The 72,089-nt window shown below is 30.8% G+C and overlaps 3 protein-coding genes across 3 annotated transcripts in view; all 3 read right to left on the bottom strand.

The window, feature by feature from the left end:
- The window catches only part of LOC142320312 (uncharacterized), a 5,208-nt gene extending 1,357 nt beyond the window's left edge, over positions 1–3,851 (bottom strand). The window contains exons 1-2 of the mRNA XM_075358020.1: positions 3,738–3,851; positions 963–1,070 (exon numbers count right to left, since the gene is read on the bottom strand). Coding sequence (XP_075214135.1) covers positions 963–1,070; positions 3,738–3,824 — 195 coding nt within the window. The 5' untranslated portion in view covers positions 3,825–3,851. The remainder of the gene's footprint in view (positions 1–962; positions 1,071–3,737) is intronic.
- Positions 3,852–38,135: 34,284 nt separating this feature from the next.
- Positions 38,136–43,340, bottom strand: LOC142320311 (uncharacterized). Its single transcript, XM_075358019.1, has 3 exons — positions 43,227–43,340; positions 40,455–40,562; positions 38,136–38,282 (listed from the first exon to the last, which is right to left on the bottom strand). Exons 1-3 carry the CDS (start codon positions 43,311–43,313, stop codon positions 38,136–38,138), a joined length of 342 nt encoding a protein of 113 aa, XP_075214134.1. The 5' UTR covers positions 43,314–43,340.
- Positions 43,341–58,539: 15,199 nt separating this feature from the next.
- Positions 58,540–70,830, bottom strand: LOC142320000 (uncharacterized). Its single transcript, XM_075357680.1, has 4 exons — positions 70,690–70,830; positions 64,511–64,636; positions 61,328–61,679; positions 58,540–58,550 (listed from the first exon to the last, which is right to left on the bottom strand). Exons 1-4 carry the CDS (start codon positions 70,828–70,830, stop codon positions 58,540–58,542), a joined length of 630 nt encoding a protein of 209 aa, XP_075213795.1.
- Positions 70,831–72,089: the final 1,259 nt, after the last annotated feature.

Raw genomic sequence — 72,089 nt, 5'->3', positions numbered from 1 at the left:
GGACAGGATCACAGAAGGCAAGGACCCGTATGTTTATTGAATAGCAGGAGGTGGAAGAATCCAAAAGGACATTAGAGCTATATTTTGATCCCAGAAGTAGCTGCTGTATTGGTCAATAGACCATGGGTCATTTGGGGTCTACGTCTGCAGGATTGGAAGGAGGTATACAGATCAATGTCAGTATTGTGAAGAAACTAACACAATGGAGCACATCTTTTTCATGTGTCCCAGGTGGAAGGAAGAATTGGCATGTGATGGTCAACATATGAGTCAACTGAAAAATATTACAAAAATAATGAGTAATATTAAATAAATTTTGAACAATTTCTTTCTGTTTAACAATAATGACCTTCCCTTGGGGACTGCATGAGGCTAGACTGGTGAGGTATATGAACACCTCATGGGAGGCTAGCCGAATCATTACTATGAACTGGTAACAAACGGGGTGCCCCTGGTGCACTTTTTTGGAGGTGCGATGTGGTGCTCTTATATCAGAAAACAATCATCCGATTTTGAAAATTCAAACTGGGAATATATATATATATATAGTTTGTCTGTTTGCTCATGCATCATGTGAGACGAAGCTGACTGACTGATTACTTTCAAATTTCAGAATACATATGTGTTACCCCAGAGAAGGTTTTAAGCCATTAACCGAGTCCCCTAGCTCCCTTGAACATTAAGATATTAAAAATATTCATTATTTCTTCACTCTCAAGATGGGTGAAGTTGTGAATTAAAGAAATTCAATAAGGAAACGATAGATTTATTCTTTTACTTCATTACTGAATATTTCTGTCGCCATTGCAAAGAAATAAGTTATGAATTTTTTGTCGTCAAAGGCGTGTGTACTTTGGTTAGCATAGTTCCTATTACCTATATTTCATAATTTAGTTTCTTTTTCAGGGTTCTGTCCAACCTCATCATGTATGTTACAATATCCAATAATTATAAATACTTACATGACCTGGATAAAATTCCTCCTCTTCTTCTGCCTTTACAGTGTGTACATCATTAATTTTAAGATTAATCCGAGGTGGAATGTCATCATTTAATGAGATCTCAGATTCCTATAAAAATAAGATGAAAAAACCTTACAAAAATGTTGAAATTAATTAATATTAAATAAAATATCTTTTTTTATTCTGACAAACTTAATTATACCATTGTAAATTTGTCTATTATCGAGATATACTGTCATCATAAAATAGATTAAAGAAAAACAAATTATGAGATAATAATAGATGCGATCAAAGTCTATATTAACTGTTTATATAAAACACATGAAATAATGTTACGGTAAATATTAAAAATGAAAAAATTACAAAAATATAATCCACAATTCAGAGCCTATTGAAAATTATTTTGAGCATATATTTAAATACATTTTGATCAGAATGCAGATAAACTGTGTTTTTTTTATAATTATTATTATTTAAAAATTCATCAACAGCGGAATGTTGTTTCCATAAAAGAGAATATTTGATTTTATTTTAAATAAATTAGTGGGAAGATTTTTCATATGATTCAGCAATTCAGAAGGACATTAAGGCTTTTCTTCCTGTCAGTTGAAGTTATGAAAAGACAGTACTGTTGTCTTGTTATGTTTCTAAATTTCCTTTTAATTTTACTAAATTATAAAAGTAAACCCTATAAAATTTCTTATAATGATTTTTTAATAACTGTCAATAACACACAGGAAATTACCAAAATTGAAGATTTAAAATACCCAGAGGAGATTATTGAAGTCGATCATCTCTGAAAAAGAAGCCATTAGGTCCATACACAGTAAAGTGGCTAATCTATCAATTAACTAAACACCTGCAGCAGATAATTAATATCACTGAATGCTAAAATAAGGCACTACTGAACAGTCATTTGATCAGAAGCTCTATATCTGACTGAACATCTGACAATTTCTAATAGACAAATGAATGAACAATATTAAAAAAAAAGGTCTTTCAGCCCATCAAAGACAGAAAAGAAGACACAATAATGAACAGGGAGAAAGTGTTCGATTTAATCAGAAAAAGAAAAATCACCTTTTACGGTCATCTACAAAGAATGAACCCTAACAAGCTACTTCTACACCTCAAAAGACTAAAAAAATAATAACAGAAGAAGACATAGAAGAAATAAAAATAACAGAAAAATGCATCAAAGAAAACTTTCTATGAAAATTGCAAAATTTTTCAGGTTTCCAGCGAGATTAAAACTACAATTCAACCAAACATAAATCATGTAAACTTATGACACCAAATACTGACAATTAATAGCAAGTTATTTAACCCCCTTCATAGTTTTTGATGAAATAACTCATCAAATAACTACCCTGATAAAAATTTCCTTGACGAAATAATTCGTCATCCACTTTTTTGCTAAAAAGTGCCACTGATGAAATAATTCATAATTATGAATTGACCCATTTTATTGTGTTTGTTGATGGGTTACTGTAACATACGTGAGTCTAGTTCCATTTTTACTCTAATTTATTGCTGAAGTGATAGTATCATATTGTTTCTCTATTCTATATGTCCTAACAATGTATATTCATTATTCGGGTTATTTTTTACAAATAAATTAGTTGACATTCTTTATGTCAAGCAGACTAATCTTTATGTCAAAGATTTATTTTTAAAAAAACTACTAAACCAGTTTTTCAGGTTTCACCTGTGGAAACAGACTGATAATTATGAGATGCTTTTGTTTGTAGCTGTATATATGCTATCAGGAATTACCTGAAAGCCACAAACTGAACGTTGTTACACAAACAATCTCCTTTTTACAACTCTTGGATTTGGAAAAGTTTTAGCCCAAAGAATCAAAGTTTCATTGTATTTCCTCAATTTTACTCATGATGATATTACTAATAAATCTCCAAAAAATAAAATCGATTATTGACTATCTTGTTAAAAAATTCAGTATATACACCAGAAAAAGTTTTACCAGATGATGAAAGTTTACTGGAAAGGTAGGCTAAACTTCATTCACTTTATTAGAATAAAAAGAGTACACTTTGAAATTAAGACATTTCAGAGTCAGAAACTGGATATATATAAATAAAACTTGATAGCATACAGAAGTGCAGGCACACAAATTGTAAAAACCCGTAATCATGGCTACACCACTAATATTGTCATTACTCTTTTTGAAACTAGTAACCAACTAGTGAACAATAAAGCTACCCCACCATCATCCATTTAAATGAGGATGGTATTTATGACATATAAACTATGTGTAGTCTTGTACACTCAGGCGTACCATTCCTGTGACATATGGTTTAAATAGGAATTTTTACAATTCCTATAATCAATATTTATTATACTGGGTTATTTAACTGCCTATTTGCAATTCATTTAGTAAAAACATAATAATTGATACATATATATATATATATATATATATATATATATATATATATATATACCGACATTTGTAAAACTGATTATAAAAGCAAATGTCTATATACTGTATTTTTTGCAACATTTTACTATCTCTTTTTTCTTACACTGTACATTTTATTTTCATCTTCCAAATTTCTTCTTAATTTAACTGAAACACATTTACTTTTTTACTTTTATTTTTTTTACTTATTGTATTACCCATTAAATATAGAATTATATGTGCAATATATACAACAACCTTTTTTAAATTACCATTTTCAATTATCCAGATTTGGCCTTGCAATGTCCATCTGGATAATTGGTGTACCACTGTATACAAAATCGACCACTTACCACTTCATTTTCAACTTTTAAATTTTCAGATTTAACTGAGTTGGTCTCTTCAATCATAACAAATCTTTTCTGACTGTCACTATTCATAATCTCAAGCCTTCTCTTCCAGGTGTACGAAATTTATTTTCTGTAATAACAAACAATAAATAAATGCTACAAAGTAAATATGTTTATGATTTATTGTACAATTTATAAAAGTAAAATAAATTGTATATGTAATTCACTTACCATACACAAACAGCACAGCCACAGTTAAATTATTATAATTATAATACAGTAATATTGTTGAATGTCATCTACCAAAACTACAAGCAGTTCTCTAGTGAAATTATTATCGCAATTATTAATAACAAAAAATTCCATAAGCTTCAAAAACGTAATCTATTTATTATTAAGAATTATTTAGAAAGAAATTGTATGCAATACTCTTAGTCAAAGATTTAGTATTAAATTATACTGTTAAAGTTGAGAAATCTTTAACTCATGATTTCAAAGATTTTTTTTTAAATTTGCTAATGCTTTTGCTTGAGCAAAAATAGTATTTCTGCCAACTTTAAAAAAATTAATTTCATATTCAATTTGGAAGGTTTGAAAATGTTGATATAATTGTGCAGCTGAATAATATAAAATACTGCAATACAAAAGGTATCTTCTATTAAACACTTAGCTGTATGTTTTGATAGCAAGTTATCCTTCAATGAATAAACTGGTAATACTGTAAGTCACTAAAAACGATAAATTTTATTAACATTCTCTACAAATTTTAGGTCATGCATTTATGAAGTACTAAATTAAAATTAATAAACTCTGTTGTATGGTAACCTTTTCCTGACTTGCAATTAAGATTACCTGAAATACCACATAGAATCTTTCTTACATGTGCTGCATATAAAATCAGTGATTCTATGCACATGACCAATCATAACTTTATTCATATTTTTAATTTGTTAAAAATACCAAGAATTGAGTAATTTCTGATCAGGACAGATTTAATATTTGATACTAAAATTTTTAGTAATTATTTTGACTAACCTAATTTATTGGTTTTTTAACTTTCATATTAACTACATTGCTTGGTATAATTTTCAAAATTTTCATGGTTCAATCAATTCACATAGATTATCTATTACTATGCCACCTTTTCTTTTTCCTGTTTAGCCTCCGGTAACTAGCGTTTATATAATTCTTCAGAGGATGAATGAGGATGATATGTATGAGTGTAAATGAAGTGTAGTCATGTACATTCTCAGTTCGACCATACCAGAGATGTGTGGTTAATTGAAACCCAATCACCAAAGAAAACCGTTATCCATGATCTAGTATTCAAGTCCGTGTAAAAATAGCTGGCTTTACTAGGACTTGAACGCTGGAACACTCGACTTCCAAATCAGCTGATTTGGGAAGACACGTTCACTAGTAAACCAACCCGGTAGGTTATTACTATGCCACCTATACTATGTAAAGGACACATAATACCTTAACCTTATCAAGAGCTATTCTAACTTATGAATGATAATTTTTTTAATGTAATTATGTTGGTTTTTTTAATTTGATTTTGTATTCATGGGTTTCATGGCTGTCTATATCAATTAAATAAATATATACAATTTAAAATTTAACATACTTACCAAATAGCAATTGTACAGTCTTTGTTTTAGGGTAAAAAAAGAAAATTAGCCCACAACAGCAAAGACAATTGCAAAATTCCAGCAACTAATTTAAAAGATCATTAAACTACCATGAAGCCAAGGTAACAATTCAATTCCAAAATCTAGCAACTTGAACTGAAAAATCCAAACAAGACAAAATCAGCTAGAAATTAAATAACAAGGTAGCAAGGGATAATTTTACTGCAGCAAATTACAGAAACAATCATGAAAAACACCAAGAAAACGTGAGAACTTGCTAGAAGAGATATGGAAAACTGAAAAAAATCCCTCAAGATTGGAAAAATACATTAATACATCGACTATACAAATAAGAAGATGAAACAGAACTAAATAAAGACAAAACGTATTTCCCTCTTACCTCTGACAAACAAAATCCTTTCAAAATATTGCTGAATTAATCAATTACTTAACAACTAGGAGAATACAGAGAAGGATTCAGAAAAGTAAGATCATGTGCAGAACAAATCTCAAACCTTAAAACAATAATAAGGAGAAAAATGACATGGCATAAAAACTAAGCAACTGTCTTTGTAGATTTCAAAAAGGCATACAACTCAATCAATAGCACTTCCTTATTTAATATGCTAGAAGAATTTGGTATGGATCCCAACATAATTAACATTACTAAATAGATTCTTCCAAACACGTCTCATAAACAGCTTTCTTATAATTACCTAATGATAGTTCTTTATATTTTATAGTAGCTTGAATGAGGTTATATATGATATTGATTCATTTATGTTGGCAATAATAAATAATTACTCTGAAGATGAATTTTTAAATAAATTAAATTAAAACAAAAATTATTTATCTGCATCCTGTTCAGAGATCACCTTGCTATTTCTTATTTAAGAACTAGAACTAAAGATCTCCCAGTTATAAGATTTGAACACTCACTATACCACTTGGCTGCTGTGACTGAAAATATAGAAATAAATTACATATTTAATAAATATGTTTAATTACAGTTTACTACAAAACATCACGAGTTGGAAGCTGCCATTTTGGATTTAATGGAGGAACCCCCCACCAAAAAGATATTAATAAATCCCGTTAAAAGCTTAACCACCAGTCCACACTCTTGTTATCTAAAAACTTTTTCTAATTTGTACGCCCCATTTTAGAATACTTATATTTTTCAACATGCCCACAATAATAAAGGTTACCAAAAAAGGAAAAATACTAACTTAGCATTAATCAGATTAAGCAGAATTCAAAAAACAATGCAAGCTGGTTTAAATATATAAATGTCAATAAGCACATGTTCACTGAAGTTCTTTTTATTATATGTCCGTAAAATAGGTTCATAATATTGGTTTGTAAATCTTTGTTCTACATCATGCCATACATTTCAAATTATGTGTGTGTATATATATATTTTATAGTAAATTTTAAATTTAATAATACATTATAATTACTTTAATTAAAGTGAGGTGACCAACCCCTCAAGTCTCCTAGCATCAATAAGGATATGATAGCACTCACATTTAGTGATCATGGATTTATTCAATCAATGTATAATCACTTCTAACTACAAGTTACCTAATAAAAATTAAAAGTTAATAAACAATAGAAAGAATTAATGTTCAAGTACTATTAATAATTATGTACTAAAAATCTATTCTTTCTTTAGACAGAAATTTCTTAACGGTAGCTAGTTGCATCATTGCCTTAGAAGTAAGGTTGGGAGTAAAACAAATCTGGCAACTCATCCTGCCAAGTTCGAGGAAGTTGGCACAATAGATAAACTTAACTGTAATGGTTATTTCCCCATTCTACTGAGAAGGCTAGTGGCGTCTCGGTTAAAACTGGTTTGTAACAAGAACAGCATTAAAGATTGGGACATCAAAATATGATATATGTGTAATCATTTCTGAAGGACTGTGAAATTGAAGTTCAGTTTGTGTTTTCATGGGATAAATGAAATTGACAGTCTCACACTTTAAATGTGATTATACAAGTTTCTGAACAACTTTCCTTTTGTGGAAAACGATTTTACAACGAACTAAAATGAATTTACATGACTAGTTAAAGCTCACGCTACTAATTATCAATATAAAAAACTAAAACTTAAATTCTATTGATCTATATTAGAATAGCATAACATTACTTACTTAGTCAGATAAACAAAGTAAACACCAACAAGTACACAATAATAAAATTAGAACATCTACTACATATCTTCCTAACAAAGCTTTCCCACAATTTTATCAGTGATGCCAACACACGCAAATATATATTTTAATACCTACGATATCTCGATATAATCTTGGAAAAAATATATATATACATACGTATAATATTGCACATTATACTTATTAAATAATTTCTCATTCACGGAAAAGTTAAGTGGTTTAATGTAAAAATAAAAAATGCAAAGAGATTTTCATAAAATTCTTAGAACCGATTGTAATTTATTAAAAAAATATATATATTAAGCCGGTATTTAATAATAATAATAAAGTTTTCATATACTTGTTTGGAGTTGTTTATTGATCCCAGACATCTTGAAAACCTAAACGTATTTGTACGCACAACGATGACAAAATACAGAATGCATCATCCAAAATCCGAAGTGAAATGTCTGTATATCTCTTAAAGAAGATGATAGAGGCCTCCTCAACCTAAAATCACTTTGTAACAGACACATTGCTTCAATGAAGTGACATTTTCTCTCCAGATCTGAAACATCATCATTGTACAAAGCTGTAGTTGCATCTGACAAGGGTTACTCCCCTCAAAATCTGAATGGTGACAATTTCTACTCCAGTATCATTACAACTAGGGATAGGATCCAAGCATGGAAATCTAAAGCACTCCACGGTAGATTTGTCCTTTCCCTCGAAAATGCTGTGAAGGACGCATTTACGCGTTGTCTGAGGGACGGATTTCTATTTAGAGAAACTGAAGGTTTTGTACATTCAATCCAGGATAAGGTCGTTGCGACGAACAATTACAAGAAGTTCATAGAAAATCAGGACATCAGTGATGAGTGCCGGATGTGTCACCAATTATCGGAGACAATTGATCATTTGATAACTGAGTGCGCCAGTCTGGCTGACAAGGAAATCTGCATCACCACGATCTTACATTAAACACTGTTGATCAGGCGTTGGCGTTGAAATTAGACTCGTAGATGACAGGGAGCAGTGTCCTTTTTATGAATATAAGGCCTTTGCTGGAAAATGAGCACTATAGACTGTGTTAGATCTCTCGGTAAATACTGATAAAATTATTGCTTCCAAGAGGCCAGACATGGTTCTCAACAACATTAAAGAAATGACTGCTGTTCTCATTGATGTCACTCATCCATCTGATCACAATATTAATAAGGCTGAGCAGATAAAATAAACAGGTACAACCCTCTGGCAATAGGGTATAAGGAAATTTACAGACTGAACTCAGTAAAGTCGTTCCCTGGATCCTAAACTCAAAATTTCAAAAGATCGGTAATTCTGGAGCAGTGTAGGATTGTACAGACTGTGTTAAATGTACCACATCACTAAATGAGGTATACCTCAATGGCCTCTCGTACTGGAGTTCCGGATGTGAAATATCTCTGAGATGAAAAGATAATAATAATAATGTTTTCGTTATATATAAAAGTAATCCAAAAATGTAGTAGTTGAACATAAAAATTCAAATAACATTGTCGTTGATAAATTAAACAACAAGTAATCATTTTTAATTATTTCATAGCTTTTTTTCCATGACTGTCGAAGATGATATTAATTTAAAAACTCATACTTCCGTAACAAAACCGAACCAAATTTATTATCTTTTTTTTCTATAAAAAAACGTACTTCAGATATATTATAAGAATTTAGTTGTCGTTTTTTTTGGTGTAGGCTCTTATCATCTAAACTCCCTCCCCTACAAATAACTCTTGAAGACCGGACCTGTCAGAAAGTGGTCGGCAAAGAACACAGTGGAGCCCACGGGTACCGATAGAACTCGTACATCCCCGTCAGGCCTCTCCTTACTCTTTTTCATTTTATCCTCCGGAACCATCGTAAGGTATTACTTCAGAGTATATGTATGAATGTAGTCTTGTACAGTCTCAGGTAGACCGTTTCTGAAATGTGTGGTTAATTGAATCCCAGCTACCAAAGAACACTGGTATCCATGATCTATTGTTCAAATTCATATAAAAGTAACTGCCTTTCCTAGGATTTGAACTTGGATTCATCCACTTGTGGCACACTAAGATCACGTGCTCAACATCATCAAGGGTGTCACAATATAAACACAAATCTTACTTGCTGCCCTTGTGAGCAGATACAACCTGAAGCAGAGATGACCGAACAGGAACTGAGTAAGGAAATAGTTTACCTTGCAGCTGTTTCACAATGGTGTCAGATGACATTATTAAGCGGTTTATTTTTTAAATCGGTATAAACATATTTTAGAATATGTTCAAAATAAATTTCAACTGATATAAACTTTTTTAATGCAAGTAGATATCTATAATTTGTTTGTTCATGATAATGTATAAATGAGGTGAATGAATGTTTGTAAATGTCTTGAAGGAGAGAAGCTCAACAGCAAATGTTAACAAATATTTATTTCATTCTTCTCTTACCAGGATTTATTCTTAAAAATCTTGAATTTTGAAAAAGGTCGGTAGAATGTAAGTGGCAAAAATGGTTTAAAAGGTTAATTGTCGGAACATTTGGATGATTGTTGGGTTTTGATTAAAAAAATGAGATTTCTTCTGTTACTCTAAGTACGAGGAGAGTTACGTACATTGTTATTTGTAATGGACCAAGCTAAATCTCTGAGCTGTGAAAATTTTAAACGTAAATAATTACATTGGATTTTATTAATATTCCCAGTAATCGGCTGCCATTTAAGTCCTGATTGGATTAGGGATGGATTTGTAAATAATAATCTTTGAACTAGAGACTTTGAAGAACCCTTTTACATAGATTTTGTTTATCTTTTCTGGTGTCAAGTCTTTTTTAGTCATTCATTACACCATCATTCTGTACCTTTATCTTTGAATCTGTCTTCTCCAAGGTATTTCATGGGTTTTAACTTGATGCCCGCTGTGCATGTAGTTATTACAATTACAAGGTCATCCAGAAAGAAACCAAACATTTGATATTCCATATCATCATATTTGCCTATTCATTATTTAACCAGTGGTGGTGTGTCATTACAAACAAATAAAATATTATTTTTAAAGAATCCTACTTGGTTTTTTAGAAATAAAACTTTGTTTGTCATGTCACTCTGTTTTGATTCCAGTCAGCAAATATGTCTATAATGAAATTTTACATTTTTTCTTGTATAAAAAAAAACTACTAACATTTACATGTAAGCTACACTAATATTTATAAAAATTAACACTAACTATAACAATATATATATGTGTTTACTTTAAATAATGGGTAACGGGTTTTTTATGTACATTATTCATGTTGTTAATAAATATTTAAGCGTAAATTAAGTTTTACCGTAACCGCTGATGAGTTTATTTGATAAAAACAAAGTATTCCAAGAGTTAATTAATGTCCGACTGTTTGAGGTTACAATAATATAATTATTAAATATAAAAAAAATTTCTTGGGAAGTTTACTGATTTCATTCTTTCATCTTTGGATTAATTTTTAATAAAATATTTATAATAGAATCCTTTAATAAAGTCATTGTTTTAAAATTAAGAAAAATAATATTCTCTGTTTCATGTGTTAACTGAACGTTGTTTCTCTTACTCTGATTCTTTACTTTTAGTTCAGTCATCAATTTGAGAAAGACCGGTAAGAAAAAATCTCTCCTTTCCATATGGAAGGTTCTGAATTCAAATCCCAGTTATTTTTCATATGACGGGCTAAGAAATGCTACTATGCCAGAGGAGGTAACTTAAATAGTGCAGGAGGTGCGAAGCTACATAGTGAGTGCCTCAGAGCAAGAAGGCGACTGCAGAGGTTGTTAAGGGGTGGTGTCCACCCAGGCATCTTTCATGCTAGAGGGATACGTAATGAAGCCAGGCGTCTGTGTAGGGCAGATATTAATCAGGCTAAGAGAGCTATGTGGGCTGACCAGCTCTGTGAGGTTGATGGTGACATGTGGGGGAGCAGCTACAAGATAGTAATGAAGAAGTTTGGTCGTTCCCTCCTCGTTCTGCCATGAGTCTGGTGGATTGTTTGGAAAAACTATTCCCAAAGGCTGTTGAGTGCCTTGGCAGGAAATCGCTCTGGAAGGTTCAGTGCCTCTCTTTAACCGAGATGAATTAACAGCTGCCGCCATGCGGGTTAGGCACAGGAAGAGTCCTGGACTAGAAAGCATCACCATTTAGTCCATCTAGAAGCACCGAGTGATGCAGTGCAGGACCTGGTCAATGTAGTCCCGCAAAAGCTACAAGATGCTGCTAACTACTGCTTACACATGACTTTGTGCCAGATGCTTGGAAAGTTGCTTGGTTGGTGCTATTGGAAAAGGGTAGGAATCAGGAAGTTAATGTCATTGGCTACCGTCCTTTGTGCCTACCGAGTACACTTGATAAGCTATTCGAGCGCCTTCGTGTGGGTAGATTGACGACCGAGTTGCATGCTAGTGTAGGTAGTATGGTTTTCGCAAAGGTAGGTAGAATGCAGTGCATTCTCTCAACCGAGTAATGAAGCTGGTCGGTGAGGCTGCTGCTGGATCCTGGCGTATCAGGATGATTCTGGTTGTTGAAAACGCTTGCTATAGCCTGCCCTGGCGAGTGACTCTTGATGAAGTGGAGAGACGTGGTGCAAGTGCGTACTCCGGCGGATCATAAATCTGTACCTGTCCCGTAGGTATGTAGCCGCCAATTCTCAAGTAATGCAAATTACCCATGAGTTGGAGGGTGATGTGTCGCAGGGCTCGGTTCTCGGTCTTCTGCTGTGGAACGTCGCATACGATGTTGTGTTGAGAATCGGGTATCCGGAAGGGGTTACGGCTGTAGGTTTTGCAGATGACCTGGCCCTGGTAGTACAAGAAGAAGTGGCTGAACAGGGCAATGCAGCAATTCGCATGGCAAAGAAGTGGCTCGAGTCAAATGGCCTTAAATTAGCAGAACGGAAGACGGTAGCAGTGGTCTTGGCTGGCAGAAGGCTTGACCCCATCGTTTTCTGAGTCGGTGAAACTGATGTTGCGACGTGTATATTTTTTATATTTAATTCAACAGAATTATTAATCTTACATTCAGGGAAGTAAACTTCTGATTCTACAAAGAACACAACTTACAAAAAAACAAGTTTCTTTAAAGTAACTAAAAAACATATAATTAAATATTAAATGTAATTTGTATGAGTTTGTTTTATCCCTTAATAAATTACAAGCTCAGTTACAGTTTTGATAATTGTTCAGTCTAGTGTTCACCTATACAAAGACAGTTCAATTAATTTATGTCAATAAAACAATATAGAAGTAAATCAATTATATTTGTAAAAGGATTTCAATCAGATCTACTCTCTTCCCTATCTTCTTGTTCAATACGAAACCTACTCCTTGCCTGCCCTTTATTTGAAGCTGTGTTAATTATTCTAAAATCACCTGACCAAAAGTCGTTTTCCTCTTCTTACCAAACCTTGCTAATTCCTGCTACATTTACATTAAATCTATTCATTTACCTCTTTAAATTTTCTAACCTACCAACCTTTTTTAGACTTCCAACATCCACGCTCCGACTCATAAAATGTTCTATTTTAATATTTTACTAAGGTAGGCGCCTCCATCTTTACTATATATGAATATGCAGAGAGTTACATTTTCTTGCAAAAAAAGCAGCTGTGGTTTTCCATTGCTTTCAGCTGCGCAATACTGAAGATTGAGTGATGTTGCTATGGCCGTTAAGTCCTCCCGACCTATTCCCTTAACAACTACTGAAAGAGCTGCTGCCTTCTTTCATTAATCATTCTTTAGTCTGGCTCTCAACAGATACCTCTCCGATACAGCTGCACCTTCAGTCCAGCTACTCTGAATCACTGAGCACTCAAGCCCCCTCAACAACGGCAAGGTCTCATCATTCATAGAGGGTAATTTTAAAATGTATGTATGTTAAAAATCTATGTTAGTTTGTATGTGTACAGGTGCATTGCAGCAACATATATTTATTTTGTTACATGTTTTTTAACAGCTATTATAAAAATCAGAATATTATTTATAGAAATGTACAGCATAGTACTGTATTTGCACAAAAATGTGTTTCTATTATTCATACACCACAGTTATTTTACCAGTTTTTTTTTTACATATGAAAAATTAGAAATGAAATAAAATTAATTTTTAAACCAAACTAAATGTAGGCGATTCATTTTATTTTAAGATCTGTAACCGATGATATTGATTTTTCCTTGTGACTTAACGGCTAACAGAAGTGTTAGTTCTCTGTTTGCCATTCTGTTTACTATATTTATTTCAATGTTGTGTTTCATTTGTGGAGTGTACTTTGTGACATTTATTTATTTTTTTAAGCGGTTTGCAGTACAGCTCAAGCTCTTTACCACATCCTGACCACCATAGGGGAAGACCCCCTCCGCCTTGTGATAATCCCAGTCCCTCCCCACATATCCCCCTCCGTTCCTAGTCCTGATGGGTTTTACCATTTTACCAGAGGTCATCTTTTAGACCCTCTAAACCTGGTAACACTTCACAGTCATCAGTCTGGCCTCTGTCAGGAAGCCAACAATGCAAATGCCTCTGCAGACACTAACATCATTGTATTTACACAACTTACCATTGCCTTCCTCCAACCATGATCCACCTACCATAACTTACAACTCTCAATCAAATAAACCGATTTGCAGAAGTGTGATCCCCATGCCTTCCTCTAACACTGAAGGTTTCACACAAAAATTCTTCCCTTATCTAACTTCAATTAGAATGTGCACTCAGATCATTACTTGGTCGAGTCTTTAGACACCAAAAGTACTACTCTCACACCAATTACGTTTTGTGTTATAAAACAAAACGTTGATTGCAACTATAATTCTGTCTTGTAATTCAATTTACTCAAAAATCAAGAAACAGATTCACAAATTTAATAAACTTCTAATGAAAACTTACCCTATTTTTCTCTGCTCTGGTCTGCTTTCAGAAGCAGGGTAAATGCCTACACCCTCCCATATTGCAGCTTCATCACACATTTATCCAAAGATCCATTCTCATCCCAACAGGCAAATATCTGAGCTTATTGGGACGTCATGCCAAAACACCTACCTTGGTGAAGTAAGCACCCAGCCAGGCCCCTAGCTACACAGGTTGCTATACTATAATAGCATCAGACACCCTCAGCCATCCTCCGCAGAGCTAAGAATCTAAGGAAGCCAGCAACTATGTTCCACTGCCTTTTGTTCTTCCAATTTACTTGCTGATCAAAAACAAAATTGATTCTTGCAAGCTTTCTAACTGCTTTAGTATGTTCAGCTTTGTTACCTGGAGCACATCATCAATGGGACTACACTCCAGAAACAAGCTGAATTAATAACCAAACCTGTTAACCAATTTTGTGAAGCACCATGTCCAGAAAGAGATTTTGTAATATGCTGATCGGGGGAAATCCACCTAACAACCTGAATACTTTTTAAAAAATCCTAAGCCAACTGAAAAAAAAAACTGTTTTCAAAAAACCTTACATTTGGGTTGAATGCATACTGCACATGTTTAACATATACAGTGGTGTTTCACATGAATGAGTAATGTAAAATATCAGACTATTTATAATGTTTAAATAAACATCTGAACGATTAAATAAATATTTGAATAAAAAAAATCCCTTCGACACGCTGGAAGGCAGAGGTAGATTTCATCAGTGTTAAAAAAAATTTCCCCTTTAAAGTTAAGAAAAAACTTCAAATTTACTCAATATGACAATAGTTGCATGTGAAAAAAGTTTCACATGTTTAGCATATAACATGCCCCATCTTTTTCAACTTCAGGAGCATTTTGGTCATCCCTTGTCGTAAGGGTAGGTGATATCAAAAATTGTTAAAGAACAGAAGTTTTAGGTAATGTTTGGAGGACTAACAACCACTTTCAATTGATTGCCTACTGTGCCTAGGGAGGGTATAACTTTTTATTTTCAACACTACATTTTTACACACCCTGGGCCAATGGTTGGAGATATCAAAAAACTTTACTTATATAAGTTTTAGGCCCTTATCCATAGAGTAGTAACAACTTTAAATGAATTCTATATTTTTCTCAATAATTAAGTTATAGTGATATTTTGTTATTTCGAAAATGCACCCCCTTGTCTGATTTTGAATGTTAATGAACTTAACTGAAATTTTGTGAAAAGTTATTTTTAAGGAATAATTTGAAAGTGAAATATATATATATAAACTTTTGAGCTGATGGTGGTTTTGGGGTCTAGCGGGACATGAAACGCAGACATGTAGAAATTTTCCAGAAATTGAATTATTATACCCTTTACAATCGCATGTAAAAAAATCATGTAAAAATATTAAGAAGTCAGGTATGAAATTTTTCATATCCTATATTTTCCATTGGGCAATGACCTTAGCAGTTACTGCCAGTAAAACTAAAAAAAAAGTCAGTTATATTTAACAATGATTAAATAATAACTGAACGATCAATTAATAAAGCATCCGAGTGAGGACCCAATAACTGTGTAATTTTTAAAAGTATGATTATTAGCTAATTAATCAATGATCTATTACAGAAAATATTTGGAAGACAGAAAAAATCCTGCAAGAATGGCCAGTCTGCCCCAATTCATCCTTAACACAAAAGAGGAGACAAAATTTACAAAGGAGTCAATAATTACAGAGGAATGTCTCGCCTTTCAGTAACCTTAAAAATCTTATAAAACTTGTAGGGAATACAAAGAAGAGAAGAGCACATCAATAAACAAATTGGGAAATATATCAGGGTGGATTAGAAAGGGAAGATTCTGTGTGGAAAAAATAAATAGTAAAAAAGGGATTTTTTAAAATTTTTCAATACATATTTGTCTGCTATTAGTTTTGATATATCACAATTTATTGTTACAAATACATTTCATTCAAGAATCAGACATTTTTAAATTTCATCATACATAGAACATTTTTCGATTATTTAAATTTTTAATTACTTCGTTTATTTTATAATACGTGTAAACAATTTTCATAAGTAGTCTGTATTAAGAAATAAAAAAATCATTAAAAATGTTAATCTTTTTATCAAAAAACACATTTGCAATTTTCATACATATATCACATATTTAGATCAAATTAGTTTTATTAATTTATATATATTCTAAACATTATGTTGAATATTTTATTTCTTAAATGCAATGATAGATATTTGAAATAATGTATATTAAGTAATTTCATGTTTTACATGCTACAATCAGGTAATCTCATTAAATTTTATATAAAACAACAAAAAAGCCACCTTTGTATGTTTTTGCATTGCAAATATGGTCAATAATTTTCTCAACCAAAAAAAAAAAAAAAATTTAATATTGTTAGAATTTCAATTTTTGGGAACCGACGATAGCATTAATGTAATAATAGCAGTAAAGTGGTACAGAAGTAGATCAAATTTCAAAGTGTGGTAAGAGACATCTCAAGTCTCTGCCCTCTATTGTTTAAGTTTGCAGCTCCTACACTTTCCAAAACCTTTTTCTATTGTGAATAGAATATATTTGAGAATATAATAGCAATAATAACAACAGTTTGAGACATGTATTTCAAAATGTTAGTTTCTGTTCATATTCAAGTTTATGAGAACTTTTAACAATGTTAGTGTGTAACAAAAAGAGGAAAATAACTCACAACCAGGAGATAAGAACATTTTTAATGTTTTCACAACACGTGAAAGAAGCAGTCATTTTTTTTTACATGTTGATAACAAATTAAAAAAAAAGGTTTTTGCGGTCAATACAAACAACAGGCGCAGGAATCCTCCTATTTGTTTTAAATATGCGAGTAAACTTTAATACGAAATCAGAATGAGGTATTAGATTCATTCAAGATTATTTGTGAAAATGAATTTGAGAAAAACACATGTAATGTGTGATTTGTATAAGAAATCTCACTTGTGAACTTCACAAATATTTTAAAAATTAAATGACTTTTGACAAAATTCACAAATATAATTTTTGTCTTTTGTATGAATATTAAGATGTAGATTTAAATTAGAATTATAGTTAAAAACCTTATGGCAGAAATTGCAAACATAATTTTTCTCCTTGGTATGAACATTTAAATGTGATTTTAAATCAGAATTTTGATTAAAAGTCTTTTGACAAAAGGTACAAACATAATTTTTCTCTTTTGTATGAATATTAAGACGTATTTTTAAATTGTTTTTGAGATGAAATGACTTTTGACAAAAGTTACAAATATAATTTTTCTTATTAGTTATGAATATTAAGATGTCGCTTTAAATTCGAAGGCCGATTAAAAACCTTATGGCAGAAATTGCAAACATAATTTTTCTCCTTGGTATGAATATTAAGATGTAATTTTAAACTCCTTTTGCAATTAAATGACTTTTGACAAAAGTTACAAATATAATTCTTCTCTTTTGTATGAATATTAAGATGCATTCTTAAATTGCTTTTGTGATTAAATGACTTTTGACAAAAGTTACAAATATAATTCTTCTCTTTTGTATGAATATTAAGATGGTTTTTTAAACGGTCTTTGCGATAAAATGACTTTTGACAAAAGTTACAAATATAATTCTTCTCTTTTGTATGAATATTAAGATGGTTTTTTAAACGGTCTTTGCGATAAAATGACTTTTGACAAAAGTTACAAATATAATTCTCCTCCTTTGTATGAATATTAAGATGTATTTTTAAACTGCTTTTGTGATTAAATGACTTTTGACAAAAGTTACAAATATAATTCTTCTCTTTTGTATGAATATTAAGATGTTTTTTTAAATAGCTTTCGCGATTAAATGACTTCTGACAAAAGTCACAAATATAATTCTTCTCCTTGGTGTGAGCATTTAAATGCAATTTTAAATTTGAACTTTGATTAAAAGTCTTCTGACAAAAGGTACAAACATAATTCTTCTCTTTTGTATGAATATTAAGATGTATTTTTAAACTGATTTTGTGATTAAATGACTTTTGACAAAAGTTACAAATATAATTCTCCTCCTTTGTATGAATATTAAGATGTATTTTTAAACTGCTTTTGTGATTAAATGACTTTTGACAAAAGTTACAAATATAATTCTTCTCTTTTGTATGAATATTAAGATGTATTTTTAAACTGCTTTTGTGATTAAATGACTTTTGACAAAAGTTACAAATATAATTCTTCTCTTTTGTATGAATATTAAGATGTATTTTTAAACTGGTTTTGTGATTAAATGACTTTTGACAGAAGTTACAAATATAATTTTTGTCTTTAGTATGAATATTAAGATGTTGCTTTAAATTAAAATTACAGTTAAAAACCTTATGGCAGATTTTGCAAACATAATAAATTTTCTCTTTCGTATGAACGTTTAAATGTGATTTTAATTCAGAACTTTGATTAAAAGTCTTCTGACAAATGGTACAAACATAATTCTTCTCTTCGTTATGCTTAATAGGTTGTGTTTTTAAATTATTTTCTGGAATAACAGACTTTTGACAAAAGTTACAATTATTTACACTAGTCTTACAAGTAAGACGATTCTTGGTACTTCCTTTGATAGTTAATTTATCAATAATAACCTGTAAAATTAAAACAACAATTAAAAAGTAATTATGAATTAATGTAAAATTATTTCCATTACAATAACATTATTCTATTTTGTAAAAAGCCGCAAAATATGGATAAAAAACTGAATATTTTTAACATATATTCAAAATAAACATCGTTTGGAAATTTAATGATTCACAAGTAAAGTTTAATGTAATAACAAACTTTACTTATCCTATTGCATATCTATACACATAGCTGAAACTTTACAGATTGTCTGGGCTAAAGGTATCCAAAACAAATGGCCTATATTTAGGAAATCAGTCCTAACTTCTTAGTAGACTCAAATGATAGCATAAATCTCCAAGAATTGCTCAGTGTACTTTCAATAGTCAGTAGAATATGCATATGATGTGCAGACAAGCTGACTCCAATGCGATTGTAGTCCATCAAGATGTGGATCCCACAAAAACCATTCAGTGCATGCTTTTGTTAATGGAGTTTAAATCATGTACACACGTTTAACAGCTTGTACAAACTGAATGCAATATTAATTCTTTACGTCCAAGTTTAACGTCCTCCAAGGTAATGATTTTAAGAGACAGAAATCATCAAAGGTTTCAGTTTTAATGAGACTATGGATCAAGTAAGTGACGCAATCACTGCCCATCCCATTAACTTCTTTTGGCAACCTAGTTATGGATTGTAAATATCTCTTTCCACTGTTCACAACATTACCATAAGCACTCAGTTTGCAAGAATACAAGTTACAACAATTATTTATAGTTAGATATCTTATTTAGTGGTGAGATAACTTTTTCATATGTGCAGGATAGTTAGACACACTGTCAAATTTAATGTACTTAAAACCCCATGCAGTAATCAAAAATGAAAGGGAACCACCCAAGTCAATGTCTATTTATGATGAAACAAAAATGGTGTAATCAGACTGATTTTTTCATGGAGCCCACTGTGACAGGGCACATTTACCTCGACCTGTTTGAGAATTTTCCTGTTCCACAGATTCCTGCCGGATTCAGTTTCCAACAAGATGTTGTTCCACCACACTTATATTGAGATGTTACCATGTTCCTGAACAACACTTCCCCAGATGTAGGATCAAATGAATTACCACTTGCATGGCCAGCTATATCTTTCAAATATCACTTCTCTAACCTTTTTGCTTGAAATTTCATTAAAAGTTGTAACAAAGAAAATCTCATTAAATTTTATATAAAACAACAAAAACGCCACCTTTGTATGTTTTTGCATTGCAAATATGGTCAATAATTTTCTCAACCAAAAAAAAAAAAAATTTAATATTGTGAGAATTTCAATTTTTGGGTCAGCTGTGAACCGACGATAGCATTAATGTAATAATAGCAGTAAAGAGTTAAAGTGGTACAGAAGTAGATCAAATTTCAAAGTGTGGTAAGAGACCTGGCATCTCAAGTCTCTGCCCTCTATTGTTTAAGTTTGCAGCTCCTATACTTTCCAAAACCTTTTTCTATTGTGAATAGAATATATTTGAGAATATAATAGCAATAATAACAACAGTTTGAGACATGTATTTCAAAATGTTAGTTTCTGTTCATATTCAAGTTTATGAGAACTTTTAACAATGTTAGTGTGTAACTAGAGGAAAGAGGAAAATAACTCACAACCAGGAGATAAGATAAGAAAACATTTTTAATGTTTTCACAACACATGAAAGAAGCAGTCATTTTTTTTTACATGTTGATAACAAATTAAAAAAAAAGGTTTTTGAGGTCAATACAAACAACAGGCGCAGGAATCCTCTTATTTGTTTTAAATATGCGAGTAAACTTTAATACAATTGTGAACTTCACAAATATTTTAAAAATTAAATGACTTGACAAAATTTACAAATATAATTTTTGTCTTTTGTATGAATATTAAGATGTTGCTTTAAATTAGAATTATAGTTAACCTTATGGCAGAAATTGCAAACATAATTTTTCTCCTTGGTATGAACATTTAAATGTGATTTTAAATCAGAATTTTGATTAAAAGTCTTTTGACAAAAGATACAAACATAATTTTTCTCTTTTGTATGAATATTAAGACATATTTTTAAATTGTTTTTGAGATGAAATGACTTTTGACAAAAGTTACAAATATAATTTTTCTCATTAGTTATGAATATTAAGATGTCGCTTTAAATTCGAAGGCCGATTAAAAACCTTATGGCAGAAATTGCAAACATAATTTTTCTCCTTGGTATGAATATTAAGATGTAATTTTAAACTCCTTTTGCAATTAAATGACTTTTGACAAAAGTTACAAATATAATTCTTCTCTTTTGTATGAATATTAAGATGCATTCTTAAATTGCTTTTGTGATTAAATGACTTTTGACAAAAGTTACAAATATAATTCTTCTCTTTTGTATGAATATTAAGATGGTTTATTAAACGGTCTTTGCGATAAAATGACTTTTGACAAAAGTTACAAATATAATTCTTCTCTTTTGTATGAATATTAAGATGTTTTTTTAAATAGCTTTCGCGATTAAATGACTTATGACAAAAGTTACAAATATAATTCTCCTCCTTTGTATGAATATTAAGATGTATTTTTAAATTGCTTTTGTAATTAAATGACTTTTGACAAAAGTTACAAATATAATTCTTCTCTTTTGTATGAATATTAAGATGTATTTTTAAATAGCTTTTGCGATTAAATGACTTTTGACAAAAGTTACAAATATAATTCTTCTCTTTTGTATGAATATTAAGATGCATTTTTAAACTGCTTTTGTGATTAAATGACTTTTGACAAAAGTTACAAATATAATTCTCCTCCTTTGTATGAATATTAAGATGCATTCTTAAATTGCTTTTGCGATTAAATGACTTTTGACAGAAGTTACAAATATAATTCTTCTCTTTTGTATGAATATTAAGATGTTGCTTTAAATTAGAAGAATAATTAAAAACCTTATGGCAGAAATTGCAAACATAATTTTTCTCTTCATTTTCACTACTTATATCCTTGACTAAATTTTCTGTTCTTACATCGCCATTCGCACAATTACATTCACTGGATTTTTGTTTTATAATTCCATCATATACCGAATTATTTACACATCTCTTACAATTCTTAGTACTTGCAGTGATGGTTAATTTATCAATCATAACCTGTAAAATTAAAACAACAATTAAAAAGTAATTATGAATTAATGTATAATTATTTCCATTATATCAACATTATTCTATTTTGTAAAAAGCCGCAAAATATGGATAAAAAACTGAATATTTTAAACATTTATTCAAAATAAACATCGTTTAGAAATTTAATGATTCACAAGTAAAGTTTAATGTAATAACAAACTTTACTTATCCTATTGCATATCTATACACATAGCTGAAACTTTACAGATTGTCTGGGCTAAAGGTATCCAAAATAAATGGCCTATATTTAGGAAATCAGTCCTAACTTCTTAGTACTCAATGACAGCAATAAATCTCCAAGAATTGTTCAGTGTACTTTCAATATTCAGTAGAATATGCATATTACGTGCAGACAAGCTGACTCCAATGCGATTGTAGTCCATCAAGATGTGGATCCCACAAAAACCATTCAGTGCATGCTTTTGTTAATGAAGTTTCAATCATGTACACATGTTTAACAGCTTGTACAAACTGAATGGAATATCAATTCTTTTATGACAAAGTTTAACGTCCTCCAAGGTATGACTTTAAGAGACAGAAATCATCAAAGGTTTCAGTTGTGATGAGGCTATGGATCAAGTAAGTGACGCATTCACTGCCCGTCCCATTAACTTTATTAGGCGACCTAGTTATGGACTGCAAATATCTCTTTCTACTGTTCACAACATTACTATAAGCACTCAGTTTGCAAGAATACAAGTTACAACTCTTATTTATAGTTAGATATCTTATTTAGTGGTGAGACAACTTTTCATATGTGCAGGATAGTTAAAGACACTCTGTCAAATTTAATGTACTTAAAACCCCACGCAGTAATCAAAAATGAAAAGGACACACTCATAGTCAATGTCTAGTTATGATGAAACAAAAATGGTGTAATCAGACTGATTATTTTCATGGAGCCCACTGTGACAGGGCACATTTATGTCGACCTGTTTGAGAATTTTCCTGTTCTTCAGATCCTGCCGGATTCATTTCCAACAAAATGGTGCTCCACCACAATTATATTGAGATGTTACCATGTTCCTGAACAACACTTCCCCAGATGTAAGATCTGATGAAGTACCGACTGCATGGCCAGCTAGATCTCTCAGATATCAGTTCTCTAACTTTTTTGCTTGAAATTTCATTAAAAGTTTGAGATTTGGACGATTTAAAACAAAAAATTGAAGGCGTAGGTCTAATAATGAAATAATAATCCTGCATATCAGTTGTATATAATATAATTAAATAAAATTACATATCAAACATAATAGAAAATTAAAACTACAATCATATATAAAAAACGTATGAAGTCAGTTAAATAAAATAACTACTTCTACTATAAATAACAAATTAAATTAAAAAAAAAATAAATAAATAGAATAAATTTACACCATGTAACCTGGAAAGCCAGTTTACATTACTGAGTGGATTTAAATCACGCTATTTATAAAAATTATGATTATTTATTTTTTTTTATCTAAAAATGTGCTGCCATCTGTTGCTGCTTTTATAAGTGTCATCTTCATATTCTGTCTGAAAGTTGATTAAGTAAAATCTTTTGTATTTATATGTTTAAAATCTCTGGAAAATGTCCAAACTTTACCTAGTATTATTTAAATTAAATTTCTTGATATTTTCACTACATTGAAATTTCAATATTAAAATTAAAAAATAAGGTAAGTGTCATTTCATTTACTTTATAATTCTTACTTGGGTTGTTCAAGTTGGTTTTTATATTATAAAAATACAACATATATATATATATATATATATATATGATCAAACTGGAAAACATTAAACATTTATAATGTATAATTTTATAATAAATAAAATAAAAATATATATTTTTATGAATTCTTCTAAATTAGCATCCTCTTTCAACAATATATTAAATACATTTTAAAAAACTTGTAAATAAATCTGATGAAGTGGTGCGCATGCAAGAAACACTAATATATATATATATATATATATATATATTTCCACACAGGGCAAGAAACTTAAAAACCAAACTGAGAGAGCTTAACTACAGGTATTTGAGGGTTACCTTTTACACTGCTCCTATTAGCACTATTATTGGAGGTGTATATTACTACTCTAATCTATTATTGTCTGTTGTAAACTATTCATGCTTCAGTGCAATAATTTTTGAGAACAGTGGTTTCCTTGTCACCACAATTTGTCTAGTGCAATTCTGACTAGAAGATTTGTCTAGTTGTAAGTCCTACACTATCAATAACTGAAGGCAAATGTTCACAATAAAAAACTGAAGTCATTGACAACAGTTTGCATCAGGTGACTCTCAATATGATTACTTTAGCATTGATGCATCAGCTGTGCAGGGTGATCACTTCGGATATCTTTTGTCAAAATGTGGTAGATATGTTAAGTCTTTCTAATGGAAACACAAAATTAGATTTTATATTATTTTCTTTTCATTTACAGATTTTATGTCACAACCATGTATAATCTGTACCAGGTCCACTTTAAACTGCCTACCTGATAAATATTGAAACATGAACACTGAATACAATTAACAACAAATCACCCAAAGCCTACTAAAATGTCACCTCTATAAAACAGGTTAAAATTCACATATTTCAGTCATCAATGAATTTCATAAACACACTTTGCTCTCACACATTGACCATTTATCATTCACAAACATCTCAATAAATCGATATTAATTAAAATGAACTAAATACAGTTACAAACATTTTTTTTTTAAACGAACACATTGAAATATATACACAGTAATGTAATTAACAAGAGACAAATCATGTGTGTTACAATAGCCAATAGCTAATACTTACACGACATGGATAAAATACCATCCCATCTTTTGTCTTCACTGTGTGAAAATCTTTTATTCGAAGTTCATTGCTTTTCATATTAAGATAAACCAGTGGTGAAACATCATTCAATAAGATCTCAGATTCCTTTAAAAAAAAAGATTAAGAAAACACATTACAAACTAATTAATTTCCAACAAATATTTTAGAAATTCCAACAAATTTTAGAAAACTCCAAGTATTAGGCCAAAAAAGAAGAAAATTGTTTTAATTTTATTTTTATATAAATTTACTATTAATAGAATATTACAATGGTTATTTATATATATATATAATACACTTTATTTTCTTATAGTGTATGTTGCAATTTGTTTGACAAATGAACAATACAGAAACCTTACCATGGCCCAATGAGATCAAAATGATATGTAAACAATATGTAGTCTTGTACACTCAGGTCTTTCATTCCTGAGTCATATGGTTAATAAAACTTCACCTGCCAAAGTACATCGGTATCCAGAGTTTAGCTTTTAAATCTGTATAAAAGCAACTAACGTTTTTTAGAATTTGAACCTGAGAACCTTCAACTTCAAAAATCAGCAGTTAAACACTAAACCAACCTGGTGGGCTAAATGAGTTAACAAATGAACTGTATTGAATCCCAAAATTTACATATAAGGTCAAGCTGAAAGGTACAAGGAAGGCTTTGCGATTAAGTGTACCTATGATTTGACGTGAACCAAAGGATCACGTAACCGATTTTTACTTTTGTTTAACAAGTGCATCTGGAATTTCTAAACAATCTAAACATACTGTAAAATATCCTTCACTGCAATCTGCAATCAAGCCTGTAGCTCACAGTGAAATTATTCTAGTTCCTAAGCCACCCGTGAATGTATGTTTCGAAAGCAATGATGAAGAATCAGTACTGAAGAAAACAACAATGATTTTATTTTTGAATTATCTTCCAATAAGCCACACAAATATCACAAAGTGAATTAGATGACTTGGTGTGGAATTTAAATTTATCAAAAAATCAAGCTGAACTGTTAGGATCAGACTACAAGTTGGAATTTACTTCAAAAAATACAAAAATTTCAGGCTTTCGAAGCCGACAAAAAGAATTTTCTCTACTTTATTGATGAAAATAATTTGGTTTAAGTTCATAAACCTGAGGACTGGTGCATTTTCATAGATTTGTCCAAGCATAATTTAAAAGTGGTTCTACAACAACGGTAACAAATATCCCTCAATACCAATCACTTATGATATTATTTTGAAAGAGAATACGATTTGATGAAAGATGTTCTTGAAAAAATAAATTATAAAGAAACATATCTGGAACATATGTGGTGATTTCAAAGTTATAGTTATTTTGTTAGACATGCAGTTAGACTATACCAAGTATATGTGTTTTCTTTGCAAATGGGACAACTGAGCTAGGGATAAACAGTATGTTACCAAAGAGTGGAAGAAACAAAATAACTTAACTTCAAATAGGAAAAATATTATTCACGAGCCCTTAGTTGAATCCAATAAAATATTTTTACCTCTTCTCGTTATCAAGCTAGGACTTTGTAAAAGTAATGAAGAAGGATAGTCATGGATTTTTGTATATCAGGCAGAAATTTCCGAATGTAAGTGAAGGAAAAATTAAAGAAGGAATATTTGTTGGTCCTCAAATAAGAGAGTCGATCAAAGATGATGTATTTAACTCAATGTTAACTAATGTAGAATGTGCAGCTTGGGTTTCATTTAAAGACGTTTACAAAAATTTTCTCTGCAAACAAAACTCTTGACAATTACCACGATACTGTTATCAACTTCTTACTTCATATAGAACTTTGGATGTAATATGTTTTTGAAAATACATTTCCTCCACTCACATCGGATTTTTCCCAGACAACCTCAGAGATGTAAGTGACGAATACGGTGAATGTTTTCAAGACATTTCGGTGATGGAAAGCCGCTGTAAAGAAAAATTCAATACTAACATGATAGTCGATTACTGCTGGACATTAATTTGGGTTGTGCCTGAGGGAATTTATAAAAGAAAAGCAGGGAAATCATTCTAAAATAGGTATGGCCATGCAAAATTAAAAATTTTACAGATTTTAACTATATTTTCCCTTAATTTTTTTTGAAGCATAATTTATTTAAAACCAACGGTAACAGAAAAATTGTATTTACGGATCTGTAATGTACACAACAAACCATTTCAAGAAATGGTATTACACTTAGAGAAACATTAACATTTTTTTTTTGTCTGTCAGTGTTATTTGTTAAAGCATTAATAAACAAATAAAATAAAATAAAAAATAGCAAACACATTAATCACAAATTTAATTTTGAGAAAATTGATTTTATAAGTCAATTTAAAACAAATATGGGGGTTGTTCAGGAAGGTTTTGAAGATTTTTTTTAAACTTTCAACTTAATTCTCCTGCAAATTGACTCATTTACCCAGATTTTCCAACTTTTTTTTATTTACAGTACAATGTGATTTGTCCCAACTCTGCGAAATAAGCAGTTATTTCACCTTTGCATCATTAGAAATGAATCTTTGTCCAATGAGCCATTTCTTCAGATTTGGGAGGAGTAAGTAATTAATTGAAACCAAGTCAGGTGAATATAGTACATGCTTCCACATGTCATTGTCAAAGTGTAAATTATCATTGAGTTTTGCAACTACTATCAAAGACATGTGTACTCGCACATTATTGTGGTAAAAGAACAGTATCTTTTTGGCCAATGTGGCATGTGGCAGTATATATCAAACATATCAATCAGTCTGGTAAAACATCAGAACATCCATTATCTTCAAAAATGAAAAAACTATAAGTTAAAATTTAAGTATTTATAATGAAAACAACAAAGTCACTGAAAACTGTAAACATTTCATATATTGAAATTTTTATTTATATTTATTTGTGTGTAACTTTTTTTTTCCTGAATATTTAAGAACTGATTTATAGTGTGTATATATATATATATATATATATATATATATAAAAAATATTGTCAAGTGAATGATTAATGCGAGACCTGACATTAGACACATCACTAATAAAAGTGGCAGTAGTCATTCTTAAGAATGAAAGAGAAGAGGTTTTGCAATATTTCACACAACAAATATACACCAGTGTTACATAAACATGATATTACCACTGAAATAAAGGTGATATCAGCCACACACAAGCAGCTCAATTATTTATACCACAGAAATTTATGTACAATGGACATCAAAACTATCAGAGAAAATTACCATGACTGTGCCCAGACGTACTTTAGTTGCTTCATATGAAACAAAATCAAACATAAAAAAAAAACTGGGACAGAAAGTTTAAAGCAACCGACTAATGTACTTTTAAACAGAAAATTATAAATTATATATGACTCCATTCACTAAAAAAGGCTGGAGCTACAATTTTGATATTTTTTCTACTTTATTGTACACCATGTTCTTTAACCAATGTTTTTAAAATTTGAGTTGTCATGACTTTTAATTACATTCAACTACATGGACTTTAATTACATTCAAGTATAGCATGGACAATGAGGAACAGAGAGAGGGACTGGATTGAGCCTTTTTAGATGTAGACACTGAAAACGTAAGATGGATGGATAGAGAGACGTATGAGAATATGATGAACACGATTAAAAAAGCAAAAGTAATTATGCAAACAGTACATAAAAGAAAAGAAATCGTTAAGAATAGGACATATTGGTTACAGGAAGCAGAATCTTTGACAATCGCATGGATAGGATCAGTAGAAGGAGAAAGAAAGGTGAAACTACAAAGGGACAAAGAAGGCTTGGAACGGGGATGGATGGAGCATGAAAATGTTTTTGTCAAAATTCAGTCACCTGTATGGACAATTGTGTTGTGATAATCATCAACTTCAACAAAATAGGGGCTAAATATAAAAAGAAATACATAAAAACTGTAAAGTGCAAAGAAGAAAAGAAGCACTTATTTAGTTAGTCAAAATGGCATCGCTTTTAACAGGTTTTTCATGATATTTGAGAAGGTTTAACTTTTTTATTAGTACAATACATAAGACAGTTTTTTATTTGCCATAAACATCTACAACAACATTGCAAGTTGTGCAAATTTGAGATTTTTATCACCAGAGCCCCATCAAAGTTATTTGAATCCAAAATTTGATTTTTTTAAAGATTAGTTTTCAAAAATTCATAAAAATTTAGGGGTATGCATATGCTTAGGATAAGAAAAATACAAGGTCTAAATGACAGAGAACAGGTCTGGAAAACTATGAACCGTACAAGGTCAAAGTCATAGCCGTAATGTTAGTATTCTAATCAATTAGCTAACAAGTTTTGTTGGTTACGGTGACCAATTAAGATGACAATCTATTCTGTGGAGACAAGTTACACTTTTACGGTTAAATTATAAACTAATCTTAATAATTTTCAGAATCAGACTGAGAGTCAGTTGAAGATGACCATCAGTGCTCTTCATAAGGTGATTATCCATCGTACACAAGAATAGCACGGTGTAGTCTCAACATGTGGTTTAGTCTCTCTCTGTAGTAAGTATAATTACATTAACACATAAATTCAGCCAAGTCTGCTACAAGAGTGTTAAGTATTGCTATACTTTGGTAATTTATTCCTAACTTCTAAACACAAAAATCTAATCTTAATCTTATTGGATTAGCATCTAAACAGGTCTTAATAACTCATAAAACTGAGAGCTAATTAACTACAGAACCAATAATGCAGCGTGGACTTTAACCCTGCATGGGTCAGCTGTCGTCCAAAACAGCTTTCTGACATTTACATCTTGATTTTTCCTTATCCTAAGCATATCTACTACGTTATATTAAAGTATAAAACAGATTGAAGTTGATCAAGTAATTGCTCAGGATAAACAAATTGAAAAAATATGTGGTAATGGTTTTGAAAATTAAAATTAGAAAATATTACATTTATGAAATCAAAAATCTAAATTTATATTATTTTTCGTTTCCCCTAATATAATTTTAAAATAAGAAACATGAAAATTTTTTGGGGCTGTGACCAATAAAGACAAAACTGAAACGAATAAATAATTATTTACACTTTTAGAAACCTTACAGTCCACTACACTCCTCTACAATTCAGAGAAGCCCCTTATTGAACAAAATGTTGAAATTCATCAGTCATTTCCAAAAAATGTAGGTTCTCTGTAGGAGATGATTCTCTTATACTCTGAGAATGACATTTCCTGTCGTATATTCCCGATACGGAATAAAAATTGCACCTACAAGATGTGTTGTTTGTTATGCAAACAACATAAGAAAGGAATCACGATATTACTGTTGGGAATGTGATGTTGGTATTTGTGCTGCCCCTTGTTTTACAAATTTCCACACTAAGGAGGAAAACAATTTCATATTTCAAAAACATTAAAATTCATTTTAAAAAAAAATTTATAACTAGTATTAAACTGAAATATAGTAATAACTCTGTGTACTGGCAAACATGAATCTAAGTTATTATTCTCTGATCTTGAACTCTGAATGCATAAATATTTATGAACTATTTCCATAATTTAATAGTTTTCACAGTTAGATGAGAAAAATATACATAGAAGATTCACAACATGTAAACTTATTTCACCATGCCTCAATGAGATAATGATATGTATCTGACTACACTTTGTTTAGTTTGGTAGAGACTCAGATCATCCATTCCTGAGACATGTGGTTAATTAAACCCCAACCACCAGAGTACACAGGTATTCACTGTTAAATTAATAAATCTTATAAAAGCAACTGACTAGGATTTGAACCTGAGAACTTTCGACTTTGAAAATCAGCTGAGAAAACAACTTTTTTGTGATGAGCTAAACACTAGATCAGCCTGGTGGGCTAAATATATATATTATTATTATCTTTTATGACCGCATAGGATCATTTTAGTCAGTCTGTTATGCATGTCTCTTTGATGGGACTTTTGGGCCTTGTGGTCCTCCCATTACTTTTTTATACATTTCAATCTTTGTGCCCTTTCTAGTGTTGAAAATGTTTGTGTTGTGAGGTTTTATCTTATAAGAGTTTTTGTTCATGAGTTTCTCATTTAATGTTATCGTACCTGTGGCGTCTACTGATGTAATGCCAATTTCCTTCAGATCCTATCTTATTTCTCTGAATCATCTGCATCCTGCCTTTGTATTTTTTGAGTCGAGATTGTACTGCATCAGCAGTTTCCGAAGTCTTGAATACTGCATCCTCAAGATTACGTCGAAAGAATCCTAATCTCCTCTTATGCATATCAGTAATGGGTTCTAACTCTTTGTACATGATTTTGTTTGGCACACTCCCACCACTGCCCATGTTTCTGATACTTTTTATCCATGCAAGTGCTTGCAATTTTTTCATTCCATCTTCTAGAATCTGTCTGTCTTTGATTGTTCGTTCAGGTGGAAGAGTCTTTGCTGAATAAGTAGTTTATTGTTTTATAACTGTGTTTTTGTGCCTTATTTTTGAATTTATTGATAGGCATTTTTATTTTAAGTGTACCAGGTTAATTTTTGTGCTTCAGCTAGATTTTTCTTCTTATTCAGATAAAGGATTTTTTGTTTAGATTGTTTGTTACTATTTCTCCAAGGTATTTAAATTGGGTTACTAAATTTTGGGTCCAATTTTATTTGTAAGGTTTTTCAAGTACTAATATCTGTGATTTAGTTTCATCAATGACATTTGCTACAAGTGCCAAGTCGTCAGCAAAACTAGGACAGTTTGTTAAAATTTTTCCACCCATTTTAACTTTAGGGAGATTCCTTTTTAAGCTTGAGCCATTCCCTCATTACCATTTCTAGAGCACAGTTGAACAATAGTGGTGAGAACTCATTGCCTTGGCGCAGTCCTGTGTTGATCTCAAAAAGTTCCGAGAGCTCACCTCTGAATTTTACCTTTGACACTGTTTGTAAGGGTCAATTTTATCATGTTTATAATTTGATGAGTAGTTCAAGGTGTCTTAGCATTTTTAGTAGGGATGCAGTCATAAGCTTTCTTGAAATCTACAAACGTTATGACCACATCCTCTTGTAATCCATTATTAGCTTGAAACTCAAGATGTGTTCTGGGCAGCTCCTCCAGGCTCTGAAACCTTCCTTGTATTCTCCTCGTTTTTTTTTTGAGTTGTGGTTTGCTCCTGTTGTGGATGATTCTTGTAAGAATTTTGTATGTTGTGTCTAGGAGTGAGACTCCCCAGTTAATTGTTAAGGTCTGTTTTGCCCCCATTTTTGTGTAGCAAATGGATGAGGGCTATTGTCCACTGTTCTGGTAGTTCTTCTTTGATCCAGATGTTGACAAACTGTTGATGAAGAACAATTTTTGCTGATCTTCCTGCATGTTTTCAGATCTTTCAAAAAGTCTGATCTTCTCCTGCTGCTCTGTAATTCTTCATCTCACCCAGTGCTCTTGGTAGACTACTTTTATTGTGAGTTGGTTGATGTTTTCTGGTGGTGTTGGTGTTAAAGTTTACGAGTTTTGTTGGTTCTTCACAATTTAGTTAATCACTAAAATATTTAACAAGGATTTCCACATTGTCCATATTTCTGTTAGCCAGTTTCTTCTATTGACTTCAGTGTTTCTTAATGATGTAGTCTCTTTATTCTCCTTAGGGGTCAGATGGTTTCATTTCTTTGTTTTACTAGATTTTGGAAGGATATTTCTAATTTTTGGGATTAATAGCAATAGTAGATGTTTTTTTCCACTGTTTTGACACATTTGCCTTTCCAACATTGATGTTTTTGTACGGGATTTTATTGGGGCTAATTCTTCTGCGATTTGTTTAATGTTGTTGACTGGATCTTTGAGTTTATCTGTGATTGTTATTTTTTTGGTTGCTTTTTGGTCATTTTCATTCTTGACCAGTCGGGCAGGATCCTCTTTTCTTCTAGTTTTAGGACTTGATTTTATTGTTTTCTTTGGAGAGCAAATCTAATTTTGACTACATAGTGATTGGATCCAGTGTCAACTCCTCGGATGACTTTTACACCGTAGATCTCCATGTCGTGCTGTTTATCCATAAAGACGGTCTAGTTACCATTCTCCTATATTGTAATCAAGTTGTTTTTAGATTTTGATTTTTTTGAGATTTCCTCTTGAAATATGTGGATTTCAATATTAGGTTGTCGTTTCTGCAGAGATCGATGAATCTCTCTCCATTTTTGTTTGTTTTCTTTTGGGCGGGCCATTTTCCGATGATGTCGTGGTCTTCTTTGTCTGTCTAGTTGGGCATTGAGTTTCCAATTAATTGTTTAACATGGATTTCAGATATGTTATTTATAGTTAGTTCAAGTAGATTCCAGAACCTTACTGTTTCTTTGTAGTCTTTTGGAGAATTATTTTATTATTAGTGGATGCATGGCTGTATATTATAGTGTAGATTTTATTAGATGCATTTGGTGTAAGTGTTGAGATTCTCGGAGATTGTGACTTGAATTCTTGTATGGAGTTTATTATTTTGAGTCTGACTAAAAAGCCAGTTCCAAACTGTGGGACTTTTCATCACTCTCTTTCCAGGTATACCTTTGCAGAGTCTATATCCGTGAGATTCCATGGCATCCTGGTCAGTGTTTCTTATTTCCTGCAGACCCATGAGGAGAATTTTGTATTGGTCCATTCGGCCAGTTATTATTTTTAGTTTACCAGTCTGCTGCAGCAAGTTTACTTTGTGTGTGGAAATGTAGATGATTTGATTTGGTTTGATTTTGGACTTTGTATTTTTCTTATTTGTGTGTGTAGTGTTAGGGCATTCCAATGCTTCCAGTTGCATGTTATCTTCTAAGTGGAAGCCCACCATATCCAAATGCTGCCTTTTCTTAATTCTGGTGTTGCTTGGTTCAGCAGGTGGACTATTACTTAAAAAAGACCTTTCAGTGATGCCTCTCAAGGGGTCACCTGTCAAACTCGGTTCCGAGTTACATCTCTAAATGCGATCTAGTGAGGTGTGATTTGATGATAAATGAAGCTATGAAGTTTTTTTAGATTCAATTCACCAGACAAATTTCTCCTATTTGTTCAGGATACCTCCAAGCATAACCTATGATGGCTCAATCTGACTTTTGTTAAAAGATGTTATTTTGGAGATAAGTTACAAAGTCTGATCCTAAATGTTACACCCATATATATATATATACACAATAGCCTTCGCAATTCATAGAATTAGAGAAACTCACCTTTAATCTTTTACTCCATCAAAACACTATTGGACCTAAGCCCATCCTCAGTGAAATGTTTTATAAATTCTTAAACTGTTTACAATTACACAAAAACTATTAGCTTTTTACATTTTGTAACCTTTTTGCAATTGTTGGATTTTATCTTATAAATACCGGAAGAATACGATAAAACAAAAATTCCCGTTATTTCAATTGAGAAATACAATGAATATATAAATGAAATGGTTTTAAAAAAATTAATGACCCAACAATAAAGTTTTAAAAATTAAAAAAAGATTCCATAGTTAAATACAAGGAAATATTTAATAATAATAATAAATTAAAATAGCATATCTGATTATCCACACATACCTTACACCCCAAAACTTACAGATTTCCCAAAATTACATAAGGAAGGTATATCAACAAGAAAATTAATTAATTTCAAAACAGCCCCAAGTTATATTATTACTAAAATTATTGATATAGCAATTAGATCAAAGATAAATTTAGAATACAAATAAAATATAAAATAAAAAACAGGTACGAATTAATAAATTAAATAAGTTAAAAATTATTAAAACTATAATTACTAGCTTAGATATAACTAATATGTACCCAGATAAACCCATTGATTACACAATCTCAATAGAAAATAAATTAATAAAAGCAGATGAAGACAAAAAATTTATAAATATTTAACAATTAGAAACATGTCAGCAGAATTATTTTGAATTTATTGGAACCTGTTACATATGAGAAAATATTTTACCCATGGGATTTCCCTTATCTGCTTTAATGTCAAAAATATGTTGCAGGAATTTGATAATAGAACAGTATATGGCATAAATCATGTATATTAAATTTTAATGTGGGTCAGATTCGTGGATGATAATTTAGTTATATATGAACCAGTTATAGATAATGATGAAGTAATTTTAAATAAATTCAGTTCAGATCATAAAACTTTATATTTTACATATGAAATGGAACATAACAGAAAATTAAATTATTTAGATGTAAATATTAAAATAAAAACAATCAAATAATAACTGAATTATATAAAAAACCTACCTGAAATGAAATTATTATAAATAGGAATTCTAATCATATTTGGTCCCAGAAGGTTAATATTTTTAAGTACATGATAAACAGAGCAATAAAATACATAAACAACAAATGGGAATTTTTTAATTTTAGTATAAAGAATATAGCTATAAAAAAAGGATATCATACGTCATTGATTGATATTAAAAATATAATCCAGAATTTTTCAGTAATACAAATATTACTACATTACTACCCATAAAAATATGCAAAATAATCTTATACAAATAAAATTATAGAAAACTAAATTGATGCGTATACAAATAAAAAATACAAACCTGATAATCATATAATAAAACATTAAAAACATACAAAATCCTGTCGAGAATCATATACAACCGATGCAAAGACCACCTTGAACTGGAACTTGGGGAATACCAAGGGGGATTTAGGCCATTGAGAGGTTGCCCGGAGCATATAATATCCCTAAAACTTATGATGGACTTATTTAAAAGACGGAAAAAACAACTAATAATCACCTTCGTTGACTTTAAAAGGGCCTATGATTGTATACACCGACCAACCATGCTGAATATTCTGAGAAACCTGGGCCTTCACCCTAAACTCTTAAACATGATAAAATTAACTTTAATCAATACCCAGTCCAGAGTGAAATTCAGAGTTGAACTCTCTGAACCCTTCTACATAAAAACTGGATTGAGGCAAGGATACGGCATCTCACCACTCCTTTTTAACTGCGCCCTCGAATTTGTCATGAGAAAATGGTATGAAATAAATCCCAAAAATATAAAAAAGGGTACTAAGAAAAACTCCATCACACTAAATCGCCTAAGATTTGCAGATGACCTCGCTCTTTTAGCAAATAATATTCAAGAAGCCAAAACACAAATAATGAGCCTTTAAAACCTAGCACAAAAGATAGGGCTTCATATCTCTTTCGAAAAAACTGAACTAAAGGCCATAGATCCTCTAGTAATAGAGCACATTACAGTAAACAATCAGAAAATTAAAATAGTAAAACAATTTAAATATCATGGGGAAATAATAATTTATAATTTAAATGAAAAAGTGACATGGCAAAACAGGGCAAATAAAATGATTAAATCCCAAAAATTAACTCGGTCAACATATAACAAAAAATGCCTTTCGACTAAAACAAAACTTAAACATTATAAAACTGTAGTACAGCCAGAAGTCACCTACGGAAGCGAGACCCTTTTCAAAATCACTCAGAAAAACCGAATTGAAAAAATTCTGAAAATAGAGAGGAGAATTGTCAGAACGTGTATCAATAAAAAACACCAAAAAGAAGGCCGATGGTGGATTGTGCCAAATGAGGTGGTGTATCGAGAAATAGAGCCTGTTACTGATACTACGCGGAAAAAAAGAATCTCTTTCTTTGGTCATCTCATAAGGATGCCGGAAACAAGACTGTCAAGAAATATTATTGAAAAGCTCTGGTTCCAAAAGCTAGAAGTAGGATGGATCAAAGAAATTACAGAAGATATGAAAGAATTGGGAATTTCCCTGACTGACCTACAGAATAAAACTGGAAAAATTACAAAGCTAAAAGAGAAAAGCATTAGATTTAAACAAAAGACAGACAAACGACCTAATACAACGAAGAGGGTGTTTACGGATGAAGAAAAGAAAGCAAGATCTGAACAGATGAAGAAATACTGGGCAGCTTGGAAGAGTAAAATAACACGCTTTTCTCAGAAAAGATGCAACTAAAATTGACTTAAGTAGTCCCATGTTGGCCGTAAAAGCATAATAATAATAAAACATTAAAAAGTAAAAAATAAATGTGGGTCTTCTGGTATTTATAAAATTAAATGGAAGAATTATGAAAAGATATATAAAACAAATAGGTAATATGACCTATTTAGATTTAATGTTCATTAAATCTATCTTAAAGATAAACTTAATGAACATTTTAAATCATTTAAAAATAGAATAATAGTTTTCTAAAATGTTGCTGAAAATTTTATAATAATTTTGATTATTATTTAGTTTAGCAGGTAATTTGGAAATAGTTGAAAAAATTAATACTGAAAATGAATATATATATAAACGTGAATTCAGCCTTATAAATCTGCAAACAGAATTTGATGGAGATACTTTTATTAAAATTAAGTTTGTATCCAAAGATAAGATATGATAAATTAATAATTATTGTAATACTTTTTCATTATTGACTGAACAAATATTTGTTAAAAATAAAAAAATCTTTAAAAACATTTTGAATATTTTTAGAAGTTTAAAATTTGTTTTATTAATTTTTATTTAAAAAACAATTTTTACACAATGTAAAAAGCTAATAGTTATTATATAAATTGTGAACAGTTAAAGAATTTATAAAAGTTATCACTGAGAATCAGCTTAGGCCTGAAGGCATTTTGAAGTAAGAAATTAGAGGCAAGAGTGTTTCTCTAATTCCGTGCTTTGCAGAGGCTGAAAGAATATTCTATCGTACATATAGACATTTATGTAGAGAAAAAAAAATGGACTATAAAAAGTTTAATCTGCTAAATAATTAATATATACAGGTTCACAAATGAACTGCATGGAATCCAAAATTTACATGCAAGGCCATAATAATGAAAAACAAAACAGTAGGATGCCGATTTTCAAGATGTCTGAAAAACTGGACTGCTTAAATCCAAATTAAGAAATTAAAGAAAAAATAATACATTTGAAAAATAAATCTTCACTTCAACCGGAAATATTTTATTTATGTTTATTTTACTGAATTTTTTTCAATTGACCTTTTTGCAATTCATTTAGCAAAAACATATATGTATTTTAGCCTTTGTAAAACTTATTAAAGTAAATTTTTACCCAATTATCCAGATCTGGCCTTGTAAAGGTTCATCTGGACAATTGGTGTTTTCACTGTATGCAGAATCTAATATCCTTACTTACCACTTCATTTTTAACTTCTAAATTTTCTGATTTATACAAATTGGTGTCTTCAATTGCTAAATGATCTTTTTTGATATCAAGTAGTTCCTCTTCCAGCTTTAGTAAATCTACTTGCTGTAATAAAAAACAAAAAAATGAATGCTACAAAGAAAAGATTTTTACGATTTTTTTGTATAATATATTAAATAAATAAAAAATTGCTCCTGTAATTTGCTTAGCACACACATTCAGGACAGCCACAGTTAAATTATTACTATCATTATTAGGTGACTTTAATATGCCAGATTTTGCAAAATATTATCAAAAGATGTTTCAACTCATATTATAGATTTTTCTACAAATTTTACAATAAAACCTTTTACAATCAAATAATCTGTTAAAACTCTTGTGGTAATTCTCATGAGTTTGTTTTTTCTAATCTTACTGACATTATGTTAATAATGCTTACAGTAAAACTTTTTATCATGGTAAATATCATTTACCTTAGAGATAACGTTGCCTAAGATTTTGAGTTAAATCTTATAGCTAAACAATTCTTACCAGATATTTTTATAACATTCACCATTTACTAAATAGGAGTTTGATTGTAAATTATATTTATTTATTATATTGCCATATAATATTGAAGTTTAAGAGTGAAACAAGGAAACTGAATTTAGTAGCAAATGAAAAATGCAATACCTGACTCGGATTTGATATTTATCACCAATATAGAAACTTTTTTTAGAACTGCAACTACATATTAACAATATTGTTGATAATCATGTACCAAAAATATTTATATATAATGTAATTTTTGAAGCAGTTCTCTACTGAGAATTTACACAATTATTAATGAGAAAAACATCCATAAGCTTCAAAAACAACCTTATTATTAAGATATATTTAAGAACAAAATATTTATAATACTCTAAGTCAAGATTTATTTTTTAATTATACTGTAAAGTTGAGGAATCTTTATGCAATGGTTCCAAAGATTCTTTTAAAATAAGCTAACAAAAACAATGATAAATCTATTTTAGGTGGCCAAGAAGGCGGAGCAAATGTCATCAACACTGATGAGGCTAAGGGCCAATGTCGGAGGTCCCAGGGCATCTAAACGCAGGATATTAGCGTCTACGGTGGTGTTGGATATACAGCCGATACTATTGCTATCACATACAATATTGTATGTGATGGCGGTAAGGTGGGAGGCCTTCAGACTGAAGAGCAAGTATAGGAAGTTGGCAATCAGGGTAGCCCAATTATATAGGACAGTTTCCTTGGATGCTTCACTAGTGGTGGTGTGAATGCCACCATTGGACCTCATAGCCAAGGAAAAAAGGGACAGGATCACAGAAGGCAAGGACCCGTATGTTTATTGAATAGCAGGAGGTGGAAGAATCCAAAAGGACATTAGAGCTATATTTTGATCCCAGAAGTAGCTGCTGTATTGGTCAATAGACCATGGGTCATTTGGGGTCTACGTCTGCAGGATTGGAAGGAGGTATACAGATCAATGTCAGTATTGTGAAGAAACTAACACAATGGAGCACATCTTTTTCATGTGTCCCAGGTGGAAGGAAGAATTGGCATGTGATGGTCAACATATGAGTCAACTGAAAAATATTACAAAAATAATGAGTAATATTAAATAAATTTTGAACAATTTCTTTCTGTTTAACAATAATGACCTTCCCTTGGGGACTGCATGAGGCTAGACTGGTGAGGTATATGAACACCTCATGGGAGGCTAGCCGAATCATTACTATGAACTGGTAACAAACGGGGTGCCCCTGGTGCACTTTTTTGGAGGTGCGATGTGGTGCTCTTATATCAGAAAACAATCATCCGATTTTGAAAATTCAAACTGGGAATATATATATATATATAGTTTGTCTGTTTGCTCATGCATCATGTGAGACGAAGCTGACTGACTGATTACTTTCAAATTTCAGAATACATATGTGTTACCCCAGAGAAGGTTTTAAGCCATTAACCGAGTCCCCTAGCTCCCTTGAACATTAAGATATTAAAAATATTCATTATTTCTTCACTCTCAAGATGGGTGAAGTTGTGAATTAAAGAAATTCAATAAGGAAACGATAGATTTATTCTTTTACTTCATTACTGAATATTTCTGTCGCCATTGCAAAGAAATAAGTTATGAATTTTTTGTCGTCAAAGGCGTGTGTACTTTGGTTAGCATAGTTCCTATTACCTATATTTCATAATTTAGTTTCTTTTTCAGGGTTCTGTCCAACCTCATCATGTATGTTACAATATCCAATAATTATAAATACTTACATGACCTGGATAAAATTCCTCCTCTTCTTCTGCCTTTACAGTGTGTACATCATTAATTTTAAGATTAATCCGAGGTGGAATGTCATCATTTAATGAGATCTCAGATTCCTATAAAAATAAGATGAAAAAACCTTACAAAAATGTTGAAATTAATTAATATTAAATAAAATATCTTTTTTTATTCTGACAAACTTAATTATACCATTGTAAATTTGTCTATTATCGAGATATACTGTCATCATAAAATAGATTAAAGAAAAACAAATTATGAGATAATAATAGATGCGATCAAAGTCTATATTAACTGTTTATATAAAACACATGAAATAATGTTACGGTAAATATTAAAAATGAAAAAATTACAAAAATATAATCCACAATTCAGAGCCTATTGAAAATTATTTTGAGCATATATTTAAATACATTTTGATCAGAATGCAGATAAACTGTGTTTTTTTTATAATTATTATTATTTAAAAATTCATCAACAGCGGAATGTTGTTTCCATAAAAGAGAATATTTGATTTTATTTTAAATAAATTAGTGGGAAGATTTTTCATATGATTCAGCAATTCAGAAGGACATTAAGGCTTTTCTTCCTGTCAGTTGAAGTTATGAAAAGACAGTACTGTTGTCTTGTTATGTTTCTAAATTTCCTTTTAATTTTACTAAATTATAAAAGTAAACCCTATAAAATTTCTTATAATGATTTTTTAATAACTGTCAATAACACACAGGAAATTACCAAAATTGAAGATTTAAAATACCCAGAGGAGATTATTGAAGTCGATCATCTCTGAAAAAGAAGCCATTAGGTCCATACACAGTAAAGTGGCTAATCTATCAATTAACTAAACACCTGCAGCAGATAATTAATATCACTGAATGCTAAAATAAGGCACTACTGAACAGTCATTTGATCAGAAGCTCTATATCTGACTGAACATCTGACAATTTCTAATAGACAAATGAATGAACAATATTAAAAAAAAAGGTCTTTCAGCCCATCAAAGACAGAAAAGAAGACACAATAATGAACAGGGAGAAAGTGTTCGATTTAATCAGAAAAAGAAAAATCACCTTTTACGGTCATCTACAAAGAATGAACCCTAACAAGCTACTTCTACACCTCAAAAGACTAAAAAAATAATAACAGAAGAAGACATAGAAGAAATAAAAATAACAGAAAAATGCATCAAAGAAAACTTTCTATGAAAATTGCAAAATTTTTCAGGTTTCCAGCGAGATTAAAACTACAATTCAACCAAACATAAATCATGTAAACTTATGACACCAAATACTGACAATTAATAGCAAGTTATTTAACCCCCTTCATAGTTTTTGATGAAATAACTCATCAAATAACTACCCTGATAAAAATTTCCTTGACGAAATAATTCGTCATCCACTTTTTTGCTAAAAAGTGCCACTGATGAAATAATTCATAATTATGAATTGACCCATTTTATTGTGTTTGTTGATGGGTTACTGTAACATACGTGAGTCTAGTTCCATTTTTACTCTAATTTATTGCTGAAGTGATAGTATCATATTGTTTCTCTATTCTATATGTCCTAACAATGTATATTCATTATTCGGGTTATTTTTTACAAATAAATTAGTTGACATTCTTTATGTCAAGCAGACTAATCTTTATGTCAAAGATTTATTTTTAAAAAAACTACTAAACCAGTTTTTCAGGTTTCACCTGTGGAAACAGACTGATAATTATGAGATGCTTTTGTTTGTAGCTGTATATATGCTATCAGGAATTACCTGAAAGCCACAAACTGAACGTTGTTACACAAACAATCTCCTTTTTACAACTCTTGGATTTGGAAAAGTTTTAGCCCAAAGAATCAAAGTTTCATTGTATTTCCTCAATTTTACTCATGATGATATTACTAATAAATCTCCAAAAAATAAAATCGATTATTGACTATCTTGTTAAAAAATTCAGTATATACACCAGAAAAAGTTTTACCAGATGATGAAAGTTTACTGGAAAGGTAGGCTAAACTTCATTCACTTTATTAGAATAAAAAGAGTACACTTTGAAATTAAGACATTTCAGAGTCAGAAACTGGATATATATAAATAAAACTTGATAGCATACAGAAGTGCAGGCACACAAATTGTAAAAACCCGTAATCATGGCTACACCACTAATATTGTCATTACTCTTTTTGAAACTAGTAACCAACTAGTGAACAATAAAGCTACCCCACCATCATCCATTTAAATGAGGATGGTATTTATGACATATAAACTATGTGTAGTCTTGTACACTCAGGCGTACCATTCCTGTGACATATGGTTTAAATAGGAATTTTTACAATTCCTATAATCAATATTTATTATACTGGGTTATTTAACTGCCTATTTGCAATTCATTTAGTAAAAACATAATAATTGATACATATATATATATATATATATATATATATATATATATATTATACCGACATTTGTAAAACTGATTATAAAAGCAAATGTCTATATACTGTATTTTTTGCAACATTTTACTATCTCTTTTTTCTTACACTGTACATTTTATTTTCATCTTCCAAATTTCTTCTTAATTTAACTGAAACACATTTACTTTTTTACTTTTATTTTTTTTACTTATTGTATTACCCATTAAATATAGAATTATATGTGCAATATATACAACAACCTTTTTTAAATTACCATTTTCAATTATCCAGATTTGGCCTTGCAATGTCCATCTGGATAATTGGTGTACCACTGTATACAAAATCGACCACTTACCACTTCATTTTCAACTTTTAAATTTTCAGATTTAACTGAGTTGGTCTCTTCAATCATAACAAATCTTTTCTGACTGTCACTATTCATAATCTCAAGCCTTCTCTTCCAGGTGTACGAAATTTATTTTCTGTAATAACAAACAATAAATAAATGCTACAAAGTAAATATGTTTATGATTTATTGTACAATTTATAAAAGTAAAATAAATTGTATATGTAATTCACTTACCATACACAAACAGCACAGCCACAGTTAAATTATTATAATTATAATACAGTAATATTGTTGAATGTCATCTACCAAAACTACAAGCAGTTCTCTAGTGAAATTATTATCGCAATTATTAATAACAAAAAATTCCATAAGCTTCAAAAACGTAATCTATTTATTATTAAGAATTATTTAGAAAGAAATTGTATGCAATACTCTTAGTCAAAGATTTAGTATTAAATTATACTGTTAAAGTTGAGAAATCTTTAACTCATGATTTCAAAGATTTTTTTTTAAATTTGCTAATGCTTTTGCTTGAGCAAAAATAGTATTTCTGCCAACTTTAAAAAAATTAATTTCATATTCAATTTGGAAGGTTTGAAAATGTTGATATAATTGTGCAGCTGAATAATATAAAATACTGCAATACAAAAGGTATCTTCTATTAAACACTTAGCTGTATGTTTTGATAGCAAGTTATCCTTCAATGAATAAACTGGTAATACTGTAAGTCACTAAAAACGATAAATTTTATTAACATTCTCTACAAATTTTAGGTCATGCATTTATGAAGTACTAAATTAAAATTAATAAACTCTGTTGTATGGTAACCTTTTCCTGACTTGCAATTAAGATTACCTGAAATACCACATAGAATCTTTCTTACATGTGCTGCATATAAAATCAGTGATTCTATGCACATGACCAATCATAACTTTATTCATATTTTTAATTTGTTAAAAATACCAAGAATTGAGTAATTTCTGATCAGGACAGATTTAATATTTGATACTAAAATTTTTAGTAATTATTTTGACTAACCTAATTTATTGGTTTTTTAACTTTCATATTAACTACATTGCTTGGTATAATTTTCAAAATTTTCATGGTTCAATCAATTCACATAGATTATCTATTACTATGCCACCTTTTCTTTTTCCTGTTTAGCCTCCGGTAACTAGCGTTTATATAATTCTTCAGAGGATGAATGAGGATGATATGTATGAGTGTAAATGAAGTGTAGTCATGTACATTCTCAGTTCGACCATACCAGAGATGTGTGGTTAATTGAAACCCAATCACCAAAGAAAACCGTTATCCATGATCTAGTATTCAAGTCCGTGTAAAAATAGCTGGCTTTACTAGGACTTGAACGCTGGAACACTCGACTTCCAAATCAGCTGATTTGGGAAGACACGTTCACTAGTAAACCAACCCGGTAGGTTATTACTATGCCACCTATACTATGTAAAGGACACATAATACCTTAACCTTATCAAGAGCTATTCTAACTTATGAATGATAATTTTTTTAATGTAATTATGTTGGTTTTTTTAATTTGATTTTGTATTCATGGGTTTCATGGCTGTCTATATCAATTAAATAAATATATACAATTTAAAATTTAACATACTTACCAAATAGCAATTGTACAGTCTTTGTTTTAGGGTAAAAAAAGAAAATTAGCCCACAACAGCAAAGACAATTGCAAAATTCCAGCAACTAATTTAAAAGATCATTAAACTACCATGAAGCCAAGGTAACAATTCAATTCCAAAATCTAGCAACTTGAACTGAAAAATCCAAACAAGACAAAATCAGCTAGAAATTAAATAACAAGGTAGCAAGGGATAATTTTACTGCAGCAAATTACAGAAACAATCATGAAAAACACCAAGAAAACGTGAGAACTTGCTAGAAGAGATATGGAAAACTGAAAAAAATCCCTCAAGATTGGAAAAATACATTAATACATCGACTATACAAATAAGAAGATGAAACAGAACTAAATAAAGACAAAACGTATTTCCCTCTTACCTCTGACAAACAAAATCCTTTCAAAATATTGCTGAATTAATCAATTACTTAACAACTAGGAGAATACAGAGAAGGATTCAGAAAAGTAAGATCATGTGCAGAACAAATCTCAAACCTTAAAACAATAATAAGGAGAAAAATGACATGGCATAAAAACTAAGCAACTGTCTTTGTAGATTTCAAAAAGGCATACAACTCAATCAATAGCACTTCCTTATTTAATATGCTAGAAGAATTTGGTATGGATCCCAACATAATTAACATTACTAAATAGATTCTTCCAAACACGTCTCATAAACAGCTTTCTTATAATTACCTAATGATAGTTCTTTATATTTTATAGTAGCTTGAATGAGGTTATATATGATATTGATTCATTTATGTTGGCAATAATAAATAATTACTCTGAAGATGAATTTTTAAATAAATTAAATTAAAACAAAAATTATTTATCTGCATCCTGTTCAGAGATCACCTTGCTATTTCTTATTTAAGAACTAGAACTAAAGATCTCCCAGTTATAAGATTTGAACACTCACTATACCACTTGGCTGCTGTGACTGAAAATATAGAAATAAATTACATATTTAATAAATATGTTTAATTACAGTTTACTACAAAACATCACGAGTTGGAAGCTGCCATTTTGGATTTAATGGAGGAACCCCCCACCAAAAAGATATTAATAAATCCCGTTAAAAGCTTAACCACCAGTCCACACTCTTGTTATCTAAAAACTTTTTCTAATTTGTACGCCCCATTTTAGAATACTTATATTTTTCAACATGCCCACAATAATAAAGGTTACCAAAAAAGGAAAAATACTAACTTAGCATTAATCAGATTAAGCAGAATTCAAAAAACAATGCAAGCTGGTTTAAATATATAAATGTCAATAAGCACATGTTCACTGAAGTTCTTTTTATTATATGTCCGTAAAATAGGTTCATAATATTGGTTTGTAAATCTTTGTTCTACATCATGCCATACATTTCAAATTATGTGTGTGTATATATATATTTTATAGTAAATTTTAAATTTAATAATACATTATAATTACTTTAATTAAAGTGAGGTGACCAACCCCTCAAGTCTCCTAGCATCAATAAGGATATGATAGCACTCACATTTAGTGATCATGGATTTATTCAATCAATGTATAATCACTTCTAACTACAAGTTACCTAATAAAAATTAAAAGTTAATAAACAATAGAAAGAATTAATGTTCAAGTACTATTAATAATTATGTACTAAAAATCTATTCTTTCTTTAGACAGAAATTTCTTAACGGTAGCTAGTTGCATCATTGCCTTAGAAGTAAGGTTGGGAGTAAAACAAATCTGGCAACTCATCCTGCCAAGTTCGAGGAAGTTGGCACAATAGATAAACTTAACTGTAATGGTTATTTCCCCATTCTACTGAGAAGGCTAGTGGCGTCTCGGTTAAAACTGGTTTGTAACAAGAACAGCATTAAAGATTGGGACATCAAAATATGATATATGTGTAATCATTTCTGAAGGACTGTGAAATTGAAGTTCAGTTTGTGTTTTCATGGGATAAATGAAATTGACAGTCTCACACTTTAAATGTGATTATACAAGTTTCTGAACAACTTTCCTTTTGTGGAAAACGATTTTACAACGAACTAAAATGAATTTACATGACTAGTTAAAGCTCACGCTACTAATTATCAATATAAAAAACTAAAACTTAAATTCTATTGATCTATATTAGAATAGCATAACATTACTTACTTAGTCAGATAAACAAAGTAAACACCAACAAGTACACAATAATAAAATTAGAACATCTACTACATATCTTCCTAACAAAGCTTTCCCACAATTTTATCAGTGATGCCAACACACGCAAATATATATTTTAATACCTACGATATCTCGATATAATCTTGGAAAAAATATATATATACATACGTATAATATTGCACATTATACTTATTAAATAATTTCTCATTCACGGAAAAGTTAAGTGGTTTAATGTAAAAATAAAAAATGCAAAGAGATTTTCATAAAATTCTTAGAACCGATTGTAATTTATTAAAAAAATATATATATTAAGCCGGTATTTAATAATAATAATAAAGTTTTCATATACTTGTTTGGAGTTGTTTATTGATCCCAGACATCTTGAAAACCTAAACGTATTTGTACGCACAACGATGACAAAATACAGAATGCATCATCCAAAATCCGAAGTGAAATGTCTGTATATCTCTTAAAGAAGATGATAGAGGCCTCCTCAACCTAAAATCACTTTGTAACAGACACATTGCTTCAATGAAGTGACATTTTCTCTCCAGATCTGAAACATCATCATTGTACAAAGCTGTAGTTGCATCTGACAAGGGTTACTCCCCTCAAAATCTGAATGGTGACAATTTCTACTCCAGTATCATTACAACTAGGGATAGGATCCAAGCATGGAAATCTAAAGCACTCCACGGTAGATTTGTCCTTTCCCTCGAAAATGCTGTGAAGGACGCATTTACGCGTTGTCTGAGGGACGGATTTCTATTTAGAGAAACTGAAGGTTTTGTACATTCAATCCAGGATAAGGTCGTTGCGACGAACAATTACAAGAAGTTCATAGAAAATCAGGACATCAGTGATGAGTGCCGGATGTGTCACCAATTATCGGAGACAATTGATCATTTGATAACTGAGTGCGCCAGTCTGGCTGACAAGGAAATCTGCATCACCACGATCTTACATTAAACACTGTTGATCAGGCGTTGGCGTTGAAATTAGACTCGTAGATGACAGGGAGCAGTGTCCTTTTTATGAATATAAGGCCTTTGCTGGAAAATGAGCACTATAGACTGTGTTAGATCTCTCGGTAAATACTGATAAAATTATTGCTTCCAAGAGGCCAGACATGGTTCTCAACAACATTAAAGAAATGACTGCTGTTCTCATTGATGTCACTCATCCATCTGATCACAATATTAATAAGGCTGAGCAGATAAAATAAACAGGTACAACCCTCTGGCAATAGGGTATAAGGAAATTTACAGACTGAACTCAGTAAAGTCGTTCCCTGGATCCTAAACTCAAAATTTCAAAAGATCGGTAATTCTGGAGCAGTGTAGGATTGTACAGACTGTGTTAAATGTACCACATCACTAAATGAGGTATACCTCAATGGCCTCTCGTACTGGAGTTCCGGATGTGAAATATCTCTGAGATGAAAAGATAATAATAATAATGTTTTCGTTATATATAAAAGTAATCCAAAAATGTAGTAGTTGAACATAAAAATTCAAATAACATTGTCGTTGATAAATTAAACAACAAGTAATCATTTTTAATTATTTCATAGCTTTTTTTCCATGACTGTCGAAGATGATATTAATTTAAAAACTCATACTTCCGTAACAAAACCGAACCAAATTTATTATCTTTTTTTTCTATAAAAAAACGTACTTCAGATATATTATAAGAATTTAGTTGTCGTTTTTTTTGGTGTAGGCTCTTATCATCTAAACTCCCTCCCCTACAAATAACTCTTGAAGACCGGACCTGTCAGAAAGTGGTCGGCAAAGAACACAGTGGAGCCCACGGGTACCGATAGAACTCGTACATCCCCGTCAGGCCTCTCCTTACTCTTTTTCATTTTATCCTCCGGAACCATCGTAAGGTATTACTTCAGAGTATATGTATGAATGTAGTCTTGTACAGTCTCAGGTAGACCGTTTCTGAAATGTGTGGTTAATTGAATCCCAGCTACCAAAGAACACTGGTATCCATGATCTATTGTTCAAATTCATATAAAAGTAACTGCCTTTCCTAGGATTTGAACTTGGATTCATCCACTTGTGGCACACTAAGATCACGTGCTCAACATCATCAAGGGTGTCACAATATAAACACAAATCTTACTTGCTGCCCTTGTGAGCAGATACAACCTGAAGCAGAGATGACCGAACAGGAACTGAGTAAGGAAATAGTTTACCTTGCAGCTGTTTCACAATGGTGTCAGATGACATTATTAAGCGGTTTATTTTTTAAATCGGTATAAACATATTTTAGAATATGTTCAAAATAAATTTCAACTGATATAAACTTTTTTAATGCAAGTAGATATCTATAATTTGTTTGTTCATGATAATGTATAAATGAGGTGAATGAATGTTTGTAAATGTCTTGAAGGAGAGAAGCTCAACAGCAAATGTTAACAAATATTTATTTCATTCTTCTCTTACCAGGATTTATTCTTAAAAATCTTGAATTTTGAAAAAGGTCGGTAGAATGTAAGTGGCAAAAATGGTTTAAAAGGTTAATTGTCGGAACATTTGGATGATTGTTGGGTTTTGATTAAAAAAATGAGATTTCTTCTGTTACTCTAAGTACGAGGAGAGTTACGTACATTGTTATTTGTAATGGACCAAGCTAAATCTCTGAGCTGTGAAAATTTTAAACGTAAATAATTACATTGGATTTTATTAATATTCCCAGTAATCGGCTGCCATTTAAGTCCTGATTGGATTAGGGATGGATTTGTAAATAATAATCTTTGAACTAGAGACTTTGAAGAACCCTTTTACATAGATTTTGTTTATCTTTTCTGGTGTCAAGTCTTTTTTAGTCATTCATTACACCATCATTCTGTACCTTTATCTTTGAATCTGTCTTCTCCAAGGTATTTCATGGGTTTTAACTTGATGCCCGCTGTGCATGTAGTTATTACAATTACAAGGTCATCCAGAAAGAAACCAAACATTTGATATTCCATATCATCATATTTGCCTATTCATTATTTAACCAGTGGTGGTGTGTCATTACAAACAAATAAAATATTATTTTTAAAGAATCCTACTTGGTTTTTTAGAAATAAAACTTTGTTTGTCATGTCACTCTGTTTTGATTCCAGTCAGCAAATATGTCTATAATGAAATTTTACATTTTTTCTTGTATAAAAAAAAACTACTAACATTTACATGTAAGCTACACTAATATTTATAAAAATTAACACTAACTATAACAATATATATATGTGTTTACTTTAAATAATGGGTAACGGGTTTTTTATGTACATTATTCATGTTGTTAATAAATATTTAAGCGTAAATTAAGTTTTACCGTAACCGCTGATGAGTTTATTTGATAAAAACAAAGTATTCCAAGAGTTAATTAATGTCCGACTGTTTGAGGTTACAATAATATAATTATTAAATATAAAAAAAATTTCTTGGGAAGTTTACTGATTTCATTCTTTCATCTTTGGATTAATTTTTAATAAAATATTTATAATAGAATCCTTTAATAAAGTCATTGTTTTAAAATTAAGAAAAATAATATTCTCTGTTTCATGTGTTAACTGAACGTTGTTTCTCTTACTCTGATTCTTTACTTTTAGTTCAGTCATCAATTTGAGAAAGACCGGTAAGAAAAAATCTCTCCTTTCCATATGGAAGGTTCTGAATTCAAATCCCAGTTATTTTTCATATGACGGGCTAAGAAATGCTACTATGCCAGAGGAGGTAACTTAAATAGTGCAGGAGGTGCGAAGCTACATAGTGAGTGCCTCAGAGCAAGAAGGCGACTGCAGAGGTTGTTAAGGGGTGGTGTCCACCCAGGCATCTTTCATGCTAGAGGGATACGTAATGAAGCCAGGCGTCTGTGTAGGGCAGATATTAATCAGGCTAAGAGAGCTATGTGGGCTGACCAGCTCTGTGAGGTTGATGGTGACATGTGGGGGAGCAGCTACAAGATAGTAATGAAGAAGTTTGGTCGTTCCCTCCTCGTTCTGCCATGAGTCTGGTGGATTGTTTGGAAAAACTATTCCCAAAGGCTGTTGAGTGCCTTGGCAGGAAATCGCTCTGGAAGGTTCAGTGCCTCTCTTTAACCGAGATGAATTAACAGCTGCCGCCATGCGGGTTAGGCACAGGAAGAGTCCTGGACTAGAAAGCATCACCATTTAGTCCATCTAGAAGCACCGAGTGATGCAGTGCAGGACCTGGTCAATGTAGTCCCGCAAAAGCTACAAGATGCTGCTAACTACTGCTTACACATGACTTTGTGCCAGATGCTTGGAAAGTTGCTTGGTTGGTGCTATTGGAAAAGGGTAGGAATCAGGAAGTTAATGTCATTGGCTACCGTCCTTTGTGCCTACCGAGTACACTTGATAAGCTATTCGAGCGCCTTCGTGTGGGTAGATTGACGACCGAGTTGCATGCTAGTGTAGGTAGTATGGTTTTCGCAAAGGTAGGTAGAATGCAGTGCATTCTCTCAACCGAGTAATGAAGCTGGTCGGTGAGGCTGCTGCTGGATCCTGGCGTATCAGGATGATTCTGGTTGTTGAAAACGCTTGCTATAGCCTGCCCTGGCGAGTGACTCTTGATGAAGTGGAGAGACGTGGTGCAAGTGCGTACTCCGGCGGATCATAAATCTGTACCTGTCCCGTAGGTATGTAGCCGCCAATTCTCAAGTAATGCAAATTACCCATGAGTTGGAGGGTGATGTGTCGCAGGGCTCGGTTCTCGGTCTTCTGCTGTGGAACGTCGCATACGATGTTGTGTTGAGAATCGGGTATCCGGAAGGGGTTACGGCTGTAGGTTTTGCAGATGACCTGGCCCTGGTAGTACAAGAAGAAGTGGCTGAACAGGGCAATGCAGCAATTCGCATGGCAAAGAAGTGGCTCGAGTCAAATGGCCTTAAATTAGCAGAACGGAAGACGGTAGCAGTGGTCTTGGCTGGCAGAAGGCTTGACCCCATCGTTTTCTGAGTCGGTGAAACTGATGTTGCGACGTGTATATTTTTTATATTTAATTCAACAGAATTATTAATCTTACATTCAGGGAAGTAAACTTCTGATTCTACAAAGAACACAACTTACAAAAAAACAAGTTTCTTTAAAGTAACTAAAAAACATATAATTAAATATTAAATGTAATTTGTATGAGTTTGTTTTATCCCTTAATAAATTACAAGCTCAGTTACAGTTTTGATAATTGTTCAGTCTAGTGTTCACCTATACAAAGACAGTTCAATTAATTTATGTCAATAAAACAATATAGAAGTAAATCAATTATATTTGTAAAAGGATTTCAATCAGATCTACTCTCTTCCCTATCTTCTTGTTCAATACGAAACCTACTCCTTGCCTGCCCTTTATTTGAAGCTGTGTTAATTATTCTAAAATCACCTGACCAAAAGTCGTTTTCCTCTTCTTACCAAACCTTGCTAATTCCTGCTACATTTACATTAAATCTATTCATTTACCTCTTTAAATTTTCTAACCTACCAACCTTTTTTAGACTTCCAACATCCACGCTCCGACTCATAAAATGTTCTATTTTAATATTTTACTAAGGTAGGCGCCTCCATCTTTACTATATATGAATATGCAGAGAGTTACATTTTCTTGCAAAAAAAGCAGCTGTGGTTTTCCATTGCTTTCAGCTGCGCAATACTGAAGATTGAGTGATGTTGCTATGGCCGTTAAGTCCTCCCGACCTATTCCCTTAACAACTACTGAAAGAGCTGCTGCCTTCTTTCATTAATCATTCTTTAGTCTGGCTCTCAACAGATACCTCTCCGATACAGCTGCACCTTCAGTCCAGCTACTCTGAATCACTGAGCACTCAAGCCCCCTCAACAACGGCAAGGTCTCATCATTCATAGAGGGTAATTTTAAAATGTATGTATGTTAAAAATCTATGTTAGTTTGTATGTGTACAGGTGCATTGCAGCAACATATATTTATTTTGTTACATGTTTTTTAACAGCTATTATAAAAATCAGAATATTATTTATAGAAATGTACAGCATAGTACTGTATTTGCACAAAAATGTGTTTCTATTATTCATACACCACAGTTATTTTACCAGTTTTTTTTTTACATATGAAAAATTAGAAATGAAATAAAATTAATTTTTAAACCAAACTAAATGTAGGCGATTCATTTTATTTTAAGATCTGTAACCGATGATATTGATTTTTCCTTGTGACTTAACGGCTAACAGAAGTGTTAGTTCTCTGTTTGCCATTCTGTTTACTATATTTATTTCAATGTTGTGTTTCATTTGTGGAGTGTACTTTGTGACATTTATTTATTTTTTTAAGCGGTTTGCAGTACAGCTCAAGCTCTTTACCACATCCTGACCACCATAGGGGAAGACCCCCTCCGCCTTGTGATAATCCCAGTCCCTCCCCACATATCCCCCTCCGTTCCTAGTCCTGATGGGTTTTACCATTTTACCAGAGGTCATCTTTTAGACCCTCTAAACCTGGTAACACTTCACAGTCATCAGTCTGGCCTCTGTCAGGAAGCCAACAATGCAAATGCCTCTGCAGACACTAACATCATTGTATTTACACAACTTACCATTGCCTTCCTCCAACCATGATCCACCTACCATAACTTACAACTCTCAATCAAATAAACCGATTTGCAGAAGTGTGATCCCCATGCCTTCCTCTAACACTGAAGGTTTCACACAAAAATTCTTCCCTTATCTAACTTCAATTAGAATGTGCACTCAGATCATTACTTGGTCGAGTCTTTAGACACCAAAAGTACTACTCTCACACCAATTACGTTTTGTGTTATAAAACAAAACGTTGATTGCAACTATAATTCTGTCTTGTAATTCAATTTACTCAAAAATCAAGAAACAGATTCACAAATTTAATAAACTTCTAATGAAAACTTACCCTATTTTTCTCTGCTCTGGTCTGCTTTCAGAAGCAGGGTAAATGCCTACACCCTCCCATATTGCAGCTTCATCACACATTTATCCAAAGATCCATTCTCATCCCAACAGGCAAATATCTGAGCTTATTGGGACGTCATGCCAAAACACCTACCTTGGTGAAGTAAGCACCCAGCCAGGCCCCTAGCTACACAGGTTGCTATACTATAATAGCATCAGACACCCTCAGCCATCCTCCGCAGAGCTAAGAATCTAAGGAAGCCAGCAACTATGTTCCACTGCCTTTTGTTCTTCCAATTTACTTGCTGATCAAAAACAAAATTGATTCTTGCAAGCTTTCTAACTGCTTTAGTATGTTCAGCTTTGTTACCTGGAGCACATCATCAATGGGACTACACTCCAGAAACAAGCTGAATTAATAACCAAACCTGTTAACCAATTTTGTGAAGCACCATGTCCAGAAAGAGATTTTGTAATATGCTGATCGGGGGAAATCCACCTAACAACCTGAATACTTTTTAAAAAATCCTAAGCCAACTGAAAAAAAAAACTGTTTTCAAAAAACCTTACATTTGGGTTGAATGCATACTGCACATGTTTAACATATACAGTGGTGTTTCACATGAATGAGTAATGTAAAATATCAGACTATTTATAATGTTTAAATAAACATCTGAACGATTAAATAAATATTTGAATAAAAAAAATCCCTTCGACACGCTGGAAGGCAGAGGTAGATTTCATCAGTGTTAAAAAAAATTTCCCCTTTAAAGTTAAGAAAAAACTTCAAATTTACTCAATATGACAATAGTTGCATGTGAAAAAAGTTTCACATGTTTAGCATATAACATGCCCCATCTTTTTCAACTTCAGGAGCATTTTGGTCATCCCTTGTCGTAAGGGTAGGTGATATCAAAAATTGTTAAAGAACAGAAGTTTTAGGTAATGTTTGGAGGACTAACAACCACTTTCAATTGATTGCCTACTGTGCCTAGGGAGGGTATAACTTTTTATTTTCAACACTACATTTTTACACACCCTGGGCCAATGGTTGGAGATATCAAAAAACTTTACTTATATAAGTTTTAGGCCCTTATCCATAGAGTAGTAACAACTTTAAATGAATTCTATATTTTTCTCAATAATTAAGTTATAGTGATATTTTGTTATTTCGAAAATGCACCCCCTTGTCTGATTTTGAATGTTAATGAACTTAACTGAAATTTTGTGAAAAGTTATTTTTAAGGAATAATTTGAAAGTGAAATATATATATATAAACTTTTGAGCTGATGGTGGTTTTGGGGTCTAGCGGGACATGAAACGCAGACATGTAGAAATTTTCCAGAAATTGAATTATTATACCCTTTACAATCGCATGTAAAAAAATCATGTAAAAATATTAAGAAGTCAGGTATGAAATTTTTCATATCCTATATTTTCCATTGGGCAATGACCTTAGCAGTTACTGCCAGTAAAACTAAAAAAAAAGTCAGTTATATTTAACAATGATTAAATAATAACTGAACGATCAATTAATAAAGCATCCGAGTGAGGACCCAATAACTGTGTAATTTTTAAAAGTATGATTATTAGCTAATTAATCAATGATCTATTACAGAAAATATTTGGAAGACAGAAAAAATCCTGCAAGAATGGCCAGTCTGCCCCAATTCATCCTTAACACAAAAGAGGAGACAAAATTTACAAAGGAGTCAATAATTACAGAGGAATGTCTCGCCTTTCAGTAACCTTAAAAATCTTATAAAACTTGTAGGGAATACAAAGAAGAGAAGAGCACATCAATAAACAAATTGGGAAATATATCAGGGTGGATTAGAAAGGGAAGATTCTGTGTGGAAAAAATAAATAGTAAAAAAGGGATTTTTTAAAATTTTTCAATACATATTTGTCTGCTATTAGTTTTGATATATCACAATTTATTGTTACAAATACATTTCATTCAAGAATCAGACATTTTTAAATTTCATCATACATAGAACATTTTTCGATTATTTAAATTTTTAATTACTTCGTTTATTTTATAATACGTGTAAACAATTTTCATAAGTAGTCTGTATTAAGAAATAAAAAAATCATTAAAAATGTTAATCTTTTTATCAAAAAACACATTTGCAATTTTCATACATATATCACATATTTAGATCAAATTAGTTTTATTAATTTATATATATTCTAAACATTATGTTGAATATTTTATTTCTTAAATGCAATGATAGATATTTGAAATAATGTATATTAAGTAATTTCATGTTTTACATGCTACAATCAGGTAATCTCATTAAATTTTATATAAAACAACAAAAAAGCCACCTTTGTATGTTTTTGCATTGCAAATATGGTCAATAATTTTCTCAACCAAAAAAAAAAAAAAAATTTAATATTGTTAGAATTTCAATTTTTGGGAACCGACGATAGCATTAATGTAATAATAGCAGTAAAGTGGTACAGAAGTAGATCAAATTTCAAAGTGTGGTAAGAGACATCTCAAGTCTCTGCCCTCTATTGTTTAAGTTTGCAGCTCCTACACTTTCCAAAACCTTTTTCTATTGTGAATAGAATATATTTGAGAATATAATAGCAATAATAACAACAGTTTGAGACATGTATTTCAAAATGTTAGTTTCTGTTCATATTCAAGTTTATGAGAACTTTTAACAATGTTAGTGTGTAACAAAAAGAGGAAAATAACTCACAACCAGGAGATAAGAACATTTTTAATGTTTTCACAACACGTGAAAGAAGCAGTCATTTTTTTTTACATGTTGATAACAAATTAAAAAAAAAGGTTTTTGCGGTCAATACAAACAACAGGCGCAGGAATCCTCCTATTTGTTTTAAATATGCGAGTAAACTTTAATACGAAATCAGAATGAGGTATTAGATTCATTCAAGATTATTTGTGAAAATGAATTTGAGAAAAACACATGTAATGTGTGATTTGTATAAGAAATCTCACTTGTGAACTTCACAAATATTTTAAAAATTAAATGACTTTTGACAAAATTCACAAATATAATTTTTGTCTTTTGTATGAATATTAAGATGTAGATTTAAATTAGAATTATAGTTAAAAACCTTATGGCAGAAATTGCAAACATAATTTTTCTCCTTGGTATGAACATTTAAATGTGATTTTAAATCAGAATTTTGATTAAAAGTCTTTTGACAAAAGGTACAAACATAATTTTTCTCTTTTGTATGAATATTAAGACGTATTTTTAAATTGTTTTTGAGATGAAATGACTTTTGACAAAAGTTACAAATATAATTTTTCTTATTAGTTATGAATATTAAGATGTCGCTTTAAATTCGAAGGCCGATTAAAAACCTTATGGCAGAAATTGCAAACATAATTTTTCTCCTTGGTATGAATATTAAGATGTAATTTTAAACTCCTTTTGCAATTAAATGACTTTTGACAAAAGTTACAAATATAATTCTTCTCTTTTGTATGAATATTAAGATGCATTCTTAAATTGCTTTTGTGATTAAATGACTTTTGACAAAAGTTACAAATATAATTCTTCTCTTTTGTATGAATATTAAGATGGTTTTTTAAACGGTCTTTGCGATAAAATGACTTTTGACAAAAGTTACAAATATAATTCTTCTCTTTTGTATGAATATTAAGATGGTTTTTTAAACGGTCTTTGCGATAAAATGACTTTTGACAAAAGTTACAAATATAATTCTCCTCCTTTGTATGAATATTAAGATGTATTTTTAAACTGCTTTTGTGATTAAATGACTTTTGACAAAAGTTACAAATATAATTCTTCTCTTTTGTATGAATATTAAGATGTTTTTTTAAATAGCTTTCGCGATTAAATGACTTCTGACAAAAGTCACAAATATAATTCTTCTCCTTGGTGTGAGCATTTAAATGCAATTTTAAATTTGAACTTTGATTAAAAGTCTTCTGACAAAAGGTACAAACATAATTCTTCTCTTTTGTATGAATATTAAGATGTATTTTTAAACTGATTTTGTGATTAAATGACTTTTGACAAAAGTTACAAATATAATTCTCCTCCTTTGTATGAATATTAAGATGTATTTTTAAACTGCTTTTGTGATTAAATGACTTTTGACAAAAGTTACAAATATAATTCTTCTCTTTTGTATGAATATTAAGATGTATTTTTAAACTGCTTTTGTGATTAAATGACTTTTGACAAAAGTTACAAATATAATTCTTCTCTTTTGTATGAATATTAAGATGTATTTTTAAACTGGTTTTGTGATTAAATGACTTTTGACAGAAGTTACAAATATAATTTTTGTCTTTAGTATGAATATTAAGATGTTGCTTTAAATTAAAATTACAGTTAAAAACCTTATGGCAGATTTTGCAAACATAATAAATTTTCTCTTTCGTATGAACGTTTAAATGTGATTTTAATTCAGAACTTTGATTAAAAGTCTTCTGACAAATGGTACAAACATAATTCTTCTCTTCGTTATGCTTAATAGGTTGTGTTTTTAAATTATTTTCTGGAATAACAGACTTTTGACAAAAGTTACAATTATTTACACTAGTCTTACAAGTAAGACGATTCTTGGTACTTCCTTTGATAGTTAATTTATCAATAATAACCTGTAAAATTAAAACAACAATTAAAAAGTAATTATGAATTAATGTAAAATTATTTCCATTACAATAACATTATTCTATTTTGTAAAAAGCCGCAAAATATGGATAAAAAACTGAATATTTTTAACATATATTCAAAATAAACATCGTTTGGAAATTTAATGATTCACAAGTAAAGTTTAATGTAATAACAAACTTTACTTATCCTATTGCATATCTATACACATAGCTGAAACTTTACAGATTGTCTGGGCTAAAGGTATCCAAAACAAATGGCCTATATTTAGGAAATCAGTCCTAACTTCTTAGTAGACTCAAATGATAGCATAAATCTCCAAGAATTGCTCAGTGTACTTTCAATAGTCAGTAGAATATGCATATGATGTGCAGACAAGCTGACTCCAATGCGATTGTAGTCCATCAAGATGTGGATCCCACAAAAACCATTCAGTGCATGCTTTTGTTAATGGAGTTTAAATCATGTACACACGTTTAACAGCTTGTACAAACTGAATGCAATATTAATTCTTTACGTCCAAGTTTAACGTCCTCCAAGGTAATGATTTTAAGAGACAGAAATCATCAAAGGTTTCAGTTTTAATGAGACTATGGATCAAGTAAGTGACGCAATCACTGCCCATCCCATTAACTTCTTTTGGCAACCTAGTTATGGATTGTAAATATCTCTTTCCACTGTTCACAACATTACCATAAGCACTCAGTTTGCAAGAATACAAGTTACAACAATTATTTATAGTTAGATATCTTATTTAGTGGTGAGATAACTTTTTCATATGTGCAGGATAGTTAGACACACTGTCAAATTTAATGTACTTAAAACCCCATGCAGTAATCAAAAATGAAAGGGAACCACCCAAGTCAATGTCTATTTATGATGAAACAAAAATGGTGTAATCAGACTGATTTTTTCATGGAGCCCACTGTGACAGGGCACATTTACCTCGACCTGTTTGAGAATTTTCCTGTTCCACAGATTCCTGCCGGATTCAGTTTCCAACAAGATGTTGTTCCACCACACTTATATTGAGATGTTACCATGTTCCTGAACAACACTTCCCCAGATGTAGGATCAAATGAATTACCACTTGCATGGCCAGCTATATCTTTCAAATATCACTTCTCTAACCTTTTTGCTTGAAATTTCATTAAAAGTTGTAACAAAGAAAATCTCATTAAATTTTATATAAAACAACAAAAACGCCACCTTTGTATGTTTTTGCATTGCAAATATGGTCAATAATTTTCTCAACCAAAAAAAAAAAAAATTTAATATTGTGAGAATTTCAATTTTTGGGTCAGCTGTGAACCGACGATAGCATTAATGTAATAATAGCAGTAAAGAGTTAAAGTGGTACAGAAGTAGATCAAATTTCAAAGTGTGGTAAGAGACCTGGCATCTCAAGTCTCTGCCCTCTATTGTTTAAGTTTGCAGCTCCTATACTTTCCAAAACCTTTTTCTATTGTGAATAGAATATATTTGAGAATATAATAGCAATAATAACAACAGTTTGAGACATGTATTTCAAAATGTTAGTTTCTGTTCATATTCAAGTTTATGAGAACTTTTAACAATGTTAGTGTGTAACTAGAGGAAAGAGGAAAATAACTCACAACCAGGAGATAAGATAAGAAAACATTTTTAATGTTTTCACAACACATGAAAGAAGCAGTCATTTTTTTTTACATGTTGATAACAAATTAAAAAAAAAGGTTTTTGAGGTCAATACAAACAACAGGCGCAGGAATCCTCTTATTTGTTTTAAATATGCGAGTAAACTTTAATACAATTGTGAACTTCACAAATATTTTAAAAATTAAATGACTTGACAAAATTTACAAATATAATTTTTGTCTTTTGTATGAATATTAAGATGTTGCTTTAAATTAGAATTATAGTTAACCTTATGGCAGAAATTGCAAACATAATTTTTCTCCTTGGTATGAACATTTAAATGTGATTTTAAATCAGAATTTTGATTAAAAGTCTTTTGACAAAAGATACAAACATAATTTTTCTCTTTTGTATGAATATTAAGACATATTTTTAAATTGTTTTTGAGATGAAATGACTTTTGACAAAAGTTACAAATATAATTTTTCTCATTAGTTATGAATATTAAGATGTCGCTTTAAATTCGAAGGCCGATTAAAAACCTTATGGCAGAAATTGCAAACATAATTTTTCTCCTTGGTATGAATATTAAGATGTAATTTTAAACTCCTTTTGCAATTAAATGACTTTTGACAAAAGTTACAAATATAATTCTTCTCTTTTGTATGAATATTAAGATGCATTCTTAAATTGCTTTTGTGATTAAATGACTTTTGACAAAAGTTACAAATATAATTCTTCTCTTTTGTATGAATATTAAGATGGTTTATTAAACGGTCTTTGCGATAAAATGACTTTTGACAAAAGTTACAAATATAATTCTTCTCTTTTGTATGAATATTAAGATGTTTTTTTAAATAGCTTTCGCGATTAAATGACTTATGACAAAAGTTACAAATATAATTCTCCTCCTTTGTATGAATATTAAGATGTATTTTTAAATTGCTTTTGTAATTAAATGACTTTTGACAAAAGTTACAAATATAATTCTTCTCTTTTGTATGAATATTAAGATGTATTTTTAAATAGCTTTTGCGATTAAATGACTTTTGACAAAAGTTACAAATATAATTCTTCTCTTTTGTATGAATATTAAGATGCATTTTTAAACTGCTTTTGTGATTAAATGACTTTTGACAAAAGTTACAAATATAATTCTCCTCCTTTGTATGAATATTAAGATGCATTCTTAAATTGCTTTTGCGATTAAATGACTTTTGACAGAAGTTACAAATATAATTCTTCTCTTTTGTATGAATATTAAGATGTTGCTTTAAATTAGAAGAATAATTAAAAACCTTATGGCAGAAATTGCAAACATAATTTTTCTCTTCATTTTCACTACTTATATCCTTGACTAAATTTTCTGTTCTTACATCGCCATTCGCACAATTACATTCACTGGATTTTTGTTTTATAATTCCATCATATACCGAATTATTTACACATCTCTTACAATTCTTAGTACTTGCAGTGATGGTTAATTTATCAATCATAACCTGTAAAATTAAAACAACAATTAAAAAGTAATTATGAATTAATGTATAATTATTTCCATTATATCAACATTATTCTATTTTGTAAAAAGCCGCAAAATATGGATAAAAAACTGAATATTTTAAACATTTATTCAAAATAAACATCGTTTAGAAATTTAATGATTCACAAGTAAAGTTTAATGTAATAACAAACTTTACTTATCCTATTGCATATCTATACACATAGCTGAAACTTTACAGATTGTCTGGGCTAAAGGTATCCAAAATAAATGGCCTATATTTAGGAAATCAGTCCTAACTTCTTAGTACTCAATGACAGCAATAAATCTCCAAGAATTGTTCAGTGTACTTTCAATATTCAGTAGAATATGCATATTACGTGCAGACAAGCTGACTCCAATGCGATTGTAGTCCATCAAGATGTGGATCCCACAAAAACCATTCAGTGCATGCTTTTGTTAATGAAGTTTCAATCATGTACACATGTTTAACAGCTTGTACAAACTGAATGGAATATCAATTCTTTTATGACAAAGTTTAACGTCCTCCAAGGTATGACTTTAAGAGACAGAAATCATCAAAGGTTTCAGTTGTGATGAGGCTATGGATCAAGTAAGTGACGCATTCACTGCCCGTCCCATTAACTTTATTAGGCGACCTAGTTATGGACTGCAAATATCTCTTTCTACTGTTCACAACATTACTATAAGCACTCAGTTTGCAAGAATACAAGTTACAACTCTTATTTATAGTTAGATATCTTATTTAGTGGTGAGACAACTTTTCATATGTGCAGGATAGTTAAAGACACTCTGTCAAATTTAATGTACTTAAAACCCCACGCAGTAATCAAAAATGAAAAGGACACACTCATAGTCAATGTCTAGTTATGATGAAACAAAAATGGTGTAATCAGACTGATTATTTTCATGGAGCCCACTGTGACAGGGCACATTTATGTCGACCTGTTTGAGAATTTTCCTGTTCTTCAGATCCTGCCGGATTCATTTCCAACAAAATGGTGCTCCACCACAATTATATTGAGATGTTACCATGTTCCTGAACAACACTTCCCCAGATGTAAGATCTGATGAAGTACCGACTGCATGGCCAGCTAGATCTCTCAGATATCAGTTCTCTAACTTTTTTGCTTGAAATTTCATTAAAAGTTTGAGATTTGGACGATTTAAAACAAAAAATTGAAGGCGTAGGTCTAATAATGAAATAATAATCCTGCATATCAGTTGTATATAATATAATTAAATAAAATTACATATCAAACATAATAGAAAATTAAAACTACAATCATATATAAAAAACGTATGAAGTCAGTTAAATAAAATAACTACTTCTACTATAAATAACAAATTAAATTAAAAAAAAAATAAATAAATAGAATAAATTTACACCATGTAACCTGGAAAGCCAGTTTACATTACTGAGTGGATTTAAATCACGCTATTTATAAAAATTATGATTATTTATTTTTTTTTATCTAAAAATGTGCTGCCATCTGTTGCTGCTTTTATAAGTGTCATCTTCATATTCTGTCTGAAAGTTGATTAAGTAAAATCTTTTGTATTTATATGTTTAAAATCTCTGGAAAATGTCCAAACTTTACCTAGTATTATTTAAATTAAATTTCTTGATATTTTCACTACATTGAAATTTCAATATTAAAATTAAAAAATAAGGTAAGTGTCATTTCATTTACTTTATAATTCTTACTTGGGTTGTTCAAGTTGGTTTTTATATTATAAAAATACAACATATATATATATATATATATATATATGATCAAACTGGAAAACATTAAACATTTATAATGTATAATTTTATAATAAATAAAATAAAAATATATATTTTTATGAATTCTTCTAAATTAGCATCCTCTTTCAACAATATATTAAATACATTTTAAAAAACTTGTAAATAAATCTGATGAAGTGGTGCGCATGCAAGAAACACTAATATATATATATATATATATATATATATTTCCACACAGGGCAAGAAACTTAAAAACCAAACTGAGAGAGCTTAACTACAGGTATTTGAGGGTTACCTTTTACACTGCTCCTATTAGCACTATTATTGGAGGTGTATATTACTACTCTAATCTATTATTGTCTGTTGTAAACTATTCATGCTTCAGTGCAATAATTTTTGAGAACAGTGGTTTCCTTGTCACCACAATTTGTCTAGTGCAATTCTGACTAGAAGATTTGTCTAGTTGTAAGTCCTACACTATCAATAACTGAAGGCAAATGTTCACAATAAAAAACTGAAGTCATTGACAACAGTTTGCATCAGGTGACTCTCAATATGATTACTTTAGCATTGATGCATCAGCTGTGCAGGGTGATCACTTCGGATATCTTTTGTCAAAATGTGGTAGATATGTTAAGTCTTTCTAATGGAAACACAAAATTAGATTTTATATTATTTTCTTTTCATTTACAGATTTTATGTCACAACCATGTATAATCTGTACCAGGTCCACTTTAAACTGCCTACCTGATAAATATTGAAACATGAACACTGAATACAATTAACAACAAATCACCCAAAGCCTACTAAAATGTCACCTCTATAAAACAGGTTAAAATTCACATATTTCAGTCATCAATGAATTTCATAAACACACTTTGCTCTCACACATTGACCATTTATCATTCACAAACATCTCAATAAATCGATATTAATTAAAATGAACTAAATACAGTTACAAACATTTTTTTTTTAAACGAACACATTGAAATATATACACAGTAATGTAATTAACAAGAGACAAATCATGTGTGTTACAATAGCCAATAGCTAATACTTACACGACATGGATAAAATACCATCCCATCTTTTGTCTTCACTGTGTGAAAATCTTTTATTCGAAGTTCATTGCTTTTCATATTAAGATAAACCAGTGGTGAAACATCATTCAATAAGATCTCAGATTCCTTTAAAAAAAAAGATTAAGAAAACACATTACAAACTAATTAATTTCCAACAAATATTTTAGAAATTCCAACAAATTTTAGAAAACTCCAAGTATTAGGCCAAAAAAGAAGAAAATTGTTTTAATTTTATTTTTATATAAATTTACTATTAATAGAATATTACAATGGTTATTTATATATATATATAATACACTTTATTTTCTTATAGTGTATGTTGCAATTTGTTTGACAAATGAACAATACAGAAACCTTACCATGGCCCAATGAGATCAAAATGATATGTAAACAATATGTAGTCTTGTACACTCAGGTCTTTCATTCCTGAGTCATATGGTTAATAAAACTTCACCTGCCAAAGTACATCGGTATCCAGAGTTTAGCTTTTAAATCTGTATAAAAGCAACTAACGTTTTTTAGAATTTGAACCTGAGAACCTTCAACTTCAAAAATCAGCAGTTAAACACTAAACCAACCTGGTGGGCTAAATGAGTTAACAAATGAACTGTATTGAATCCCAAAATTTACATATAAGGTCAAGCTGAAAGGTACAAGGAAGGCTTTGCGATTAAGTGTACCTATGATTTGACGTGAACCAAAGGATCACGTAACCGATTTTTACTTTTGTTTAACAAGTGCATCTGGAATTTCTAAACAATCTAAACATACTGTAAAATATCCTTCACTGCAATCTGCAATCAAGCCTGTAGCTCACAGTGAAATTATTCTAGTTCCTAAGCCACCCGTGAATGTATGTTTCGAAAGCAATGATGAAGAATCAGTACTGAAGAAAACAACAATGATTTTATTTTTGAATTATCTTCCAATAAGCCACACAAATATCACAAAGTGAATTAGATGACTTGGTGTGGAATTTAAATTTATCAAAAAATCAAGCTGAACTGTTAGGATCAGACTACAAGTTGGAATTTACTTCAAAAAATACAAAAATTTCAGGCTTTCGAAGCCGACAAAAAGAATTTTCTCTACTTTATTGATGAAAATAATTTGGTTTAAGTTCATAAACCTGAGGACTGGTGCATTTTCATAGATTTGTCCAAGCATAATTTAAAAGTGGTTCTACAACAACGGTAACAAATATCCCTCAATACCAATCACTTATGATATTATTTTGAAAGAGAATACGATTTGATGAAAGATGTTCTTGAAAAAATAAATTATAAAGAAACATATCTGGAACATATGTGGTGATTTCAAAGTTATAGTTATTTTGTTAGACATGCAGTTAGACTATACCAAGTATATGTGTTTTCTTTGCAAATGGGACAACTGAGCTAGGGATAAACAGTATGTTACCAAAGAGTGGAAGAAACAAAATAACTTAACTTCAAATAGGAAAAATATTATTCACGAGCCCTTAGTTGAATCCAATAAAATATTTTTACCTCTTCTCGTTATCAAGCTAGGACTTTGTAAAAGTAATGAAGAAGGATAGTCATGGATTTTTGTATATCAGGCAGAAATTTCCGAATGTAAGTGAAGGAAAAATTAAAGAAGGAATATTTGTTGGTCCTCAAATAAGAGAGTCGATCAAAGATGATGTATTTAACTCAATGTTAACTAATGTAGAATGTGCAGCTTGGGTTTCATTTAAAGACGTTTACAAAAATTTTCTCTGCAAACAAAACTCTTGACAATTACCACGATACTGTTATCAACTTCTTACTTCATATAGAACTTTGGATGTAATATGTTTTTGAAAATACATTTCCTCCACTCACATCGGATTTTTCCCAGACAACCTCAGAGATGTAAGTGACGAATACGGTGAATGTTTTCAAGACATTTCGGTGATGGAAAGCCGCTGTAAAGAAAAATTCAATACTAACATGATAGTCGATTACTGCTGGACATTAATTTGGGTTGTGCCTGAGGGAATTTATAAAAGAAAAGCAGGGAAATCATTCTAAAATAGGTATGGCCATGCAAAATTAAAAATTTTACAGATTTTAACTATATTTTCCCTTAATTTTTTTTGAAGCATAATTTATTTAAAACCAACGGTAACAGAAAAATTGTATTTACGGATCTGTAATGTACACAACAAACCATTTCAAGAAATGGTATTACACTTAGAGAAACATTAACATTTTTTTTTTGTCTGTCAGTGTTATTTGTTAAAGCATTAATAAACAAATAAAATAAAATAAAAAATAGCAAACACATTAATCACAAATTTAATTTTGAGAAAATTGATTTTATAAGTCAATTTAAAACAAATATGGGGGTTGTTCAGGAAGGTTTTGAAGATTTTTTTTAAACTTTCAACTTAATTCTCCTGCAAATTGACTCATTTACCCAGATTTTCCAACTTTTTTTTATTTACAGTACAATGTGATTTGTCCCAACTCTGCGAAATAAGCAGTTATTTCACCTTTGCATCATTAGAAATGAATCTTTGTCCAATGAGCCATTTCTTCAGATTTGGGAGGAGTAAGTAATTAATTGAAACCAAGTCAGGTGAATATAGTACATGCTTCCACATGTCATTGTCAAAGTGTAAATTATCATTGAGTTTTGCAACTACTATCAAAGACATGTGTACTCGCACATTATTGTGGTAAAAGAACAGTATCTTTTTGGCCAATGTGGCATGTGGCAGTATATATCAAACATATCAATCAGTCTGGTAAAACATCAGAACATCCATTATCTTCAAAAATGAAAAAACTATAAGTTAAAATTTAAGTATTTATAATGAAAACAACAAAGTCACTGAAAACTGTAAACATTTCATATATTGAAATTTTTATTTATATTTATTTGTGTGTAACTTTTTTTTTCCTGAATATTTAAGAACTGATTTATAGTGTGTATATATATATATATATATATATATATATATAAAAAATATTGTCAAGTGAATGATTAATGCGAGACCTGACATTAGACACATCACTAATAAAAGTGGCAGTAGTCATTCTTAAGAATGAAAGAGAAGAGGTTTTGCAATATTTCACACAACAAATATACACCAGTGTTACATAAACATGATATTACCACTGAAATAAAGGTGATATCAGCCACACACAAGCAGCTCAATTATTTATACCACAGAAATTTATGTACAATGGACATCAAAACTATCAGAGAAAATTACCATGACTGTGCCCAGACGTACTTTAGTTGCTTCATATGAAACAAAATCAAACATAAAAAAAAAACTGGGACAGAAAGTTTAAAGCAACCGACTAATGTACTTTTAAACAGAAAATTATAAATTATATATGACTCCATTCACTAAAAAAGGCTGGAGCTACAATTTTGATATTTTTTCTACTTTATTGTACACCATGTTCTTTAACCAATGTTTTTAAAATTTGAGTTGTCATGACTTTTAATTACATTCAACTACATGGACTTTAATTACATTCAAGTATAGCATGGACAATGAGGAACAGAGAGAGGGACTGGATTGAGCCTTTTTAGATGTAGACACTGAAAACGTAAGATGGATGGATAGAGAGACGTATGAGAATATGATGAACACGATTAAAAAAGCAAAAGTAATTATGCAAACAGTACATAAAAGAAAAGAAATCGTTAAGAATAGGACATATTGGTTACAGGAAGCAGAATCTTTGACAATCGCATGGATAGGATCAGTAGAAGGAGAAAGAAAGGTGAAACTACAAAGGGACAAAGAAGGCTTGGAACGGGGATGGATGGAGCATGAAAATGTTTTTGTCAAAATTCAGTCACCTGTATGGACAATTGTGTTGTGATAATCATCAACTTCAACAAAATAGGGGCTAAATATAAAAAGAAATACATAAAAACTGTAAAGTGCAAAGAAGAAAAGAAGCACTTATTTAGTTAGTCAAAATGGCATCGCTTTTAACAGGTTTTTCATGATATTTGAGAAGGTTTAACTTTTTTATTAGTACAATACATAAGACAGTTTTTTATTTGCCATAAACATCTACAACAACATTGCAAGTTGTGCAAATTTGAGATTTTTATCACCAGAGCCCCATCAAAGTTATTTGAATCCAAAATTTGATTTTTTTAAAGATTAGTTTTCAAAAATTCATAAAAATTTAGGGGTATGCATATGCTTAGGATAAGAAAAATACAAGGTCTAAATGACAGAGAACAGGTCTGGAAAACTATGAACCGTACAAGGTCAAAGTCATAGCCGTAATGTTAGTATTCTAATCAATTAGCTAACAAGTTTTGTTGGTTACGGTGACCAATTAAGATGACAATCTATTCTGTGGAGACAAGTTACACTTTTACGGTTAAATTATAAACTAATCTTAATAATTTTCAGAATCAGACTGAGAGTCAGTTGAAGATGACCATCAGTGCTCTTCATAAGGTGATTATCCATCGTACACAAGAATAGCACGGTGTAGTCTCAACATGTGGTTTAGTCTCTCTCTGTAGTAAGTATAATTACATTAACACATAAATTCAGCCAAGTCTGCTACAAGAGTGTTAAGTATTGCTATACTTTGGTAATTTATTCCTAACTTCTAAACACAAAAATCTAATCTTAATCTTATTGGATTAGCATCTAAACAGGTCTTAATAACTCATAAAACTGAGAGCTAATTAACTACAGAACCAATAATGCAGCGTGGACTTTAACCCTGCATGGGTCAGCTGTCGTCCAAAACAGCTTTCTGACATTTACATCTTGATTTTTCCTTATCCTAAGCATATCTACTACGTTATATTAAAGTATAAAACAGATTGAAGTTGATCAAGTAATTGCTCAGGATAAACAAATTGAAAAAATATGTGGTAATGGTTTTGAAAATTAAAATTAGAAAATATTACATTTATGAAATCAAAACTCTAAATTTATATTATTTTTCGTTTCCCCTAATATAATTTTAAAATAAGAAACATGAAAATTTTTTGGGGCTGTGACCAATAAAGACAAAACTGAAACGAATAAATAATTATTTACACTTTTAGAAACCTTACAGTCCACTACACTCCTCTACAATTCAGAGAAGCCCCTTATTGAACAAAATGTTGAAATTCATCAGTCATTTCCAAAAAATGTAGGTTCTCTGTAGGAGATGATTCTCTTATACTCTGAGAATGACATTTCCTGTCGTATATTCCCGATACGGAATAAAAATTGCACCTACAAGATGTGTTGTTTGTTATGCAAACAACATAAGAAAGGAATCACGATATTACTGTTGGGAATGTGATGTTGGTATTTGTGCTGCCCCTTGTTTTACAAATTTCCACACTAAGGAGGAAAACAATTTCATATTTCAAAAACATTAAAATTCATTTAAAAAAAAAATTTATAACTAGTATTAAACTGAAATATAGTAATAACTCTGTGTACTGGCAAACATGAATCTAAGTTATTATTCTCTGATCTTGAACTCTGAATGCATAAATATTTATGAACTATTTCCATAATTTAATAGTTTTCACAGTTAGATGAGAAAAATATACATAGAAGATTCACAACATGTAAACTTATTTCACCATGCCTCAATGAGATAATGATATGTATCTGACTACACTTTGTTTAGTTTGGTAGAGACTCAGATCATCCATTCCTGAGACATGTGGTTAATTAAACCCCAACCACCAGAGTACACAGGTATTCACTGTTAAATTAATAAATCTTATAAAAGCAACTGACTAGGATTTGAACCTGAGAACTTTCGACTTTGAAAATCAGCTGAGAAAACAACTTTTTTGTGATGAGCTAAACACTAGATCAGCCTGGTGGGCTAAATATATATATTATTATTATCTTTTATGACCGCATAGGATCATTTTAGTCAGTCTGTTATGCATGTCTCTTTGATGGGACTTTTGGGCCTTGTGGTCCTCCCATTACTTTTTTATACATTTCAATCTTTGTGCCCTTTCTAGTGTTGAAAATGTTTGTGTTGTGAGGTTTTATCTTATAAGAGTTTTTGTTCATGAGTTTCTCATTTAATGTTATCGTACCTGTGGCGTCTACTGATGTAATGCCAATTTCCTTCAGATCCTATCTTATTTCTCTGAATCATCTGCATCCTGCCTTTGTATTTTTTGAGTCGAGATTGTACTGCATCAGCAGTTTCCGAAGTCTTGAATACTGCATCCTCAAGATTACGTCGAAAGAATCCTAATCTCCTCTTATGCATATCAGTAATGGGTTCTAACTCTTTGTACATGATTTTGTTTGGCACACTCCCACCACTGCCCATGTTTCTGATACTTTTTATCCATGCAAGTGCTTGCAATTTTTTCATTCCATCTTCTAGAATCTGTCTGTCTTTGATTGTTCGTTCAGGTGGAAGAGTCTTTGCTGAATAAGTAGTTTATTGTTTTATAACTGTGTTTTTGTGCCTTATTTTTGAATTTATTGATAGGCATTTTTATTTTAAGTGTACCAGGTTAATTTTTGTGCTTCAGCTAGATTTTTCTTCTTATTCAGATAAAGGATTTTTTGTTTAGATTGTTTGTTACTATTTCTCCAAGGTATTTAAATTGGGTTACTAAATTTTGGGTCCAATTTTATTTGTAAGGTTTTTCAAGTACTAATATCTGTGATTTAGTTTCATCAATGACATTTGCTACAAGTGCCAAGTCGTCAGCAAAACTAGGACAGTTTGTTAAAATTTTTCCACCCATTTTAACTTTAGGGAGATTCCTTTTTAAGCTTGAGCCATTCCCTCATTACCATTTCTAGAGCACAGTTGAACAATAGTGGTGAGAACTCATTGCCTTGGCGCAGTCCTGTGTTGATCTCAAAAAGTTCCGAGAGCTCACCTCTGAATTTTACCTTTGACACTGTTTGTAAGGGTCAATTTTATCATGTTTATAATTTGATGAGTAGTTCAAGGTGTCTTAGCATTTTTAGTAGGGATGCAGTCATAAGCTTTCTTGAAATCTACAAACGTTATGACCACATCCTCTTGTAATCCATTATTAGCTTGAAACTCAAGATGTGTTCTGGGCAGCTCCTCCAGGCTCTGAAACCTTCCTTGTATTCTCCTCGTTTTTTTTTTGAGTTGTGGTTTGCTCCTGTTGTGGATGATTCTTGTAAGAATTTTGTATGTTGTGTCTAGGAGTGAGACTCCCCAGTTAATTGTTAAGGTCTGTTTTGCCCCCATTTTTGTGTAGCAAATGGATGAGGGCTATTGTCCACTGTTCTGGTAGTTCTTCTTTGATCCAGATGTTGACAAACTGTTGATGAAGAACAATTTTTGCTGATCTTCCTGCATGTTTTCAGATCTTTCAAAAAGTCTGATCTTCTCCTGCTGCTCTGTAATTCTTCATCTCACCCAGTGCTCTTGGTAGACTACTTTTATTGTGAGTTGGTTGATGTTTTCTGGTGGTGTTGGTGTTAAAGTTTACGAGTTTTGTTGGTTCTTCACAATTTAGTTAATCACTAAAATATTTAACAAGGATTTCCACATTGTCCATATTTCTGTTAGCCAGTTTCTTCTATTGACTTCAGTGT

The sequence above is a fragment of the Lycorma delicatula genome, chromosome 2 (assembly GCF_047948215.1).
Source record: "Lycorma delicatula isolate Av1 chromosome 2, ASM4794821v1, whole genome shotgun sequence".
Taxonomy (NCBI): Eukaryota; Metazoa; Arthropoda; class Insecta; order Hemiptera; family Fulgoridae; genus Lycorma; species Lycorma delicatula.
This window is presented reverse-complemented; position numbering and strand designations above follow the sequence as displayed.

Coding starts and splice junctions, on each gene's coding strand:
- LOC142320311 (XM_075358019.1), bottom strand. CDS start 43,313: ATGAATAGTGACAGTCAGAAAAGATTTGTTATGATTGAAGAGACCAAC. Junction 40,563..43,226: donor TAAAAGTTGAAAATGAAGTG/GTAAGTGGTCGA, acceptor TTATTTTTATAG/GAATCTGAGATCTCATTAAA. Junction 38,283..40,454: donor AGGAATTTTATCCAGGTCAT/GTAAGTATTTAT, acceptor TTTTTATTACAG/CAAGTAGATTTACTAAAGCT.
- LOC142320000 (XM_075357680.1), bottom strand. CDS start 70,830: ATGGGCAGTGGTGGGAGTGTGCCAAACAAAATCATGTACAAAGAGTTA. Junction 64,637..70,689: donor CTTCGGAAACTGCTGATGCA/GTACAATCTCGA, acceptor TTTTTTTTAAAG/GAATCTGAGATCTTATTGAA. Junction 61,680..64,510: donor TGGTATTTTATCCATGTCGT/GTAAGTATTAGC, acceptor TTAATTTTACAG/GTTATGATTGATAAATTAAC.